The sequence below is a fragment of the Sinocyclocheilus grahami genome, unplaced genomic scaffold, assembly GCF_001515645.1.
Source record: "Sinocyclocheilus grahami isolate Dianchi unplaced genomic scaffold, SAMN03320097.WGS_v1.1 scaffold104.1, whole genome shotgun sequence".
In the NCBI taxonomy this organism is placed as follows: domain Eukaryota; kingdom Metazoa; phylum Chordata; class Actinopteri; order Cypriniformes; family Cyprinidae; genus Sinocyclocheilus; species Sinocyclocheilus grahami.
In genome coordinates this window covers 464,789-526,661 of record NW_015505283.1, presented here as the reverse complement: position 1 = coordinate 526,661, position 61,873 = coordinate 464,789, and the positions used below count along the sequence as shown (strand labels likewise).

General features: G+C 37.8%; 3 protein-coding genes and 2 long non-coding RNA genes across 8 annotated transcripts; 3 read left to right on the top strand and 2 right to left on the bottom strand.

Moving 5' to 3' along the window:
• Positions 1-1,240: 1,240 nt before the first annotated feature.
• On the bottom strand, positions 1,241-23,616 carry pi4kb (phosphatidylinositol 4-kinase, catalytic, beta). Of its 4 annotated transcripts, XR_001609588.1 has the most exons (12): positions 23,401-23,616; positions 19,775-20,817; positions 5,944-6,171; positions 5,582-5,809; positions 5,388-5,497; positions 5,195-5,299; positions 4,987-5,110; positions 3,869-4,134; positions 3,652-3,784; positions 3,426-3,546; positions 2,989-3,313; positions 1,241-2,334 (listed from the first exon to the last, which is right to left on the bottom strand). XR_001609588.1 is itself a non-coding variant. In XM_016276578.1 (11 exons), exons 2-11 carry the CDS (start codon positions 20,792-20,794, stop codon positions 3,132-3,134), a joined length of 2,517 nt encoding a protein of 838 aa, XP_016132064.1. In that variant the 5' UTR covers positions 20,795-20,814; positions 23,401-23,616; the 3' UTR covers positions 3,068-3,131. The 4 variants fall into 4 exon arrangements, 3 of the variants coding, with proteins under 3 accessions (XP_016132064.1, XP_016132065.1, XP_016132066.1); XM_016276578.1 differs by lacking the exon at positions 1,241-2,334 and having other exon boundaries at positions 3,068-3,313; positions 19,775-20,814; XM_016276579.1 differs by lacking the exons at positions 1,241-2,334; positions 23,401-23,616 and adding an exon at positions 21,118-21,128 and having other exon boundaries at positions 3,068-3,313.
• Positions 1,649-2,981, top strand: LOC107588478 (uncharacterized). Its single transcript, XR_001609589.1, has 2 exons — positions 1,649-1,695; positions 2,348-2,981. It is a non-coding gene; the product is annotated as an uncharacterized lncRNA (long non-coding RNA).
• A 912-nt stretch (positions 23,617-24,528) lies between the features above and the next one.
• On the bottom strand, positions 24,529-30,317 carry selenbp1 (selenium binding protein 1). The gene is made up of 12 exons (XM_016276577.1): positions 30,061-30,317; positions 29,157-29,213; positions 28,385-28,497; positions 28,079-28,264; positions 27,118-27,238; positions 26,858-27,040; positions 26,603-26,784; positions 26,449-26,527; positions 25,622-25,743; positions 25,406-25,498; positions 25,067-25,185; positions 24,529-24,928 (listed from the first exon to the last, which is right to left on the bottom strand). Exons 1-12 carry the CDS (start codon positions 30,062-30,064, stop codon positions 24,766-24,768), a joined length of 1,422 nt encoding a protein of 473 aa, XP_016132063.1. The 5' UTR covers positions 30,065-30,317; the 3' UTR covers positions 24,529-24,765.
• Positions 28,705-32,077, top strand: LOC107588476 (uncharacterized). Its single transcript, XR_001609587.1, has 3 exons — positions 28,705-28,717; positions 29,230-29,236; positions 32,004-32,077. It is a non-coding gene; the product is annotated as an uncharacterized lncRNA (long non-coding RNA).
• Positions 32,078-47,480: 15,403 nt separating this feature from the next.
• Positions 47,481-48,964, top strand: LOC107588523 (retinol dehydrogenase 13-like). Its single transcript, XM_016276646.1, has 4 exons — positions 47,481-47,739; positions 48,152-48,271; positions 48,449-48,653; positions 48,727-48,964. Exons 1-4 carry the CDS (start codon positions 47,517-47,519, stop codon positions 48,830-48,832), a joined length of 654 nt encoding a protein of 217 aa, XP_016132132.1. The 5' UTR covers positions 47,481-47,516; the 3' UTR covers positions 48,833-48,964.
• The last annotated feature ends 12,909 nt before the right edge of the window (positions 48,965-61,873 follow it).

Sequence of the window (61,873 nt, the reverse complement as noted above, 5' to 3'; positions counted from 1 at the left end):
GTTTTCACTAAAATAACTAGTTATTGCTAGTACAAAACAAAATGTATTTTGCAGTAGTAAAATGTAATAAATGCAGCGTTTTGAAAATGTATTATTATTGTACGAAATACTACTATTTATCATTCTTTTTACATTTATTATATTTTTGTAAGGGATCTGCCCAGACATACACTACACTAGAATTTCAATAGTGGTATGTAGGATTGTGATATTCATATTTGCACCCAAAAAATTTAATAAAAATATCAATCACAGGATCTCGAAAGACTTTTTTAAAAAATATATACAATTTGTGTAACAGGAACATTTAATTTATTATACAAAGGGACATTCACAAGGAAGGTTATTCACATGATCTTAAGAGCTGGTCCGTTTTACACGTTTCAAAGGAAAGTCTGACGTAGAAACAATATTAGTATAAAATAGTAAAGAGAAAAGATAAGCTTGTTGAAAACGTACACATCGTCTAAACCAGTGGTTCCCAACACTGGTCCTAGAGGCACCTCAACACTGCACGTTTTGATTCAGGTCATCAGCTCATTAGTAGAGACTCAAAGACCTGAAACTGGTGTGTCAGAGAAAGGAGACATGCAAAATGTGCAGTGTTGGGGTGCCTCCAGGACCAGGGTTGGGAACCACTGGTCTAAACTGCCCTCGCACAGGCAAACAAATTAAAGGAAATTGTGGCTCCCACTAAGAGAATGAATTAAAACTATTAAGAGAAGCTCTGATGTCACAGGGAAATAAGACGAGGCTCAACACACGCCCAATTTCTATGAAAATAAAGAAAAATTATAATTACACATCGTCTAAACCAGTGGTTCCCAACACTGGTCCTAGAGGCACCTCAACACTGCACGTTTTGATTCAGGTCATCAGCTCATTAGTAGAGACTCAAAGACCTGAAACTGGTGTGTCAGAGAAAGGAGACATGCAAAATGTGCAGTGTTGGGGTGCCTCCAGGACCAGGGTTGGGAACCACTGGTCTAAACTGCCCTCGCACAGGCAAACAAATTAAAGGAAATTGTGGCTCCCGCTAAGAGAATGAATTAAAACTATTAAGAGAAGCTCTGATGTCACAGGGAAATAAGACGAGGCTCAACACACGCCCAATTTCTATGAAAATAAAGAAAAATTATAATTAAAAAAAATTAGAAATTTTAGGCAGGGAATTTTACACCTGTACATGTGTAGGAAATAAAAACAAAGACATAATGTGTTGATTTCTCTCGCTTTTTCATAGCCCTTTCCAATTCTCCTGTGCAACAGATTCTGAACAACTCTTCTCTGTTTAAAAAAAAAACTAACAAACAATGTAAGTGGCTCAGTCACACATTTAAACATGGCTGCCCACCTCAGATTGAGATCAGCTGTAAGAATGCACATTATAAATTCAGGTTAGCTGTACAAACTAGCACAACTTGGATTATAACGTGTGCCAAACAAAACAACAAAATGAAATGAAATCCACAGAGAATGTTGAGAAAGTGTCATTTCATAAGTGTCATGTAAGCATATGAAATATCTGTAAAAGGGCAATAAATAGTGTTCATATCTCTCAGTCCACCATATTCCAATCAAGACCTTTGGAAACTCAAAATAGTTTCTTTATACATTTAATTTGACCTAGAAAACAAACCAGGTTATTTTAATTAAGTCCTAATTATTTTACGTCGTCGTCTTTATCAATTCAAGGTTAAAACTCTCATATGATTAGTCACTGGTTTGTGTCTTTGGTGTTTTGACATTTAACACATCCATATTGAATTAAAAAGCTTCATTAACCCCATTATGGCTCAAGCGCTTCTCACAGGGTCAAATGAGAGCACTTTAAGCAAACGTTTCATGGCTTAATGGTCTCTGACTTGTGCGGCGCTGAGCTGAAGATCTCTTTTAAACAGTTCATGTAACACTGACTCCACAAAGCTGAACAATACAGCAATGTTTACCACCCGATTCCCTCATTTCACAATGCAATTTACAGGCTTTGATACAGCATCTCCTGTTTTCCGCCCCACTGTGTGAGTGTGTGTTGAAATTCTGAATGTTATTCATCCAAAGTATGTATCTTTAGTGGCATAGCAACGAAAAAAGCTGATGATGATAATATGGCGTGTTGAAGTCAGTCAGTACACAGGTAAGTCACAGAGCAACGTAGTGTTTAAATGAGGCACTGGAAAGCAGGATACAATTCAACTCTGGGCATCCAGAGTTTTGCAAGGTGACGTGACAAAAAAGGGAAACGAAAGGAACGAAAACGAAAGGAAAAGCTGTTAAAAAAAAGACGACAAGCAGTTACTTCACAGCTCAAGACCTCTTCAGTCAGGGTAAAAACTATCAATTCAAGGTTAAAACTCTCATATGATTAGTCACTGGTTTGTGTCTTTGGTGTTTTGACATTTAACACATCCATATTGAATTAAAAAGCTTCATTAACCCCATTATGGCTCAAGCGCTTCTCACAGGGTCAAATGAGAGCACTTTAAGCAAACGTTTCATGGCTTAATGGTCTCTGACTTGTGCGGCGCTGAGCTGAAGATCTCTTTTAAACAGTTCATGTAACACTGACTCCACAAAGCTGAACAATACAGCAATGTTTACCACCCGATTCCCTCATTTCACAATGCAATTTACAGGCTTTGATACAGCATCTCCTGTTTTCCGCCCCACTGTGTGAGTGTGTGTTGAAATTCTGAATGTTATTCATCCAAAGTATGTATCTTTAGTGGCATAGCAACAAAAAAAGCTGATGATGATAATATGGGGTGTTGAAGTCAGTCAGTACACAGGTAAGTCACAGAGCAACGTAGTGTTTAAATGAGGCACTGGAAAGCAGGATACAATTCAACTCTGGGCATCCAGAGTTTTGCAAGGTGATGTGACAAAAAAAGGGAAACGAAAGGAACGAAAACGAAAGGAAAAGCTGTTAAAAAAAAGACGACAAGCAGTTACTTCACAGCTCAAGACCTCTTCAGTCAGGGTAAAAACAAAAAAAAGAACACAAATCCATCTTTAAAGATAATCAGTCTTGATGGGTGGTTATTGGAAACGGGCGTTAGGAGTGGTTTTCAAAGTGGTGCAGCCTTTTTTCCAGTTTTAGCGCTGTAGTCCGTGTGCACCCCAGCCACCGCTCACATGATGCCGTTGGTGAGATACTGAAAGCCGTCGTACAGCTTGGTAGTGATGGAACGCATGGAGCCGTCCACCATCTGCTCCACCAACACCTGCAGCTGCTCCTCCGTCAGGTTCATGTGGAAACGCTCCTTCAGGTTACGGATGGTGCTGGAGCCGTGGAAGCAGGGAAGCTGAGAACCTGCAGAACATATAAACCACTTTATAAGAAAAATTGGAATGATATAACATGTCCTCAAATTAATATAGAAAGACAAAGATGCTCCACCCCTGAAGCTTCAGATGAACAATACCTTGCTGCATGATTTCTACGATCTGGACGACCTTCTCCATGTGCTTGCGAGCAGCGATGAGGCCTTGGAGCATAAGCATCTTATAATAATTGAACATGTCTCCATCAAGTCCTCCCATTACCTAAAAGAGATGCACAGATTTTAACTGAGAAGCTGATCAATCTTTTTAAATCCTTCTCCACATTCGATGATGACTTCATCCAATAAAAAACACAGCAGTGCTTACATCGACAAATTCACTGGTTAGTTTGAAGGCAGATGTCTCGAAGCCCAGGTTACGTGGAGAGCTGGAAAGGATGAAGCCAAAGTCGATGTGAATGATGTGGCCCTCAGAGTCTAGCAGGATATTTCCATTGTGCCTAAAAAACAAGACGACAAAAGGGTGGTTACAACTTATCCAAATGATCTATTTTCCGACATGATTCAAGCATTGTCTCTCTCACCTGTCCTTGACCTGCAGCAGATAGCAGATGAGACAGTAGCCAGCGCAGCTCTGAACAAAGTTGCGCTGAGCGGTAAGGAATTCCTCTGTATTGTAGTTCCCATGCTCTTGCCGGAAGTAGTCGAGCAATGAAAGCTGACTCTGTTTCTTCACCTGGTGAATGGACACAGCATTGACCACTGGCTCAATCATGCCACTGTCTGAGGAGATGACCAGTATCTTGTAGGGCTTGATCCACAAGGGAACCCGTTCTTGCTCCCAGATAATCTAGAAGACAACAAGGATGGTGAGAAGATCCAGTATTAGCAACAATGCCTAGGCAGACCACACTTCAATAAACACTTTGTAAACTACTGTTCAAAAGTTTGGGGTCAGTAAGATTTATATATAATAACTTTATTCAGCAAGGATGCACTGATCAAAAGTGAGTTACAGTAAAGACATTAATTTATGAAGATTTCTATTCCAAATAAATGCTGTTATTTTGAACTTTCTAATCAACTAAGAATCCTGAAAAGAAAATAGCAGTTTCCACAATTATATTAAGCAACACTGCAACAAAGTTTTCAACATTGATAGTAATAAGAAATGCTTCTTGACAACCAAATCAGCATATGACCATGATTTCTGAAGGATCACTTGACACTGAAGACTGGAGGAATGACTGCTGCAATAAATGTAGCTTCTTTGAGCATAAGAAACTTCTTTCAAAAACATTTTAAAAATCTTACAGACCCCAAACTTTTCAATGGTAATGTACATTATTATTTTTAAAACATAATATCCTGTAAGTTAATATAGATTTAAAATGACGATGTGATACAACTAAGGATGAACCAACATTAAAATAATGCTAAACTGCTAAATTTTTACAAAGCTGATAAATAAATTAAAAATCAATACACTAAAACCTAAAATGAATCACTATAAAGTCTACAAGTGATTTTGGCATCATAACATTATAATGAACAGTGTGAAAAATTGAATTATGTACAAAATAGGGGAAATGAGCAAGCACAATGAAATATACAATACTGGCCAATAGCCACTTTGGTACTCATATATTATGCATCCCTAGATTTAACCCCATTTTGAAAGACAAAATATCAAGAGTGCCACCTGCAGTTGTTTCAGCACTTGATAGGCGAGAAGCTCCTGTCTCAGGTCATCGCCACATTTCACAATAACAGACAGTAGACGCCAGTTGGGCAGGTGGCCATAGGGGGAGCCTTCCCTGATCCGTCTATTTAACGACACAGGAATGATTAAATCAGACTCAACAAACCAATGAACCAACCATCCTTGGTGGAGAATGTCATGCACATACCTCACTTTCTCCTGCCACGGTTCCTTTAAGGCTACAGCTGAGGGATCCTCTGGGTCCCTCTTAAATGTGGTAGGGGTGTGGGCAAGTTGCTCAGATAGGCGTCGTCTGAGATAACAAAAACATTCCAGTTAAATAAAATTAGTATTGTATTTCTCACTGTTTGGAAGTATTGATGCATTATCTCCAGGTGTACCTGATATCTCCAGCTGCAATAAAAATAGGTTCCTTGCTCTCCTGGCTGGTGATGCTATCTACTGAGAACTGGGAAATGTTGTCACAACTGTTGGTGTGGATCTCTGGAAGCTTAAGGACCAAAAAAATAAAGGTCAGTTCTCAAACAACAGCAAATTTGTAGATGTTGCCCTTATAGTCACTCTGTGCGAGTACCTCCACTTGCAGCTCTCCGATGTCATCTACAGACCACGCCTCATCATCGTTGTCGTAATTGGGAACCGTGGAGAAGCTGCTTGCACGCTGGTCAGGTGAAATGCCACAATCGGGAAGATTCTCTACGGATCGCGTGCTGCGGATCCGGGTTTCTGGGATTCTCACCGGCACACTTGACGTTTCAAAGTTCTCACATTCCAGAACTTCTACGTAGATTAAGTAAGGTGCCTGAAAAAGCACAGTTTAACAATCTTTAGACATGAAATTAGGAAAGGAGGAGTCTTTCAAAGCCTAGTAGAACAAAGAAACTGAATCATTTTTAAACTTCAAAAGTTAAAATTCTTATCTCAGCACAACCTTACCTTATCCTTCGAGTTGAGCACAACGGCCTGCGTGTGGGGTACACGCACCACATGATGGTCAAAAGCAGCTGTGGGCAGCCAGACCCGGGCAGGCAGCTTGTGGTTGAGTAGGGACAGCTCTGAGATGAGCCTCTGGGTCTTCTGTTCTTTAGTGGGCAGAGTGGCCAGTCTCTTCCCGATCCCCATGAGAGACTTAATGAACTCCCTCTGAGGAGTCAGACGCACAGGCTGAGAGCGAATGAAGATTGAGAGAGGAAATGAAAGATGATGGGAAAAGAGAAAAAAATTATTTTAACACACAAAATGAAACATATGCAAACAGATTTGGAAATTTGCAGAGGAATTATTCTAACAAAAAGGGTTACATGATATAAAAAAATATTAATTTCAAAAAGTACCACTGATTTAAAAATGGTATGATACCAATATTTCACAAATTTTGTTACCTGATAACAATGTGCTGATATTCAGCACAGTTCGGATATTCAGGCGGTGTGACGTGAAGCATAAAAGCAAAGTTAAAGGGATAGTTCACCCAAAAATGAAAATTGTCATTAATTTCTTAGCCTCATGTTCCCAACCCGTAAGACTTTCATTCATCTTCGTAACACAAATTAAGATCTTTTTTAATTAAATCTGAGAGCTTTCTGACTCTGTCTAGACAGCAATGCAACTACCATGTTCAAGGCCCAGGAAGGTTTTAAGGAGATTGTTAAAATAATCCATGTGACATCAGTGGTTCAACCATAATTTTATGACACAACAAGAATACTTTTTGTGCAAAAATAATGACTTTATTCAAAAATTTCTTCTCTTCCGTGTCAGTCTTTGACATGCGTTCATGAGAGTACCACGGCGCATGCACGGAAGAAAAGAAATTGTTGCACAAAAAGTATTCTCGTAGCTTCATAAAATTAAGGTTGAACCACTTGAATACCTTTGTTCATCTTAGGAACACAAATTAAGATATTTTGATGAATTCTGAGAGCAAAGAAAACAAAAATAACGACTTTATTCAACAATTCGTCTCCTCCACGTCACCCTATAGCGCCATTTTGGAGAGTATCACATACGTAAACCATATGCAATACGTTGTTTACGTTCAGATCAAAGCGTAAACAATATAGCTTCGTAAAATTACGGTTGAACCACTGATGTCACATGGATTATTTTAACGATGTCCTTACTACCTTTCTGGACCTTGATCGTGTAAGGATCCTTGCTGTCTATGGAGGGTCTGAGAGCTCTCGGAATTCTTCAAAAATATCTTAATTTGTGTTCCAAAGATGAACGAAGGCCTTACAGGTTTGGAACGGCATGAGGGTGAGTAATTATTGAAAGAGTTTTCCTTTTTGGGTGAACTATGCCTTTAAAGGCGATGTGTCATTTTTTCCAATGTTAAAACACTCCTATCCCAGCTAAATGGCAGTCTGATTTAGTATCGATACCGGAGTATCAGAGCTGGTATCGTACGAAAGCCTAAAATTTTGGAGTCGACCGTACATCCAAACTAAACCAGTCACTGAATTTTCTATGGATGAGTTATTGCACATGACGGTTTAATTATTCAGCACAGGAATATGTGGAGCAGTGCTCAAAACTGCTAAAAATCAGCATGCATGATCGGCACAGCATTCTAAACTCAAAGTGAAGCATGGCCGTAAAAACAAATCCGAAATGGTGAGAGAGAGTGTTTTAGCAACAGCTGACCACAGGGTCGAGCAAGTGAGTCATGAATGAATAGCATCACCTGAAAGAGGAAAAAGTATTAACACAAATACATGAGGTCATCCAAGGACAGGAAAATGTGGAGAAAGACTCATCAAACTCCTCCACATGTGCGACCTATGGTTCATAGATGTCAAATGATACATGGATATCTGTAATCCCTGTAGAAGGGGTTACAGAAACATGACATAAAATGACTTTATTTTTTCCAAAGAACTAAGAATACCACTTAATCCTTTGCAAATATGCAAAAGAACACCCAAAACACCAACGGAAAGAACTCATTCCACCAAATTAAAACACTTTCCAGAGAATTCTCCTTTGCTAAGGTTTACAAACTCTGTAAGAAACCAAAGGTCTTGATCACAGAACCCAAAACAAATCTAACTGTCCCATCTTTATTAACATTATTAAAGTCAAAAACTCTTACACTTAGACATTGATTGATTAAATAAGAGAATGAGAGGAAAATGTCACATCCAAATAATTATTACAGCTAAAACTGAAAAGAACAACCACACAAAGAACAAGTGTTTGCAAGCATGCCATCAGTTCACGGATGAAGAATCGTCTTCACATGAATATGCAACATGCAATAGACATTTTTCACAAATAAGGTACAAACTGGGGTCTCATTACTTTAAGAAGTAAAGGCCCAAATCCTACATCCACTGGAGAACTATAAGATATGCTACATAAGATAGTAGCTATAAGATAGAACTACAAGACTAAATGTAGCTTTTTTATTATTATTAAATTGTAGTGATGACTGCAATGAATGTAGTGATGACTATCATTCAACCCTGTTCCTGAACGTTATGGTTAAAAATTAAATCTTTTTCTCAAAAAAAAAATAAAAATAAAACTGGGGTTTTAAACTGTATTCAGACATCAAAAAGGGTTGTAAAAACAATTAGAATAAAAAAAAAAACCACTGGAGAACTATAAGATATGCTACATAAGATAGTAGCTATAAGATAGAACTACAAGACTAAATGTAGCTTTTTTATTATTATTAAATTGTAGTGATGACTGCAATGAATGTAGTGATGACTATCATTCAACCCTGTTCCTGAACGTTATGGTTAAAAATTAAATCTTTTTCTCAAAAAAAAATAAAAATAAAACTGGGGTTTTAAACTGTATTCAGACATCAAAAAGGGTTGTAAAAACAATTAGAATAAAAAAAAAATTATAATAAAAATCATTGCAAACAGTACAATAAATAGAAAATAAATAATAACAATTTAAATAACATCTTACATCTAGTTTTGTCTCCAGAAGTTGACAAACCTTATTGAAAAAAAGAACATTGAGATTAAGAATTTCACAACCTATTTGTACCTTTTCATGTAAAATGCCAATACTATGCCCAATTTGTGACATTTGATAACATGATTGCAAATCTTGAAGGCACACATTTGAAGGAATCTGTGGAGTCAACCCTGCCTGCAAACAGACACAGCCATCATCCCACTACGCACAGAGGAGCGTTATTAGATGTGAGAGACTTACTGTACCAGCCTCTAGCTCGAGACTGTCGGAGCTGGAGCTCAGTTCCTGGGAAAAGGAAGAGCAGGGAGGGGGGGAATTACAGTGCAAGAGCAAGGGAGGGGGTCAGAACAAGACAAAAACACATCTCAAGGTTACACTCGTCCCATCTGTTTGAGCAGCAGGGCCTGGCCGTGACTCCACAGGCCTGAAAAAATGACTGTGTCATGTTTATCTCTGGCTGCTGATGGTGACTGGGCCTAATCTCTGAGAGCCGCTCTGATCAAACCCATGTAAAGCACCGTGATGGTGGTGAGGACAAGATGAGGGATTACACGAGACACACGCATCTATACACACTCCTCCGGCAAGGCCGCGCCTCACGGCTGGATTACTTTTATCATCTACATATTAAAATAAAATGGCTATGATTTAGAAAACCAACCATAAACCCTTATCAGAAAATGACGTTTACGCATTAGCCATCGTGGTGGATTGCCAAACGCACACTCCCAAAGATCCTTGATCATACCGATTATGGTACTATACAAAAAAACCTGCTGATCAGCAAATCAGAAGATATTTAATGTTTAATGTACTGTTACGAGACTCAGAACTTTCAACCAATGAGTTTTCACATTGGGTGTGGTAATGCCACAGAAATAACTCTCACTAGTCACGGCTGGTTAGGACTAGAACATGAACATGAGTTTTAATTGCTTGTTGATATATTACGTCAAGTTTGGTTAAGACAGTGCTAAGCATGAAAACTTATTTCAACAACTAATATCCTACTGTTAATTATCCAAATAATAATAGTACTACTATATTATTATTATTATAACATACATATAGGCTATATTACTGCAAAGATGAGTGGTAGGCTGGAGTGTGTGGACATGAGACACAGATACACAGGTTATGCTAATGGCACTATTCATTATTGCATTAACCTCCAGACTGCATGAATTAATCATGCTTTTACTCACATGACACACACTGTGTGTTCTTGCTCACTAACACTTGGCAAGAACGAAGAGGCCACGAACATAAAATGGATTACTTCCTGCCAGATACTAAAGCAGTAAGCTGCAAAAGGCTGCATTACAGTGGTTTTGCCATGGTTAAGTAGTGTTGACAAGAACAATGCCAAATAGGATTCAAATATTCAAGAAATAATAGCATGTATTAATAATATATTTACTATAATATATATAAAAAAAACATCAAAATACAGTAAAGCAGTACAAATTCTAAATATTATTACAATTTTAAATATCTGAGCTCTATTTAAATATATATTATTTATTCCTGTGATGGCAAAGCAGAATTTTCAGCAGCCAGTCTTCAGTGTCACATGATGCTTCAGAAATCATTCAAATATGCCGATTGGGTGCTCAAGTGACATTTCTTGTTAAAAACAGATGTGCTGCCTAATATTTTTGTGGATCGAAAGGACAGCATGTATTTCAAATATAAATCTTTTGTAACAATGTACAATGGTTTTTCTCTCATTTTTGATCAATCTAATGTGTCCCTGCTGAGCAAAAAATTTAAATAAAAAAATCAGTCACTTTATTTTGTGGTCTACTTCTCGCTATTAACAAACCATTAACTGTGACTTTTGCCAACAAAGTCCTCAACAAACTCCTAAATTGCTGCTTATTAATAGTTAGTAAGGTAGTTAAGTTTAGGTATTGTGTAAAATTAAGGATGTATAATATGGTCATGCAGAATATGTGCTTTATAAGTACTAATAAACAGCCAATATGTCGATAATAGGCATGCTAATAACTAACAAGTTAATAATGGGAATAGGTCCCTATACTAAAGAGTTTTCAAAAAATCTTACTTAGCCAAAATGTTTGAACGGTAGTGTATATTACAAAGATTTCACCTATAAAATGGCTAAAAAAAAAATTTAATACTAAATAAAAAAATAAAATAAAAATAAAAAAAAAATAAAAATAAAACTGGGGTTTTAAACTGTATTCAGACATCAAAAAGGGTTGTAAAAACAATTAGAATAAAAAAAAAAATATAATAAAAATCATTGCAAACAGTACAATAAATAGAAAATAAATAATAACAATTTAAATAACATCTTACATCTAGTTTTGTCTCCAGAAGTTGACAAACCTTATTGAAAAAAAGAACATTGAGATTAAGAATTTCACAACCTATTTGTACCTTTTCATGTAAAATGCCAATACTATGCCCAATTTGTGACATTTGATAACATGATTGCAAATCTTGAAGGCACACATTTGAAGGAATCTGTGGAGTCAACCCTGCCTGCAAACAGACACAGCCATCATCCCACTACGCACAGAGGAGCGTTATTAGATGTGAGAGACTTACTGTACCAGCCTCTAGCTCGAGACTGTCGGAGCTGGAGCTCAGTTCCTGGGAAAAGGAAGAGCAGGGAGGGGGGGAATTACAGTGCAAGAGCAAGGGAGGGGGTCAGAACAAGACAAAAACACATCTCAAGGTTACACTCGTCCCATCTGTTTGAGCAGCAGGGCCTGGCCGTGACTCCACAGGCCTGAAAAAATGACTGTGTCATGTTTATCTCTGGCTGCTGATGGTGACTGGGCCTAATCTCTGAGAGCCGCTCTGATCAAACCCATGTAAAGCACCGTGATGGTGGTGAGGACAAGATGAGGGATTACACGAGACACACGCATCTATACACACTCCTCCGGCAAGGCCGCGCCTCACGGCTGGATTACTTTTATCATCTACATATTAAAATAAAATGGCTATGATTTAGAAAACCAACCATAAACCCTTATCAGAAAATGACGTTTACGCATTAGCCATCGTGGTGGATTGCCAAACGCACACTCCCAAAGATCCTTGATCATACCGATTATGGTACTATACAAAAAAACCTGCTGATCAGCAAATCAGAAGATATTTAATGTTTAATGTACTGTTACGAGACTCAGAACTTTCAACCAATGAGTTTTCACATTGGGTGTGGTAATGCCACAGAAATAACTCTCACTAGTCACGGCTGGTTAGGACTAGAACATGAACATGAGTTTTAATTGCTTGTTGATATATTACGTCAAGTTTGGTTAAGACAGTGCTAAGCATGAAAACTTATTTCAACAACTAATATCCTACTGTTAATTATCCAAATAATAATAGTACTACTATATTATTATTATTATAACATACATATAGGCTATATTACTGCAAAGATGAGTGGTAGGCTGGAGTGTGTGGACATGAGACACAGATACACAGGTTATGCTAATGGCACTATTCATTATTGCATTAACCTCCAGACTGCATGAATTAATCATGCTTTTACTCACATGACACACACTGTGTGTTCTTGCTCACTAACACTTGGCAAGAACGAAGAGGCCACGAACATAAAATGGATTACTTCCTGCCAGATACTAAAGCAGTAAGCTGCAAAAGGCTGCATTACAGTGGTTTTGCCATGGTTAAGTAGTGTTGACAAGAACAATGCCAAATAGGATTCAAATATTCAAGAAATAATAGCATGTATTAATAATATATTTACTATAATATATATAAAAAAAACATCAAAATACAGTAAAGCAGTACAAATTCTAAATATTATTACAATTTTAAATATCTGAGCTCTATTTAAATATATATTATTTATTCCTGTGATGGCAAAGCAGAATTTTCAGCAGCCAGTCTTCAGTGTCACATGATGCTTCAGAAATCATTCAAATATGCCGATTGGGTGCTCAAGTGACATTTCTTGTTAAAAACAGATGTGCTGCCTAATATTTTTGTGGATCGAAAGGACAGCATGTATTTCAAATATAAATCTTTTGTAACAATGTACAATGGTTTTTCTCTCATTTTTGATCAATCTAATGTGTCCCTGCTGAGCAAAAAATTTAAATAAAAAAATCAGTCACTTTATTTTGTGGTCTACTTCTCGCTATTAACAAACCATTAACTGTGACTTTTGCCAACAAAGTCCTCAACAAACTCCTAAATTGCTGCTTATTAATAGTTAGTAAGGTAGTTAAGTTTAGGTATTGTGTAAAATTAAGGATGTATAATATGGTCATGCAGAATATGTGCTTTATAAGTACTAATAAACAGCCAATATGTCGATAATAGGCATGCTAATAACTAACAAGTTAATAATGGGAATAGGTCCCTATACTAAAGAGTTTTCAAAAAATCTTACTTAGCCAAAATGTTTGAACGGTAGTGTATATTACAAAGATTTCACCTATAAAATGGCTAAAAAAAAAATTTAATACTAAATAAAAAAATAAAATAAAAATACAATTGTTTCTGCAAGGGCCAAAACTATGAACTATGGAAACATCCCGATTGTTGAGCCCTGGTCTATGATTGCACTAGTTGGTTATACAAACAAACAAATCCACACAACCCAGCTGGCTGCATGAAATAAAGTGAGCAATGGAGCCTGACTAGCCCCTAAATCACAAAACGGCCTCTTAACATCCTGCAACTGAGAAAAGTAAGACTCTACCCTTAACTTCTGCAATCTGGAAAAAGATACCACAGCATCCAAGCCAGATCTGCCAGGCTTCTTCCCCCACAGCGTATGATCATTGGCCACCTAAACTGCTTACCACCCACCTGAAACTCAATGGATCGGCACTCATAATTACAACCCTGCATTGGCCAATAATAAACATACTTTGCATTCAACTTGCATGGACCAAACTCTGTTCTCCAGGGCCGTGTAACAGCTGTCGTGTCTCCGTTTTCAGGGAGTGTCAAACAGCGGTCTTGCTCCAATTTTCAAGGAGTATCAACAGCTGTCATGTTTACTTGTACCTCATCCAGCAAACAGTCACTTTACAATTCAGTCTTGTTTAGAAGATGTGGTCATGCGTCCTGTGGAGGCAACTCTTGGCACCACTCAGAAAATGTAAAACAAAATAAAAAATAATGCCGATACCACTAAAAATAATTGACTTATCCCTTGTTTTCTTTTTTTTTCTTTTTAAAGCAAGAATCAAGGTTACCATAACTTATAATGGGTCAGTTTTTGATGAATAAAATACAGAAATATGATATTTTTATAAAATCACTTACATTAATTATCTCAACTAATGCTGTAAAATATACATGAGAGTCAGTTGGTACTACATTTCTATAACATTGAAGGTTAAAATTGACTGATTTGTTAAAATTACACTTAAGTTTTTAAAATCATAAAGTTCCAATCACATAATAATATATCTACTTCAATTAGTTTTTTTGAAATATAAACAATGGTGGCTGTCATAAAAACTTGATGGATTTATTCAAACAAATTAAACATTGAAGAACAGTAAAATGTATAATGAATATGTTATATGGTGCATATATTTAGCAAAATGCCCCTCTCTAGTTTATTTTTCTATCTGACTAATGAGTTTATGGTCACCAAATACGTTTTTCTGAGGTTATATTGACGTCTTTGCGCAGCTGAAACACTGATTGAGCGATTACATGAGAGAATACGGATTGTAAAGTTGTACTCTTTCTTTTAACTTACCTTCAGATGTTTAGTCATGTTTATTTTGTGCTGAAACTGGTATTAATGTGGAGGAGATTATCAGTTCACGTGCGCCTCGCGCTGCTGCGTCTGTTGAACCGAGGCGCTACAGGGATCTGTCACTCCACATTAAACAGCGCCAAAACGGCATTTATTGTTTGAATATTGCAATACAATGGACAGAAATTGAAATCTGAGACTTTGTTTCATATTAAAAGTACCAAAGCACAATGCTTATTGTGATATATCGGATGGGAGGTGGCCTTCAACGTTCCGTCCATTAACTGAAAACAGGCTAGACTAATTGATTCTTGGCATTTAAGAATCGATATCGTTCGGTAAAAATGAGAGTCGATTAATATCGAGATAGATATTTTTTACCCAGCCCTATTAATTATTATGTTAAAACGGTTTTACTGAGCTGTAAAGTTGTCATCATTTTTATGGTCATTTTAGGGGTTTAGACATTACATTATATATATAGATAAAAATTGACACAAAAAAGTTAGTGTTATTTAGTATTTTATTCGCACTAAAATCATGTCAAAACACACATTATTTACATCTTGCAGCTATATTATTGAAACAATTAGTATTTTTATATGATCGAAAATTTCCCCCATCCATTTCCATTGTAAATGCTTCACTGTAACCCAGATTTATGCTCTGGTTGAACTGGCATGATGGGGGAGAAAGAGTCATCAGTCCTCATAACCAAACAGGGGTCCAAATTCCACATGATAACACATAGTGGACTTTCTCTCATGGCAAACCTCTATCCTGACAGGCTTTCAAAAAAAGAGGGAGATGATAAGCCTTGTTTTATCTTTCTAAAATAAATCTTCACTGTTTGGACAAAGAAAATCCAGCAGACTGAAATATTTACATGATTAGGTTAAAAAACTTCAGCTTAAATGCGCAAATAAATCACAGTGGATTGGTTAACTTATCAGTGCAGTTTGTGTGGGATATAAGATAAGGCTCTGCACCCGTTCCACCAACAGAAAAATAAGCATGACACAATGCTCAAATGACCAAGAAATGCTGTATTTTTTTCTTTTTAAAAGGCACATTCGTGTCCAATATAACATTGCTGGATTTTCATTTACATCATACAGCTGTTCCTCAAAGAAAAGCCATCTAGCCTTTGAGCAAATCTATACTGACTAATGTTTGTTCAGGCTTAAAGGGGTCATATGATGCTTTTTTAAAGATCATTATTTTGTGTATTTGGTGTAACAGAATATGTTGACATGCTTTAATGTTCAAAAAACACATTATTTTTCAAATACTGTACATTATTGTAGGTCCTCTATGCCCCGCCTCTCTCAAATGCTTCGTTTTCTACAAAGTCCCTCCTTCCGACAAGCGCAGTCTGCTCTGATTGGCCAGCTGACCCAGTGCATTGTGATTGGCCGAACACCGCAAGCACTCGTCGGAAATGTAACGCCCCTTACCATAATCGCGAGCTTCATCTTTCAAAATAAATGTAAAGACAGAGCCCGAAAGGGGAACAGAGTCTCGTGACATGAATATGTGTTTGCAGTACACAAGCCACGGTTAAGACAGCTGACTCCACTGTGATGTGTCTCGCTTGCTCTCTCTCTCTCGCTCGCACACACACGCGATGCGCAAAACTCCGCATTTGAACAGTCAATAGCAAATACTTAAACTAATAACAAAACAGTAGCTGATTCAGAAGTGCCAGATTGTCATAGCAAAGTCAGAATTACCTCCTCTCCTAGGTTCACGAAACGGTCGTCCATAAAATGCATTGCTGTTCTGTTGTAAGTAATCTTAAAGATTCCTAAATACATCTACTTCCGGAAGGCCAAATAAAGTGCTTTTGCTTTCACCTAGAAACACACAGCGTCTCCCTGACATGCTGCTTCAACACTAACTGCGGTTACTCACACCACGCCTTCTTTCTTTGCATGCACATTTGGGCGGCATTATGCAAATATTTCCACATAGTGAGGTAGATATGTGGGGGCTTGTTAGAACGAGCCGTTTTAGGGGGGCGTGGCAGTCTTAACTTTGATAAAGAATATCTCTTTGGTTTTGAGACTTTAGTCTTTGCAACTTCAGGGATCTTATCTATGCACAATCAGCTTGTAACACTCCAAAGAGAAAGGAAAACTTGAAATCGCATTATATGACCCCTTTAACGCAATTCACATTAGACACCTACACTGCACTTCACAAGGTGGAGATGAAACCACAAAGTGGCATTCCTACGTTAACACCTTCGGCTCTCAAAAGAAGTTCACTGAAGTATGTAACCGGTGTGGAGGAGTTGTGGAGCAACGCATTTCATAATAGCTGATCTTTACTCCATATACCAGTGGAGTGGCTCACTGCCATGCGAACGGCGACATCGCTGTTGCCATAGCAGCACATGCTGCACCAAGATCATGTTCGGAGGAAGAAGGAAGGGAAGAAACTATGCAGGAAGATAAAAGAGGAAGCCGAGTGATCATGTACACATGCTTGAACGTCAGAACAGAGGGTGTGTGCTGTGTGACGAGGCTAAAATTAAGAAATTAGGAAGGGAGCTCTAAAGTTACTTATCAGAATAGAACTTGATCCATGGTAGGTTATTACATAACATTCTGCCCTACAGTTTCACGGATACACTACTCAGGACACACAAAAGGTAATGGCCATGTCAATATGGTCTATACCAGGGGTGTCCAAACTCGGTCCTGGAGGGTCGGTGTCACCCACAAATGAATGAATATCCTTATCGACATATTTACGTAAAACTGTCATGACTTTTTATTACAAACCATAAAGTCTTATCAGAAAATAAATACAGAGTGTATTATGGTATATTGCTAAATTAGAACTACACTCCACTCCACTTGACCACACCGATTAGCCTGCTATTAAGGGGAACAAAGATAAATGAACAATCTGAAGTTCAAACTGATCACCGATCTTCATGTTTGAAAACCTAATTTATTAATTGTTACATTAGAGTAAAAACCATATACTATACTAATACTAGTGACCAATACACTACTGTTTGGGGTCAGTGTAATTATTCTTTTTTAATTATTCAGGAAGCGTGCATTAAATTGATCAAAATGACAAGTAAAGACATTTATATTGTCTTCTTTTATATATAAATATGGTACTTTTATTTTTCTATTCCTGAAAAAATATACTGAAAAAATGCATCACATTTCCACAGAAATATTAAGTAGCGCTTTTAATATCAATAGAAAATTATAATAATAGATAATAATAATAGAAAATGTTTCTTGAGCAGCAACTCAGCCAATTAAAATGATTTTTGAAGGGTCATGTGAAGACTGGCTACACTAGAATAATGTCTACTGAAAATTAAATTTGGCCATCAGAGGAATAAATTACACTGCAAAATAATATTACAAAAAAACAGTTATAGTAAATTGTAATACTTTTGTTCAAACAAATGCAGCCTTGGTGAGTATAAGACACTTTTTTCAAAAACATTTGACAAAAATCTTAACATTCAAAACAAAGCTAACTTCTGAATGGTGTATGTATATAGTGTGTATAGCAGATATTTGCTCATTTGGTCAATTAATGAAAATCCTGTCATTAATTACTCACTTTCATGTCATTCCAAACCAATAATACCTTTGTTCATCTTCAGAACACAAATAAAGATATTTTTGATGAAATTCGAGAGCTTTCTGACCCTTTTGGTCTTACGGGTTTGGAGCGACATGAAGGTGAGTAATTAATGACAGAATGTTTGGGTGAACTATCGCTTTAATGTCAGCCTGACGGTTACCTGGAATCCCCTGTGATAAAGAAATAATCTGATTCATGTGGTACAAACAGGATCTGATCTGTCTGTCACACTGACCTCGGATCTAATCCTGGAACTGAATCGCAACGTGCCACTTATTAGCAGCATGAGAGGTGATTTGTTAATGGCATGACATTTAGCCCCGAGGACTATCATCATGACTGTGCAAATGAACACAAAGAGAGAGGGGCTGTCTTAACAGAAGAGCTGCAGAGCGGTCATCATTCTTCTGGGAATCAGTGAGCAGTGGTAGTTAATTATTTTCTGAGAGCAAAAAAAAATATCTATTCATCCCCCAGCTGGTTTCAGCCTTCACTGTGATTAGAGCTGAAAATGTACATTTATAGGTGCCACGTGGCAGACCAACTCAAACACACTAAAAACCTAGTTTCAAAACCTAGTGAAATACCCATCTAGACAGCATTTTAAAGTCTTGATGAAATGGAAACAGCGACAGATCTTTTTTTCCATATTGTGACTTACATAGGAATGAAATGGATTGTGGAAAAAGAAAAAAAATATATATAGGGTTGGAACTTGGTTCTATTCGTCAGTTGTTGATTGGATGAAGGCAGATCTTTATGTGAGCTTGCAGTCGATTGTAAAAAAAAATTGGCAGGGTTAGGTGGACTAAATTATTGGAGAAGTCCTGCAAACATCACCATAAAGAAATCTGTTGTTTCAATGGAAAAGTGAGTTATGTCCTTCTAATTAAAAATTATGAGGTCAAAGCAACTTTCAAAACATATGCATGGATGAATCACTCAACAAAGAGATCAATAACCTGCATTTAGAAAATAGAAACACATGCATTTAATTTCCTGTCAACATTTCTAATGATGCTTATTAGATGTCAATATTAATTGCATGCTAACATAAAAGTATATCAGAATAATTTTTAAGTCGACTCTTCTATGCGTTTTTACGTAGCACTATATTTTGTAGTTGTTACCTATGAAAATCAGTCACTTTTTAGGTTCCATTTCAGTTAGGATGCTGCCTAGGAAGGAAGTTCACATTGCTCATCCATCTGCCATTAAAGTAACTACATGAATATTTCTTTTACAGAGCTTGTCTGAGTGTCAGCACCTCATCAAGTGGAACATCGACACGCCTTTTCCAGGGCAGCCATAGAAACCACACAAATCTGAGTTGTTTGCCTTCTGCATTTGCATGAAACAGCTGAGAAACAACATCTGTGGGAGGTGGAAGCGACGGCCAGAGACGGATCATCAAGCAGCTCACATATAACTAACTAGGTAAGCAAGCATGTGACGTAACGGGTGTCTCACCTCATCCTGGCTGGTCTCTACTTTGGGGTTGCTGGCGGTTCTCTTTAGGTTGCTGCTGAGGCTGATGCTGATGGTGGCGTCAGATTTGGAGCGTTGGTGGGTGCGTTTGGAGGGCGAGAGGCTGTGTTCACTCATGCCCTGACCGTGATGGAGGGGTGGGGGGCAGGAAGGGGGAGGGTGCGGCACCTCCCTGCGGATGCGCTGGCTGGAGGGCTTGAGCTCGTCTGAAAGGATGAGTTTACGCAGTTTGGTGCCACGGGAGTGGCGCTGCGTGGAGATGTGCATGTCAGAAGAGTAGGCCCCCAGCAGCCAGGCGCACTGCAGGGAGAAATTGATGCTTTGCCGGCAGCGGTGCACCACGTAGGGCTTGATGGCATCGCCCACATCCTCGTCCATGTGGATGTACATATTGAGCAACTGGGGCAAGTAGAAGTCCACTTCTTCGTTCCGGAAGCTAAAGAGTCGATTGCCGATGTAGGCTTGCACGCCGGGCTCCTTAGAATTGTAAAGATAGGAGATGGCCATGGAGATGTCAAACAGCTTGGACTCAAAGAGCCGCAGGAGCCAGGACTGCTTGGACGAGTTGTTCTTTTGACGGCGCCGCACGTTCTTCACAGGCTCCGCTTCCTCCTCGCTGATCTTGGGAGGTTTTCCTCCATCTGTGGACAGGGGGTGTGCTGTACCGTTCACTAAAACTGGCTCTGAGCTGGCTGAAGATACTTCACCATCAGCCTTCAGGAACTTCACCTTTTGAAGAACTTCCTGGCAGGCTTTCTTAGCCACCTCGGTATCGATGACTAGGCTGAGTTCACCCACTCCCTCGGATATGACATCTAGAGGGGGGCTGGAGGTGGGCAGGCCTTCACTGGTGCTCGGGCTGGAGCTGGTAAGGGGATGAGGGCTAGAGGAAGGAGATGAGGGCAGGGACAGCGAGGAGGTGGTGGAGGTGGAGGAAGCGGATGGGCTCTTCTGTAGCTCCTCGAGCCGAGCGGGGCAGAGCTCCAGCTCTGTGTCCCCCATGGCCACACACTCTCAGGCCACTGCTAAACACAGAGAGACAACAAAACACACTATCAGCAAGCAAGCTTTAGTAATGACAACAGAATGGCAATTACAATGCATTTAAAATGCTGTAATGTGAAACTGATGAGTGAAATAGACTGTTAAGCAGGACAAATGTGGGTTGGGACTTTTCAGTGGCAGATAAATTACCTACACTACCATTTAAAAGTTTGGGGTCAATAATTTTTTTGAAAGAAATTAATACTGTTATTCAGCAAGGTCGCATTAAATGAATCAAAAGTGACAGTAAAGACATTTATAATGTTACAAAAGATTTCTACTTCAAAATAAATCCTTTTCTTTTAAACGTTCTGTTCATCAAAGAATCATATTAAGCAGCACATTTGCTTTTTCATCATTATGATAATAAGAAATGTATATTGACTGGCAATCAGCATATTAGAAGGATTTTATTTTCTGAAGGATCATGTGACACTGAAGACCAGAGTAATGTCTTCTGAAAATTCTGCTTTGCCATCACAGAAATAAATGGCACTTTAAAATGTATTACACTTTGAAATCATTGTAATAATATTTCACAATATGAATGTTTTCCTGTATTTTTGTTTAAAAAAAGCATGCTTGGTGAGCATAAGATACTTCTTTAAAAACATTAAAATAATCTAAGCAATCCCCAACTTTTGAATGGTGTTGTACATGCTGGTGAAAGCAAACAAACATTTAAGACAGTAAATAGGGTCCGTTCGATTTCATTTTGCCTTTAAAATATCAACTTACATACAGGCCTAAACATCTGAGAAATCAGAGAACAAAAACTGAACTGTTACTAAAACTGAAGTTTTGCCCAACATGTGACCGCACACATTGTAAACAGCCATTCAAATATAAAATTCACAATAACCCAGAGGAACAGGCTTTACAAAGCGCCACTTCCCCAGGGTCACGACGTCCCACTGATCCACAGCTACGCAGGACAGTGCCATAATCCGCCTCCAGCAGATTACCTCACCATCACCAGCAGGCCAATATCAGATAAAGCAAGGCATCAGTCTCAGATTCCACAAAGCTGCTGCATTATAAAAACCCATTGTGCTTAAAACAGATCAGGCTGTCAGAAAGAGGCAGTTCACCATATAAAGCTTAGTCACCTCCAGAAGTACCTGTGGTTCTACTTTCATGTTGTTAACAGTTAAAAACAGTTAACAGTCCTCAAGTTGACAATGGAAAGTCAGACAAGTTACAATGATTAGTTTAGCTAAATGAAAGACATATCAGCTTGAGCAAAATTGTTTGTTCTTAGACCACTGAAATTTAAGAACAGGAACAGAAACTGTACCAGATGAAATCAAAACTGATTCTGAAAGCGATGAGATTAAAGCACATGTCAAATGGTGGAGACTGAGTCAGCCTTGAGGAAGATGCCAGCTCGCCTCTCCTCTCACATATCACATGCTGATTCCATCTCTGGTGGATGGATTACTCTAAACAGACAGTTTGTATGTTGTTCTAGCTTGCCAGCTCTTTCTCCACGTTAAATTCTGTGAAACTGAAAAACACTGCTCTACAACAAGCCTCAACTGATAACAGTAAGAGTTGCAACACTGATTCACCAAATCAAACCACAAGCCTACTTCTATTGTTCGGTATCAAAATGTTTCACTGAACTTCTCTGATTGCAATGGAAAGAGTAAATTCAATCAGCCTTTGCCCCGAAATGTGAGAGATCTAGAAGAACACAAAACATGTAGATCATGAACGATCAGTCTCAAGAGTCCCCTTCTGCCAACACCCACAACACTTTCCACAATCCAAAACCATTATTATCTAACTATTTGATGAAACCCTTGAGTAACTAGATTACACGACTGTCACAGTATAAATAAACCATGAAATCCAATAATCTTGATATCAAACACACTGAAATAAAACCAACAAACTTAAAGCCAAGTGTGTAAAGACAATCAGTAGCTATAATTTGGATTGATGTGATGCATCAACTGGTTCGATCAGGACATAATGATCTAGATTAACTAAAACAACAACGATGAACTAGTGAATCAACTTGCCATAAAAACACACTGTCAGTGTTATTTCTTTTTATGTTACGTACGTTAATTAAGTCTACAGACAACTGAGAGCACAAGCACGTCAAGCTAAATTTTTGCAGTTATAGCTGCCAAAACTCGTAATGACACCCATATTTATACTCTGATCTGCTTAATCAAAACATTACTTGTTTTGTCCTATTTCAGACGTTTAAAAAGTCAATCAGTCAGATGACTTTTGCACTCAAGTTAGCATCTGAGCATGCTTAGCTGAAGACCTTTAAGAAACGTCGACTACTTTTCTCTCTTGTAGGGCTCAAAGAGATTTTTTCCTTCAAAACAGTATAATAGTATGTGTGCTGAACAACAACATAATTTAATTAACACTAGTTATTATTAAATGTTCAACTGTTATGAAGGCCTGAAAGGATAAGCCTCGTAAAAACACAAACGGATGCTACACTTAGCCAAGCAGCTAACGCAACGTCTCTAACGTTACTTTAGAACGTTCTTCTACTTTTGAACCGACCCAAGGAAACATAAAAACATGTGACTTACCTCAAAATAAACCGGGTGAAGGCTTAAATGATCGGTTTATCTGTATTTTAACTGCCCCATTTGGGATCTACGGCTCTCCTGTTGCTGAATAACCGGTGTGGTTCGCTAAGAATTAAGTGAGTGGAGAGATGACACGCCGGGGCTGCCCACATCAACTGCCTGATTCCAGCATACAACACACACAGCCTGTGCCTCAAAACACAGAGAGCTGCCTACCAAGACAACATTCTTGGGCATTTAGGCAATGCCAACAAATGCTGTCTAAGCAGGACGCCCACCAGGCTTTGAGACACAGCTAAAGAGGGTGACATTTTACATACTTGCTGTCCTTTTATAGCATGTTTACACATTTTTGAAAGGGTTAAAGACATTAGCTGTTGTAAACTCAAATAAACTGAAGCTAGTCGTTTGCCTCTCAATTATATAAAAAAATATTAGTATAATAACAATTGCTAATATTTTTATATTCCACTTTTTACAACTATTATTATTTTTATAAAATGTATGCTTGTGTGTATAATCTGGTTGAGTCAATAGATGATATTTAATTTGATATTTGATGCATATTAGTTTTTACTAACCATTTTACATATTCCTCCTATTTATAGTGGTATTGTATTTATTATTACAGAACATTGTGGGGGGAAAAAACACTTTTTAATAATACTTTTTAAGTAAGTTTAAGTAATATTTGTCCCCGTCTTCAGACTCGGAAAGATAACTTTTTATACTTGTGCACTACAATGACAATAAGCAAAACTAACCCAAGTAGTGCTGTAATTCCTTGTGTTTGTTGTTAAACAAAATTGCATTTCTCTTTTTCTGCATCTTGATAAGAAAAGCATGCCTTAAAAATAACATGTAAAAATATTCACTCCCGTTATTACACTCGCATGTCCATTTTGTTCTTTGAGGGTTTCTTAAGCACGGACACTCGAAATACAACGATTGCTTTGTTTTAGAATGTATTCCTAATACAATATTTTAAAATGTGTGCACGTATAGTGATGCTGATTGTGTGCACTCGCTCTGTGCACTTGCACAACGCGTTTAAAATCTACTTTGCAATTCTAATGATTTGGAAAGCGCTTACAACAACAAATGAGAAAGCCTTTGAATTCACTGGGATGCAAAATATTTATTTCAAAAAATTTTGAAAGCATATAAAGACAATGAAAATTAGTTTTTGTAGTTAAGATGTGATTTACAGCATAGTTCACTCTTGTAATTGCTAATTGACACATAATAAGATTAAGGATTTGGTCCATACATAGATTAAACGTGATCATGATATTGATGATATCTCTATTGAGAAAATGGGAATAATAATTCTGCTCCTTTGAACATAATGGTTTGGCCCCAATTTCATAACCAGATATCAGAAGTGCAGTCTCCACCAGGATATCTGAGCTCATGGGCAAGTGCAGGACCATCTGGTTCTGCTCCGAAATCCACAAGGAAATTCTCGTTGAGCTTCAGGCCGCCTTTATCTGTGTCCACGTCAATCTGCATCATGACTGACCCCTCCCTCAAGAGAAATAAGACACATGTTGCAGCATAATAAACAAACCAGAGGTTACTTCTGAAACCATTTAAACAGCCTCATTTCTTAAGCTCTACACACAATACTGAAGTAAAATTACAAATAAAGATCCTTTTGTCTCACTTGACGAGGTCAGGGTAGAACTGCTTGTCCCAGGCACTGTATAAAGAGGTGGTGACGTACAGACGTTTTCCATCCAAGCTCAGCTGGAGCATCTGAGGGCCTCCCTGCACACGTTTTCCCTGATGAGGAAAGGAACGTTTTAACCTCCAACAAATGATGTGCTCTAATTGCTCTGTTTAGGTCTGCATGACCTAATGATTTGTAGTACAATAAACTGGGTCATCTGTCAATTAGTTAGTTACCAACAGCTTTAGGCTGTTTTCCTCCACATAATGGCTAACTCAAATGTGTACACAGAGCTCACAGGAAGCATACTTGGAAAAGAAACAAAAAAGGTACCTTTAGTATCCGTGGGGCAGGCTGGCTATCCAGTTCTTTGTCCTCCAATACTTTCACTGGTCCATCTTTTAAAATGCTGCCTGCAAGGAAGACCTTGAAAATGCATTTCATGAAATTAAATACAAGTTCTACTATCTTGACACTTTATTTGTCTTTGACATGATTTTAGAAATGTATACAAAGGTGTCTTGATCCTGCTAATCCAAGCTGTCTTACCTGACCAATCATGCGTGGATTCCTCCTGTCAGTGATGTCATACTGTCGAATGTCTCCATGCAGCCAGTTACTGAAGTACAGGAAGCGATCATCCAGTGAGATCAAGATATCCGTAATGAGACCTATGGCAAAAAATACATGAGTAAATGAGTAAATGGGGGGGGGGGGGGGGGGGGGGGGGGGCTTTTTTAAAGATTGTCAAACTGGAGTACAGGAAAAAAAATGAAAGGGGGAAACATATACATTACATTACACAAACAATATTTAGAAATAAGACAAATTATTATTAATTCAGACTCTTTTTTTTATTTTTACCTTTTGCCATTAAAGTAGATTGTTGAATTGGGGCTCAGGGAAAATATGAGAGAGAGAAAAAATTTAGAGAAACCCCCCAAAAATTACTAAATGTATTTTTAGGGCTGTATATATCAAAGGGTTTAACACAGTATTTTCTAAACATTTCCTACATTTCATATTAGTTTCATTCTTTTCAAAACTAGTCAGAAATAAACTTAAACTTTAAAATAATCATTATTCATAACTCTTTTATTCTATTGACAGCCCTAGTTTTTTTTTTTTTAAAGTTTATATATATATAACACTAACAGTATGTAAAAAATATACAGCAACTTTTATGTTTTAGAGAGGGGGTCCTTTGCTAAGGGGATCATTGTATTTAGTTACTGATGTCAAAATTGTTCTATGGTTTGGAAATTACATTGTACATATATGGTAATACTTATTGTTTGATCATTCCCTGAGTTAAAATAATAAAAAAAACTACATAAAAAGTAAAACTTAAAAAAAAAAATTCTAAAAGCATTCACCTGGCATTTCAAGAAGAGCCCAACCTTCCACTTTTTTGCTTGGAATATGGATGACTTTCTCTGCTGCCCAGTCCCCTTTCTGTAAAATGAAAAATCTGAATCTAAAAGCATGTATTGCTTAAAAATTTAATGAAAATGCTTTTTATGTACTTGCCGGAGTCTTGTAGAAGCGGAAGACGGTGCTCTGAAGCGCACAGCCCACGAATCCTTCAGCCGCAGCAGGGTCATGCAGGAACCGGATCTCCAGAGGAATAGCACCCTCTTCCCCCAGATCCAGAGTCTGAATCCGCTTGTGTGTGGTCCAGTCCCACACATGGAGGCGCTGTCCATAATGACCTACAAACAGATCTGATCATCACTGCCAGTCAGCTACAACGACTCTTGAACTTCCTCTTGAATACACACATACCAGCTTTGACATCTGCAGGGTTGAAGCCGTTTCCCAATGCTTTGGGTGTTCCCCATTCAGTGCTGATCATGACGTTGTGGCGAGGCTGGTACCAGAAGTCATAACCAAAGGGTGCTGCTTCACCTGGCTGCTCCCAGTTGCCAATCACTTCAAAAGTCTCGCCATCCAACAACACAAAACCACCTTAAAAATGACCATAAATAAAAGGGTAAGCCTAAAATGTGTATTGAAAATAAATAGAGGTGAACACAGCATCTTACCCTTGCCATTGCCAGAGGGATCACCCATGGTACTGATCATGATTTGGCCACTGCCTAAGCAGTGAGAAGTGTGGGGGTTGGCAAGGCCGCATTTCCAGAACAGATCTATGGGCTCGACTATCTGGAGGAGGAGAGAGATGGAAAGAATTCATGGTCTTGGCAAGAACAAAACATTCTTAAAGTCAACAGTCATGTATTAAGGGGCGGTCACACTTGATGTTAAGCATTATGTCGTAGATGTTAAACAAAATCAATTAATATGAGTAAAAGGACTTGATGTCATGCTTCCGGGCTTTTAAAGGTTCTCAAGTTTTTTTGTTTTTTTTTTACAGAAATTACAGAAACAAATACTGGGGGTAAACTATGGAGCTCCACACATGACCAAAATAAATTTATCATGGCCACAAATTAAGAATTTGTTCTTTTATTCGAGGGTATGAATTAGTACTACTACATGGCCACGATTTACAAAATTAGGGAACGTATTAGTATAATGTGGCCATGATTTACTAAAACACGGGAATTAATTCTTAATTCACTGCCATGATTTACTAAAATGAGAGAACAAATTCTTAATTTGTGGCCACAGTTTAAATAAAACAAGGGAACTAATTGATAAGTCATGGCAACTAATTCTTAATATATAGGGCATATATTTTAACCAAAAATATTGCTTTAGACTTGTATTATAGATCAAGAAGATATGAAAACATCAACATATTTTGTTTGATTTTCAGCCAAATGGTTCATCTTTAAGACTGTGACCTCCATTGCTCAAATGTCTTTTCTTGCCTATTTGCTTGCCTGAATTTACCAAACATGAAGTATCAAGTACTATAGCATGCAGTTAAAATAGATTACTAACCCAGATGTTCATCCACAAAGTTAACACCATCACAATAAGGGTATTCCTACACAAACAGCTCTTACAGTATATAACTGAGTGTTTACTTAAATGAACCTTATGAAGCCGCGGGGCCCGTGGATCCGTCCCTACATCAACGACGTAGATACGGGAGGAGATCAGGGAAGGCAGAATGAGACGATTGCGTCTTTTGGAGGGATCATCATGACAACTGCTACAAGCATTCCAGCCAGAATGGTGTAGCTCATCCTTTAGATTAGGCATGGGCAGCCTGTGAATCACCTACATTACAAAATAAATGCTACTAACGTAGGTGTTATACTAGAAATATTAAAAGGAAACGTCTTGATGCCACATTTGAATCCAAAATAGTTTATATTTATACATCATATTTGCTTTTACCTTGCAAAAATTGGGAGATTGTGGATTGACATCAACAGTTGCAAGATAGTCAGGTTTCTGAATGTCTGTGTTGCGGTAAATACACGGTAGGTAGACAATCTCTTCTCGAGGCCCTGTAGGAAGAATTTATGTTTAAGTTTAGAGTCTAAATGCAGACTGATCTTTGTGTCTTATAATTGATCAATAAATTCCATAAAGGGTGTACCATTTGTCTCCACAATAGTAGTGCACTAAAAATAAAAATTCTGCTGTTAAGTGTTTTACATGCTTAAATACACTAATTAAAATGAACAAATGTATCCAATTTATTAAAAAGTTAATGTTTATTCAACTGTATAATTTTAAAAATCTATTATTATTTTTTATTAAGTAAGCAAATTCAAAAGAGATAGGAGATGCATCTCAATCAGCCCCATAGATTGTGAATAAGTATATCATGTACACAAGTTTAGGCACTGGATCACTACGCATTGGGATTGGGACACTGAAGCAGTAAAACAGTAGGCAAACCAAAAAATTCAGAACAATGCCAATTTACAAGTGAGGAGGACCTCTGGTGGTGGGGAGAAGGAGCTGCAGGAATAGAGGTTATGCAGTGATAATAGAGCTCAGACAGTGACAGTCTCACTCAGTCTCCAGTGCAAAGGTCACTGCTACCTTGTAGTAGGCCTACCTTGCAAGTTGCAACTATGTATTACCAACTCATATGTTAATATAAACTACCACTTTATTGTAAAAACAATATGCTGTCTTATTATTTAAAGCAGCTCACCTTTCATGGCGTCTAAAGGGGTTTTATATCCTGGTCCACATCCTGAACAGGTTGAAGCTGCAAACAGAGAAAGAGCATATGTCACATCTCAAATATTAATATGAGAGTTACACTCAGTTTGAGCAATTATTAAAGCATTAATAATTGCTCATTATTTAAGTGTGGAGGGTTTGATGATCTCTTGACCTACATACATAGTGCACCATCATATAAGTGTGAGTCCTAAATTCCTGTGTTCATCCTTAAAAGGCATGAATGATGAATCGCCGAGTGAACTACTGGATACTACTAGATAACACTTTTTACTGCCCTGTAAATGTTTGAAAACAATACACATACAAGCACACAAACCAACTACAACAGATGGGCAATATCACAGTCTAGGAGAGGACACTGTGTCTTGCCAAGGATTGTTCAACAGCCTTCCCCTGATAGCTAGACATGTGTTTATGGGTTATGTGCAGGTCAACCCATAAACTGACCAACCATGTCCAAAATCAAAAGTATATAATAATTTTTTTTCAAACTTATTAACATAATTATTTCTGTATTGCACGACATTAATATATACTAGAACTTAAGCAAATAATTGTTTTCAACCAAATGAAACAAATTTGTAATTACATTAGGAATTTAACATTTTTTTACATGCCTCAGTTAACACGTTAAAATCAAAATTTAATGTATTCCGAATCCACAACATTGCACGAATTCTACCTGAATGACTTTGACAGGTAGGCCTACAAATAACACGATTACGCCTAAATGAAAAGAATTTGTAGTGAAGCAATTCTTTATTCCAGACTGAAGCCGCTGCGTACTTCAGATGGAAATGTCGAACGCTTCAATTAAAGTCTGAGCCACAATGCTAGCTAGGTTTAAAAGTGCACTAGGAGACACTCACCCATACTGCTGCTGTTGCTTCCACAGGCGGAAGAAACTCACGGACCAAACAAAGCGCTGCGGACGTGCAGAAAGATTTTATGTCGCTATTGAATTAACTCTTTCAGTGATGATACCACATGGGATTGTGAGATGATCCTTAAAACCACACCCAGGTATTCGACTGCAGAATAAAACGAGCAAATGTTGTTTGTCACCTCGGTCTCAGGAAATCAGCCCCCAAACAGGAAACGCGCCCCCTTTCTCGGGTATTTTGCCCTACTGGGTAACTTTCTCTCAAAGGTAAAGCACCTTGGTCAGTTCAACAACAAATCGCCAAACTACTGTTAAAGATCGGATTTTTTCCATTCTTAAATAGTAAATCTACAGCTTTTCAGGAATATGGGTAATTCGGAACTGAATTCTAATGATCTTTATGTTCAAATCAGTTCCTGAATTTGAATTAAAGTAGCAAGGGTGAAGAACTAATTCCAATTGCAAAGCGTTTTTACAGCATGTTCAGGTTTAAAACATTTTAATGAAAAACTATCCTATAAACGTGTATAAAAAATTTGGGATTTTTTACCCCTGAATCGGTAAATTATGAATGTTTGAAATACCATTGCCACCTATATCTTTTTGTTACATTTTAATTCACTTTCATTTTAGGCATCAGTGGATGAACATTACATTTCCCAAAATGGTTTAAATGAACCTAAATGAAGATTTAATTGTTCATTTTTAAGTTATCTGAAAACAATATGATGGAAATTTTGTGGTGCTGCATTCCTGAAAAAAAATTCAAAACGTTTAGAGAAATGTATCTAATCTGTTAAGTATTGCTTGTGTCAGGGCAAAAACAGTCAAATATAATCAGAATCAGTCACAATTATTTTTTTGTAATTATTTATGCTTTGTTACAAATCAATATCCTCTGCTCAGTGCTGTCGCTTCTGACTGTCCTGTATGAATCACTATTACATAACGTTCAGGTAATGCGCATGCTCTTCAAAATAGTGCAAACTTGAAGGTACTTGGTTTTTCGGGAATCTGAGTGCAGATGCTGATCTCTGGCAGGCAGTGTGGGAAACCTCTTCCTGTCCACATTAAAACAAAGCAGGGAAGCATGGGGAAAAGAGTGGGCTTTATACACAAACTGAGTTTATTTACAGTTTATTCATGAGGAATAGTCAAAAATGCCAAATCACACACATAACACTTTTACAGTTTCATCAAAACAACATCCAAAAGACCCCCATTATATGAACTCCCACTTACCTTCATAATCAGACTGTTTACATAAAGCCCCACTATTTATTACATGTAAATTACATACAAAATTGTTGCAGCGAATGGAGATGCAATCAAAGTAAGCCTTTACAAACATGAAAGGGCACCAATTATGTGCTACAGAACATCTTTGAATTGAATGTCAATGAATGACACCTGGAGTGCAGTTACACCATCCTGTGGTTGCTACGGTAAATTCAGATGCTGAAATCAATACTGAATATACATACTTATCCCACTCCATTCACTGCTGCTGCTGCTGCTGCTGCAATAACAATGCTAAGACTCTTCAGCGTGTCTCACGGTTTATTCGGTCTGGAAGTAGATAAATAACCAAAATGGAAGAACTTTAAGACAGTCGGAGCCTGCTGCCAGTCAACATGCTGAACTTTAGAACAGCAATAAAATGTAATAACAGACTCTGTAAAGCTATGAAATAAAAGTTGTATTGTTCTGTAATGGCCTATCTAACTTCAGGAGCTATAGTAAATGGTTACTAAATTAAATTATTTTAAATAGCACTTAGAATGACTGAAACTTAAGCAGGCACAAAAACGCTGATTTACTTTCAGAGGATGTCGAATTGAAATGCAAATAATATCCGTCCATAAACAAAAAAAATCCTAACACTGAGGGAGCTATTGGACCGTTTTATGCTAGTGAATAAACAAAAAGAACGAACAGTAGAAAACTTTGCAAAAATCAATCATGCAATGTCTATCCTGTAAATATATACAGTATTTATCATTCAAAAAAAAAATAAAACGCTGATTTACTTTCAGAGGATGTCGAATTGAAATGCAAATAATATCCGTCCATAAACAAAAAAAAATCCTAACACTGAGGGAGCTATTGGACCGTTTTATGCTAGTGAATAAACAAAAAGAACGAACAGTAGAAAACTTTGCAAAAATCAATCATGCAATGTCTATCCTGTAAATATATACAGTATTTATCATTCAAAAAAAATTTTTTTTACATTTTCACTCCACCACACAGTAGGATGTAAATTAAATATCCACAGTCACAGTCAGCCTAAATAGGTTTGCCTGACTTCAAATCATTCTGTTCAACATCATAATGTCTCTGTAAATCAATTATCACCTGTTTGCCGAGTCCGTTTGGTAAGCGTTAGCATCCTGACCAGATTCTGAGAATTGATCTTGTTCAGAGTTGTGTGAAGGAGGCTCTGATTCAGGGGATGAATGTGAGACATCTGTGGATTCACTTGCAATTTCCAAACATTCATCAGTTCTTTCCTTTTGTTGTTCTGTGTTTTTTATTTCAATTGGCATTGCATCTTCATCCTTTGTTTGACTGACTTCTTCATCCTCTGGCTCCTGTGTCAAATCAATTTTCTCTGTTACTTGGCTCACTTTGTCCATTGGCTCTTCTTCTTCTTCCGAGTCAAGATCTACAACTTCGGGTTCAAGTGTGGCCACCGACAGCTTATTTAACAGCTCCAAAGGTGAACCAGGCAAATCCGTATGTGCTTCCTGATCAGGAAGCAGGCGAGCCAAGCAGAATGAGTGTTGAATAAATTCAGGCCTACCAGAGAAGCAAGACATGGCCTCTTCCAACCAGGATACGAGAAGCTCCACCAGATCTTCACGCTGAACCCCAGATGCACAATTGATAGGTCGTTGTGCCCAACGAGCTAGAAGTAACCTTTGCAGCACAGGTCGTACACACATCTCTAGAGGTTGATGTCTGCCCGTACAGCCAGCTGGAACTATGGCAGGGAAGGTTTTGCTGCTATTGACTGTGGATATGATGCTCTCAGATGTTTGGCTATGATGGCTATCCATAACCAGCAGGGCATCATTTTCATTCTGTGAGTCGAGATGCTGCTTCCACACTTTGGTGGCCCAAATTTCTAGCTCTTCCGCTGCACTGAAACCTTCCTCCTTGGCCATAAGTAGGACTGAGTCTGGTGGGCTTCTGCTCAGCGCATTTGTGCTCTGACTTGTGAAGAGCACTGCAGGTAGCATTGTACCATTTGCGAGCATTGAAAGGTAAATCTTTATGAAGGGCTTCCCAAACCCAGTAAACTGAAAAGCAGTCTCTCTGTTTATTCTGGTATTCACATTCAGCATTTTAAAGTCCACAAAAACAGAAAGCTGGTCCATAGCACCAAAGACACACTGTGGAATGTTGTTTGTCTTTATTTTACTGTGCACCAACTCTGTGAAGCGATGGCAGTTTTCCTCCATGGCATTAGGGAGTTCCCGATATACTGTGAAAGGGGTATCCAAGCCCAATTTGTGCAGCATCATGAAGCTCACAGCCCACTCGTATGAAATACGGAAAGAATTTATCTCATTGGTTTGGCTTTGGAGCTCTGAAGCTTTTTCAAATAGTTTTGCCTCATTGATTGGACGCTGCTGTTCCCGTTGAGTCAAAACCCACTCCACCAGACGATCAACGGCCTCTCCACAGCTCGTGCTGCTGCATTCATTTAATTGATTCTCTTTGTCTTGAAGCCAAGTCTTGATGAGCTGAGGTTTGGTTTCCATTTCTTTAGCTGCTTTCTGGACCCCGGAGCACAGTGCAAGGAGTAGTATTCGACGCTGATGAATAGACAGAGTCTCCTCTCTGTTTTTCACAGGTTGTGTAAGTGTATTGGTTACCGTTACCTCTACCTTCTGTCTAGCCCCTGTTTCACATGGCATGTCTTCATCGCTTTCAGTCCTCTCAGATTCTGAGTCAGTATCTTCATCTTCCAGAGGGGCCATTTCCTGGTCCACGTCTTCATCTAGACCAGCATTGGCGCCACTTGAGTTTTTTATGTCAGCTGAAGATCTGTTCAGGCCTCTTTCCAACATTTCAGTTCTGTATTTAAGTCCAGGCTCTGTGCCTTCCCTGGAAGGAAAATAGTGGGTCACTTTCCAGAATCTGTATAACATGGAAAATGTGGCAACTTAAAATTTGCTAACTGAAAAAATAAGCCATTTTCGCACATTACTGTTAGCTGCATAAACTGCATATTCTTTCATAATTTTTACATTTAAGTTTAATCAAAAAGATGCATGCAATGACTAACTCTGAAATTAAATGTTAAATTAGGTGTAACTAAATTATTTGTTCTATTTTAAAATGTATCTACCTAAGGTTGCAATTTTTAATCACACCATTGGTTTCTACAATACTTACCTCTTGGCATCAACAAATCCCACTTTTGGGTTACCTGTAGAGGAAAAAAATTATAATCAATTCTAACATCAGTTATAATAATCTACGACAATGAATATAAACAATGTGTTTTTTATATTTCATGTTAAAAATATACAACACAATGCATTATCACTTCAAATTAATGCATGCCAATTAAAAAGCTGTTTGAATATGGTAAATTCCTTAATTTTGTGCAACATTTGAACAGAGAATAAACATTCGGAAATACATTGATTAACATTTAGTGTCAGTATTTGAGCGTTATAACCTTGGAAATTAGGTGAGAAACCATGGAAGTCCCAGAAGCAGCAAGAACGTTTGCACAGATTCACACGGCATGCTGTGCAGCCATATACACTCTCATGACGCATGTTTTTCAGGTTGCAAACTTTACATCTCCTTGTCCTACGGGTAATTTTGGCTAATCGATGTCTGACCCCTTCTTGCATGTCCGGATTTTCTTTTTTTACAATCTGCTGCTCAAGCATACTATCGTGGACTTGGTTCTGGCGAGCATATCTTGCGGCACACTTGGCCAGCTGGTACCCCAGACGTTTACGGTAGATGGCCTGGGAGAAATGTCCCCCCTGAAGCCACCCGGGTGGGTTGTCTTTGCGGGTCTCCCGTAGGACAATGAAAGAGTTGATGATGCTCAAGTTGACAAGGAACCAAAAGAGACGCCGCCAATTGGTGTCGAGAACCAGTCCACCGAGTTGGTTGCACGTCAGGAGTTGATTACAGATGTCGACACCACGCATGTTGTCCTGGAGCAGCTTGAAGGCCTGGGGTCTTTCAACAGCACAAAGCTCTCCTATCTTAGACGGAGATCTCCTCCACACCATGTCCGGATGGCCTGCATCAGCATTTGTGGAGAGACATACCAGCTGCTTGTTATCTTTCCATCTGGTGGCGAGAATTGGGGCGAATTCATACTGTTGGAAATCTCCTTGATTGTTCAGCAGAGGTTCATCCCAAAACTCCTTGGGAAAAATTGGACTTTGAGGGAGGATGGAGCTGGAGCAGTATATTCCAACATCATACAGCTCCTTCATGAGTGGCACAGATGCAAGTGAGCTGGACAAGAAGATGTGGTGATATTTACCCTCAAGGCCCTCTATGAGTTGCGATACAACAGATTTTCCCAGGTCTTTGTTTTTCACCTGACGCGTTAAAACCAGCATTTTATGGCAGTAGCCTGACTTTGAGTCACACAGTAGCCATATCCTCGGCTGGTTATTTTTACTCTTCTCCTGAGCGATTCCCTTGTCATGGCTTGGTAGAAAAGCTTGATCGACTGTCAGACACTTGTTTGGCCTGTAGGCGTCTCGCATGCTTGTCTGCAGGATGCTCAGCATGGACTGAAAAAAGGACAACTTGTCAGCACTCTGGTTATCGCTCTCCACAAGCATGCTGCTCATTCGGATGTGAGTGCCGATCTGCTTGAAGCGTTTGACTGACATGGTCCTGTAAAAGAGCTCCCATGTTCTGGAGCCATAGCGGCCATGGTGATGGTCCCAGGACCAGTATAACTCTGGCTCCCCCAGGCCTTGAATCCCCATGAGGATAGAGAGTCCAAAGAAGCCTTTGACTTCCTCTACAGACACGGGTTTCCAGGAAGGGTCCCCCTGCCCCAGAGAGCAGCAATAAGAGGCATAGGCATTGGTCTCAAAAACGATCTGCTCAAAAAGGATGTCAGGAAAAATAAGCTGGAAGTAGTCGAGGACATCGCTATTCCTGGCCATTATACGCTGCGGGCCACAACTGTCCATGAATTCTGGCACAGTTCCTTCCTCTTTGGGCACACTCCACTGCTTCATGGACAACCAGTCAGGCTGTGTCCCAACATCACTAGCTTCATCCCCTTGTGGACCCTCCACCTCCTCCTCAACCTGGCAGAACTCAATATCTGTCTCCAAACACTCTGTAGGGGAGGGGAGGGATTATAGGAACACAGAGTTAGTCTTCTCCTTGGAGTCTTTACCATCACCAATAATCCATTTTATAACACCATGCTCAATGTACATGTGGTTCTGATAGGTCAGTTAGCTTTTGAAAAAAGAAAACAATAAGCAGCTCAGAAGCAGCAGATAATTTCCCGATGGATAGTCCTTGTCGTTATTCATTTGTCATGTTTCTAAATTAATCCATTTAGGTTTTTTTTGCATTCCTTCTGATATTCTCCAGTTCAGATGGTGTGCAGTAGGTTTTGTGTAAATACTCATTTACTCATCCAGAGTGCTCTCTTGCTTGTTAGTCCTGTAGAGTCACACCAAGTTCAAAATGCCCACGTTTGTCCATTTTGACAATGGACAGCTTGAGCTCATACCCCACACCTGTGATAGTTGTTTATCACATTCTGTGGGCTATTACTCAAGACTGGCCACTTTGCAAATGTTGTAGGCATATCTGTTGTGTTTGAGTGTAGCTAAGAATGCATGGAAAAAAGTTTATTAAAACGATCCCTCTTTATTGTAGTTGTCTATCTACACAATAAATAACATTCAAGCTGTGAAAATACAGTGTGTGAAACAAGCCTTAAGATTAACAGTTTGCACACGTTGCACACGATGTTAAGATGTTCGAAATCTACGGTCAAAGAGTTAGATCCTATAAAGATCTGAATTGATAAGATCATAGTAGCAGTGTATTTCATGATACTATTAATTAATGTGTCTACAGTGTGTTATTACTATAATCATGCAATTAATGACACCTACAATAGAGTCGGATGCCCTGTAACTACAGGAGTAGGAAAGCAGAGAGAGAAAATCAAGCATGCAGGTAGGGGACCATGCAGTAAGTTTTTAAAGACTCTGTAAAACACATAGATGTTTTATTGTTCTACTAAGTCGGAGAACACCCACCTTTACGAGTGAAGATACAGTAGGAGTGAGAAGGGAACTTAATCAGATGTTTGGCCATCAAGTTCCCTAGAGCAGTGGAGTATTCACAACCTGCACAGCTCAGCTTCACACCACTACAAAAGAGCAACAAAACATCCATAAGCAAGTTTCAGACTGTATACAAAACAGAAGTCAAAACTGATAATAATATATTACCTTGGTGGCCCCTTTTTAGATGTTTTTGGGACCCTTCCAGGAACATGATTGCTGAAATTAATAAATGAACTGCAATCAGTATATTGTCACATTGATTATTTGCCATAAAAAAATAAAACTTACTAAACTAAACTTTATCCTCCAGTTTCACTTACTTGATCATGTGGTTTGCATAAGCACGAGAACAGCAAGTGCTATAGAAGCAGAGTGAGCAGTGAACATAAGTAGGGTAGTGATTCGCAAAGTCTGGGATGTCAAAAGTGCACTCCACACACTTATGTCTGCCCAGCAGTGCCCTGGAGAGAGGAAGACCAAAAGTACATCCTTCAAATTTCTGATTTCCAGTTGAAATCGATCCAACATATGTTAAAACGCAGCGTGAGCTTACCTCTGCTCTTGGAACCGGGACAAGAAGTCAAACATCTTGCTGACCTGTTTCTTCCCAGGTCCATGTCTTTGTGATTGCTGGTCACCACTACAAGTTTGTGTACTGCTATTACTATTTTTCTGAATGTTTGTGGATGATTTTGAAGATGCCTGGCCTGGTGACTTCTTAAGCCCAACATATGCCCTAATGGTTACCTGGAAATAAGGAGATGACATAAAACATTCATAAAATACATTGTTGCACATGTTAAACTTGTTTTCAAACAAACGGACAAATATTTTACTTTTGTCCCAGGCTGGAGTCCCTCCAATTCACAAGGTTTTCGGAAAGTCCTGTGGTGATTGATTTTATGCTCAACCTTGTCTTTTGTGAACAGGAACTGAAGACGGCATTTGTTACAGTGGTAAACTGTTGACTTCTGTAGAAAACAAAAAAAAAAGTAATATAATGGCTGGGTCTGTTGGGTCAATCGGTAACAATTTTTTTTTTAGATAAAGCAATGCATCCATTTGGACCTCTTCAAAAGACTATATCATTGCCAGGAATACGAAAGGGACATTTTCAAATACAGCAAATAAGTCTGCAAAATGAGAATGTGTTGAATATTTGTTTGCATGCCATTTTTATTTATCTTTCATGATCTTACAGTATAATTTATGCTCACCTGGTGACGATTATAGTGCTGCTGGTAACTGGTGGAATGCTTGAAAACCTTAAGGCAGTACTGGCACAGGAGGTGGCGGGTATCCTCATGCCAAGTACGAAAGTGGTTAAACACATCCGAGTAGAAGGAGGAGCGGTATTCACACACCTGAAAGTGTCAAGACATTACAGACACTCCTAGTATTATAAGCCGCATTTCCACCGTCTGGCCGAACTGTAATTTTCACTCTTGGTTCAGCACAGCAAAAGCATTCTCGACCCAGATTAGTTTTTCTCAACTTACCTGGCACACATAAGGCATCTCTCCAGGTTTGTGGGTGTTCTTCATGTGCTGCAGGAACACTGGCTCACTCTCAAAGGACCACTCACATATTTTACACTTGGCTGAACAGAAAAGCATAACAACCACTAAATCAATTTGAACTTACTGCAGTTTAGTCACTGTAGCAATCCCGGTCAAAGCAAACATAAAACATCTGTCAGTCAACAAAAATTAAACATTTACTGTCACTAGTAAACCAGAAAATGGTCACAACAACATGCAAAATCTGAATACAATGTGTGTTAAAGGGGTCATATGATGCTTTTTTTTCTCAACTTACCTGGCACACATAAGGCATCTCTCCAGGTTTGTGGGTGTTCTTCATGTGCTGCAGGAACACTGGCTCACTCTCAAAGGACCACTCACATATTTTACACTTGGCTGAACAGAAAAGCATAACAACCACTAAATCAAATTGAACTTACTGCAGTTTAGTCACTGTAGCAATCCCGGTCAAAGCAAACATAAAATATCTGTCAGTCAACAAAAATTAAACATTTACTGTCACTAGTAAACCAGAAAATGGTCACAACAACATGCAAAATCTGAATACAATGTGTGTTAAAGGGGTCATATGATGCTTTTTTAACGATCATTATTTTGTGTATTTGGTGTAACAGAATATGTTGACATGCTTTAATGTTCAAAAAACACATTATTTTTCAAATACTGTACATTATTGTAGGTCCTCTATGCCCCGCCTCTCTCAAACGCTTCGTTTTCTACAAAGTCCCTCCTTCCGACAAGCGCAGTCTGCTCTGATTGGCCAGCTGACCCAGTGCATTGTGATTGGCCGAACACTGCAAGCACTCGTCGGAAATGTAACGCCCCTTACCATAATCGCGAGCTTCATCTTTAAAAATAAATGTAAAGACAGTAAATAATGTCATTAGTTTTACCATCAGTTCAAGCCTGAAAGGGGAACAGAGTCACGTGACAGACACCGTGATGATGCAGTACACAAGCCGCGGTTAAGACAGCTGACTCTACTGTGATGTGATCCTGTCTCTCGCTCTCTCTCTCTCTCACACACACACGCGCGCGCGCAAAACTCCGCGTAACACTCCAAAGAGAAAGGAAAACTTGAAATCGCATCATATGACCCCTTTAAAGAGACATTATGTGGCACTAAAAGCCTTATGAAGAAAGGATATGAAAGTTGGCGGTTACAAAACAGTTTTTGTGTTTGGACATTGCCCCAGTGACCCCTTCATGTTTGAATTTAGTCAAATAAACTAGTGCACATAGCAAGAGTGTGTGTCAGTTGAAGAAGCTATCTGCATATGCTCGTACCAGCATAACCAGTCCTGCAAGCTCTTTTTTTTTTTATCCGACTCCAACTGGTTGCTAACAAAATACTGCACAATTGACTTTGGGACAAAGAGTGGATTGATGAACAACCTCTAGAAAGCTAAATGTTTAACTTTATCTGTGCCTGTATGACCTGATTCTCTGGGAGGAAAGCTGCTAATGTTGCTTGTGCATAAGAATACAAAAAAGTGAGAAAAATTAAACAACCACAACACAATCCTGCTTCACAGAAATACTGGTTGGCAGCTGTGTTGTAGGAAATACTAATGTAAAATCCAATGATTTGAGAACAGTTGCAAAAGGATACATTTTGATTAAATAGGGATAGCCTTGATTAAAATGTGTCACAGCCCAGTTACATGTTTAACTGGAATAATATATGGATCAAACATAATATATAGTAAACTTCTTTGTATAATTCTGGGTAACAAACTAACACAGTTGTATCTGAACATCTGTACACTACCATACAAAAGTGTGGGGTCAGTAAGAATTTTCTGAAATAAATTATTAATTGTATTTAGCAAGGATGCATTAAATTGATCAGAGCTGTCATTCAGCACTTTTAAATTGTAATAATATTTCACAATATTCCTGTTTTTAAATGCAGCCTTGGTGAGCATAACATGTTTCTTTCAAAAACATACATAAAAATCCATACAGACCCCTAAGATGAAAGAATAAATTGGAAATAGTTCTTACTAGATGACTCAATAGCAGTGTGGACACTCTCCAGGTGACACTGAAGACGAAATGGTGTGGGAAAGCGCCGGAAACAGTGCTGGCACGATGTGTGTGTGTCCATCTCCCCATTTTGCTGCTCCAACTCAACATGGTACTTCATATGATTCATAAGTCTGCAAGGAGAACAAACACTTAATAATTGCAGCATTCTAGAATGAATCATATCTACTGCAATGAGACATATATACCCACAATTCCCATCCTAACTTGTCTGTCCATCAATGTACCTAATATTATTCTTCAGTCTCTTGCTACAGGTGAGGCATTTGAACGATAACGGTTCTTTTGAGTTGTCCATTGGTACATAGACTCGATTCCCTTCAAATGTGCCATAGTAGAAATCATCCACGAGCATGACAAGTCTGTTCTGGGTATCTCCGGCCTTTGTAGGTGGGCTATCCAACTTGATACTGGGCACAGCAGAGAGGCTTTTAGGCGGGGTGGTTGGAGTGCTCACAGCAATTGCAGTACTGCTCGTGTCAGTCTGGGCCAGATCTGGGCAGCAGAACTAAAGGGGAGAATGAGATTAATTGACCACTTTTAAATGACCAAAATACACATTTTATATATATATATATATATATATATATAATATCTTCAGAAAGTGTATACTTACACACATATGACTCCGTAGAGCCTCAATCATTTTGAACTGAGCTCCACAACGAGGACACAAATGAGTAGTTGTTGATGCTGTTGTATGTGTAATAGGGATTGCTACAAAGAAAACAGAAAAAGAAAAAAAAAAGATTTTGGAATTTATCAGCATGGTTCTACTCTAATATGGAACTATCATAGTAGCTATCACAGATGCAGAACAACAAACTTACTTTGGATAACATTTTGTGTCATGACAGGTACAGCAGAGGAAACAATAGGGCCGTTGTTGGTCTTTTGATTGCTCATGACAACAAATGTCTGCGCTTGAGCCCCACCAGGAAGGTTCACTGATTTCACAAGGTTCATTATATTTTGCATGTCCAAGGGTCCATTTCCTGGCTTTATTGTCACTGTAAAGAGAAATAAATACAATTTTATAACTGATAATTGCAGATCTTGATGCCGAGTGGTCAATACAGTGATCAAGCTGTGATAAATACATGTAGTAACAGTTATAACAGGAAATACCAGTTTACATGATTTTATCTTGTGAACATTAAATGTGCAAAGCATTTTTTAAATGCAATTTTAATATAATTAATATTTAAATCATTATTAGTACCTTCACTGTTTCTTAAAATTACAAACCACTGTCTAATAAGATAAAATAAAAAGATTTCTGTAATAATTAATGAAAACTGTACTCAATAGGAGCATCTTACAGATTTTAGTCGTGGTTCGTGCTGCGGAGGGCGGGGTAATTGTTGTAGACGACATGGTGGGCAGAGAACTGGCTGCAGGAGGGGCAACTGCTGTTGTGGTACGAAAGGTGAAAGTAGCAGGTATCTGCATGGTGCTAAAAGTGCTGGGTGTTTGTGCTCTGTTTGCAACGGGAGCTCCAGTCCTTATTTGAGCTGGCTGGGTAATTATTTGGGTTGCTCCAACAGCTGGTTTGAAAATTTGTGTGCCAGGTGCTGAGAATACATGTAAAAAAAATATTGTTAATCAATAAGCAACAACAACTGTAAAAAAATATTGTTAATCAATAAGCAACAACAACAACAAAAATCAAGTTTTAGGAGGACATTACCATACCTTGGACTAGTGTAATGGGTCGAACAGTCTGGCCCTGTTGGACATTCAGTACCAAACTCATTGGGCTCTGGCCAGGATGGATATTCTGGACAGGAAGACCCTGAATCATGCACAATATGAAACACATTGATTAATAAAAGAAAAGTTGAAATAATCAGAAATGAACTTGGATCTATGAGGTGGGATGGTAGCACCTGTGTGGTAAAGTAAATCGGCTGACTGTTGGCAGCATTGGCAATTGAAGTTGTGACAGGCAGGAGAACCTGTGACAGAGCCACAGTGCCGAGCCCTCCTCCTCCCGGCGCCAAGATGACCTGTTGCCCTTGCACTGCTTTAGGAATATCCGCCGGGACAGCAGCAGGAACTATGCGTTGAGTCACTAAAAGAATAATTGACTGATTAAAAGAGAAGTGCATACATTTTTTTTACCTGTGTGGTAAAGTAAATCGGCTGACTGTTGGCAGCATTGGCAATCGAAGTTGTGACAGGCAGGAGAACCTGTGACAGAGCCACAGTGCCGAGCCCTCCTCCTCCCGGCGCCAAGATGACCTGTTGCCCTTGCACTGCTTTAGGAATATCCGCCGGGACAGCAGCAGGAACTATGCGTTGAGTCACTAAAAGAATAATTGACTGATTAAAAGAGAAGTGCATAAATTTTTTTTAAACACTGTCATCAAGATGGTGCCATTGGCACTGATGTACCATTTTTGTAGTTTATATGACTTTGTGCTTCCAGTATTTGACATGGATTATGTGTAAATAGTGAGAATTTCAGTCTCTATCTTGCACAACGCGTATTAAGCACACACTGTAAATATATAGAGCACAAATACATTTTTAGTATGTTTTTGCCATTTTAAAGTTGGACAGCCCCAGTCCTAAATCACGTTCATGAAATGAAAAACAGCAGCCAAGATATTATTCATAATTTGTTTGTGTTTAACAAAATAGAGAATGTTACACGGGTTTGGAACAACATGAGAATGAGTATGCATATACGGAGTACTGATAATGAGTATATAATGACAAAACATTCCTTAAATAGGTTAAAATAACTGATAATCACTCAACAATGCTATAAGGAACAAATGCTCACATGTATTTGTGATCAGCGGAACTGTGTTTGCTGTGTTTACTACAGGTGGTAGGTTTGGGATCACCATGGTTTTAGGCTCAGCTGGAATATCAACCTTCGCGGCGGGAGTTGAAGACACTAAAAAGCGAAGAAGGACAGGTTTTATATAGCATAATAATATTTATTAAAAGAAACAGAAAATATTTCTTAGTTACTTTAAGTATTTACATGTGTGTAAATAAACAAACATTTAACTATAAATGTTACAGAAAAACCTATAGAATTGCACACCAGTGGGAGTACTGCTTTCAGCATTTCCCCCTGAATCATCCATTGAACTTTGCTGTTGCCATGGTTCCAGCTCCTCCTCCTCACACTCCATAAACAAATCCGCATCCATGTTTCTGACACAAAACACTTGAACAGTGAACATGTGAAACAGTAAACGTGCCTTTACATTTAGGCTAAGATGAAAAAATATAATAACGCTATTACTGCCAATGGCATTTAGTCAAATAAATCAGGAAATGATGGTTTAGTTTTATTTTGGACAGGTGAATGACATGTTTGAAATGAAGACCCTCACAATATTCCCCGGGCTCTGACAGCATTCAGCTCCGACCGGTTTCAACGTCAAGACTGGCGTCTATACAACCACCTCATCCTGCAAATGACATAAATAAAAAACGAGTGAGTAAAACACATTTTGTTTTTACATACATTTGGAAAAAAATGTCTAATATATGCTGGATTAAATGGGTTTGATATCCAGCGCGCCACCGTATCACTTAAGAAAAGCCCTCAATATATTGTGTAAGTACGCGCAATGTGGTTTCATCCAACTGAAAAGGGCTAAGAGAAAAGTAGTTCCTGTACCATTACATCCAGTGCGTGAGACTGGATGATTTGACAGAGCTAAACGAAAGCATAAGCCTTAGGTTTGTGTACAATAACAATAAAAGGGGTTGAAAATCCAAAGTGGGTCGGAACGACGTTTAATACAAATACTCGGTCACAAATTCCGCAGCAACCCCCTCGAGCGGCGCCAACCGAGTGCGCACTCCGCGTACTGCCCTCTGCGCACATAATAAACGACGATCATCTAATGCGTGAATTAAAACGCGAATACATCAAATATGATCGAATTTATAAATAATACTTACCGGATTACAGTCTATATGGAAATATGCTCAATGTGATATATTGAAAGAACACAAAGCCTTGCCGGTACGTCACAGACGAGACGAATAAGTGCGCTAAATGGGCAGAGGTTCTGCTCTTTCTGCGGCAGCGATTGGTTGATGCACGCAAAACGCCCCTTCCTGTTTTGGATTCTGAGCTCTGATTGGCTGTAATCTCTGAAATAAGAAGGAGTGGTTACTGGAACAAGAAAATGGCTTCCTTCCTTGAAACGACAACATTTAACACTGTTTAACCAACTGCTGGTTTAATAGTGGAAAGCAGATAATGTTGGTATTTTATTCAACACTTTGCTGGCGTTTTGCAGATAATCTGTCAAAACCATCATAGATTGGTCTTTTTTGAACAGAATTCTTAATGTTCAGTAATTGAACACTGAAAATATGAAAATATTGGCCAAAATTATCATATATAAGCCCCTTACATGCACAAAGCACTGATAAGTAGGTTAGGAAACAAAAACCAGTACTTTTCCAGAACAGGTTCTATTTTTTAAAGCATACTGGAACAGAATGATTTTTAAGACATTATGTTCCATTAAGGGTTCTCGAGTGTGTGGTCTTCCCAGTGTGGGCGGAACATCACATTTCAGTGTTTACTGCACTACTGTTCAGACTCACTGCAGCGCCGTTACTGAATATACAGCACACAATATTCAACACGACTAGTAAGGTCCGAATCCTGAACAAACGACTCTAATGAATAGGTTCTTTTTAATGAATCGAAAACCTACAGCTCAACCAGTGTACTACGAGTACCGAACAAATGACTCTTCTGATCCGATTCTTTTTAGTGACTCAAAATCATTAGAAGGAGATCGATTATCGATTTCACCAACCTGTACAAAGTTGTAAAGGCTTGTGTGGGACGTCATGAATGGTTCTTCATATGATGTAACTTAAAATAAACTCTTCGAGCTTTGTTGTAATCAAATACATTTTGGATTGTTTCATATTTGACTTAATCCATAGTTAAATAAAAATATTTATTGTTCACTTTTGTCGCCTCTAAAAACTGTGAAACCCCGTAACAAAGTAAACACCATTTGCAAAAACGTTATTATTATTATTATTATTATTATTATTATTATTATTATTATTATTATTATTATAAATATTAAATTTATTTCTGATCTGTAATATCTGTTCTGGTGAAAAATCCCAGATCACTGCTGATTACAGTAAATGCAATAACAGAGAAATAGGAATCGAAATCGTAATAACTTGCGGTTAAAATAAAATAATAATTTCGCATCCCTCGTGAGGGCGCGTGCGGTCGTGCGTAACGTACTTACGCCATTTTCTTGTTCATGGCACGCACAGATCATGGCACAGATGTGTTGCGTTTGTGACAACATACCCACTGCAAAAAAAAAAAAGTGTATTATTCCCATTTTCATAACAAGGCCGATTGTAATTTTACTCTGAATATTAATAAATCTACCATCTGACCACTAATAGTCATGCGTAAAACGTCTTGTGATTCTGAGATAAACGTCGTTTCAAAACATGGAGAAATCTGCTGTTCTAAATGTTTATCAGCCATCTGGCGAAGGGTACAGCAGGTACTAAGCTGTTGTTTAAGTTGCTTAAGCCCTTTAAATAGCATTCTGCACAGAGAGGACACAATGTGACATTCTTGATTTTGTAGACATTCACGAGAGATGAGGGATCAAGTCACATCATCTGATCGAGTGAATTATGGCGCTGTCATCGCGCTGGTCGCAATCAGTAAGTTGCGTGTATTGTTTGACATCTTTAAAACCTTTATTAGAATCTTTATTTATGATAAAACGAGCAGACTGGACAGAAACGATTGTCAAAAATGCTTTTGTTTGCAGCGCACACTTCTTATCAGAAAAGGTTCAATAAAGTTTCGTCTTTTGTTGTTATGGGCGCGTATACAGATTTCTTGCCATATGTCTATGTTTCTTGCATCTCACGACTATGTCGTGTATGAAATAATGTCTGTGTGCATGTGTGTAAAACAACAAACTGATGATTTATATATAATCATTTGTAATTGTATATACAGTAAATTGTTGTGATTAATTGTGGCTGGAACAATAATGTAGCTGTAAAAATAGTTGCCTGCTGAAATTGAAATGTATATATATCTTCATCATGACTAGATGGACACGGTGAGGTTGTCTTTACTTTACACGTTAGATGTGATCCACCTCAGAGTAACAATCCTGTCAGATCGTCCATCCTTTGAGTGAGAGTGTAACGTTACAGGTCGGCCGATCTGGTTTCGTGGTTAAAGTTTCCATGTTGTTGTTGCTCAGCAAAAGCATGGACGTGATGTTGTCTGGAGGTTTGGCAAAAGGAGAGTGGGACTGTGGGCGGTTCTCGGGGTGGTGACTGAAGGCGGTGACTGTGTAGTTCTGAGTCAACTTTTTATGGAAGTCACAACGGTTCATGAAAAATCACAGCTACTTTATGCAGGTTGTGTGAATTTTACTGTGGACTGACTGTTTTGAAACTTATATGGTAGTTACATAGCACCTAGACCTCAGTTATCATGAAAAAAGCCAGGAAATTTCAGTTTTGACAACATGGGACCTTTAAAAGCAAGGGTTACAGAGACAGATCTTAAAGTTCCTTTTTTTCTGACAGGTGTTATGATGTGTCCAAAGTGGACCACAGAGGATGGCTTTGAGACACAGCTGGCTGTCAATCACTTGGGACACTTTCTTCTGACCAATCTACTGTTAGGAATGCTAAAGAGATCCCACCCCAGCCGCGTAGTTAATTTGTCCAGTATTGCACATGTTGGTGGTAATTTCTCTTGATTAAAAATCAGAAATACTCAGAATGTTAAGATTTTAAGATATAAGAATGTTAAGATAAGAAATTAAGACTTTTTTTTTAGACCAGACTATATTATATCTTTGCTTATATTTATGGAAAATACGCCACTATTCAAAATTTTGGGGTCTGTAAAAATAGTTTTGCCTTTAAATGCATTTATTTGATTCAAAAATACAGTAAAAACAGTAATATTGTGAATATATATATATATACATACATAATAAATATACATAATAAATAAAAGTATTTATTCCTTTACAAAATAAAATCTTACTGATCCTAAACTTCTGAACAGTAGTTTTGATTAAAGTAAATATGCCACAAGGATGGAAACCTTTGAGTCAATAAATATCCATATTTGTCACTGTTTTTCTAACAGGAAAGATTGAATTTGATGACCTGTTCTTTGACAAAAGGCCTTACAGTCCTTTGCTCAGCTATAAACAGAGTAAGCTGGCCAATGTACTTTTCTCTAGAGAGCTTGCACGAAGAATGAAAGGTAAAATATACTGCAGTTTTTGGTATAGCAAACAATTTGCAAGCAAAAAGTAAAGAGTATTCTATGTTTTAGTGTTCCGACTTGGTTAGTTTTGTCTCATACTGTGTCAGTTGCCATGTGCAATCTAGTTTGTGGCATATTCATATACAAATAAAGCAATTACATGAATACTCATAGGTACAGGAGTTTCCTCGTACTGCCTGCATCCAGGAGTGATTCGAACAGAGCTGATTAGGCATATTCTGGTACGGTTCCCAGTGCTGAAGATTATACTGTCTCTGCCCTGTATTCTGCTGATGAAAACTCCCTGGCAGGGTGCACAGACCTCTATCTACTGCGCTGTCACTGAGGGCTTAGAGAGCAAGTCTGGCTGCTACTTCAGGTAAATGCAATAATTTGTCACTTTGTCAGTCATTTGTAAACTCAGAATGTCTTGTGTATATGTGTTTGTGCAGTGATTGTGCTGAAAAAGACCCTGCACCAGAAGGAAAAGATGATGAAGTGGCAAGAAGGTTGTGGGAGGAAAGTGCTCGGCTGGTTGGACTAAACATCCGCCACTGATACGTCATACTCGTAGACTGTATAATAACATGGACGTAGTGTCCGTGACATCACCCGTAGGATTCCGAAGAGCGGTTGTGAAGCCTAAAGTGGGCGGAGCCGGCCGTCGCTGAAACCACGCCCACCTAGCTCGACAGTGGTGACAGCAGCGGCAATCCACCTGTCAGTCAAGTGACCACGCCCTTAATTATGCAGAACTTTAAAACTTAATATAATTTAAACGGATGAGTTATAAAAAAATTAACTCCCCTCACAGTTGTCATGAAGGGCAAAATTAGCTATATAGACCAAAACCACTTTTTGTCCCAGTCTGTAAAAAAAAAAATTCTGCTGTAAAGTTGGCCATTTTAACATGGGGAGTCTATGGGACTGACTCCCTTTTGGAGCCAGCCTCTAGCGGCCAGTCAATGAATTGCAGTTTTAGTCACTTCCTTGTTGGTTTCAGGAGTGAGACCGGAAAGTTGCCGCTTGTTGCTTGGTCATACTACTACACTCTTCCTGACTGTAAGCACTCCAACTAGTGGTGATACCTGTCACCCCAAACTCTGACCAGTGAGGTGGCCACAGATGTGAAGTCATGACAGAAATAGTGTCGAGGCAAATTACATGATTTGCATCAGAAGATTACATTTATTTATTTATCAGCCTTTTTTTTTTTTTTGGAAAAGGATAATCAACAAAAAAGTCTCAGAGAATATAGCTGCCTTGCTGTGTTTTCTAAAAAATAAAAATAAATAAAGATCACATTCTTATCATCTGTACATATGTCAGATATATTAAACATAGACAGATTTAGGGAAAGAGCAAAAAGCAAAGAGTGGATTGTTTGTTAACCCTCCAGCAATGAATTAGGTTTTTCAGAAGCTTTGGTCTCAGGATTAATTCTTGATGATGTGATAGTGTCCATTCTAGCACATTTTACATTGTGTCTATATCTTATTAGAACAAAGAATCTTTAAAAAAGAAACTACAGCTGTAGTGAGTCCAGTATGTGCATACCTATTTATATAGATTGTAATTATTATAATTTATATATAATTTAACCAGTAGATGGCGATGAAGATGTGCTTTTGGAAACACTTGCCATGCTATGCATTCCCCCTACCTAAATTATGAAACTGTATCCTTTCACAATGGAGCACTGCAGGTCAATTGAAAGGAAATATATGATGTGATGGAAAGAAGCAGAGACTGAATCACATGATCGCCTTGTGATGTGGTTGTACATTTGCAGTAATGTAACAATGACTCAACAGTCAATATAAAACAGTCCAGCTCCTATTTTTCTTTCTTTAATTTTGCTTTTTTTCATTTTGATTGACATTAACAATGTCACTAAATTCCATAAATTCTATTTTAAAGTTGTCTGATTATTTTGCTTTCTATTTTTAAAAAACCCATTTGTTGCCATTTCATAGTTATTCATTTTTATTTATATTATTGCTATGATTTTCCCTGCTAGCAAACAACAAGTCTGTCCCTAAGAGTTTCCTCCAGGGAATCATTTGTGTGTGAAGTTGGCTTCCAAATAGTTGAGTCATTTTCTTGTATTCATTTCTTTGTATGCCCATTACTGATAATAAGTGACTGGTAATGATGTGTATAGTGTCGCACATAGCGGGCACAGGACAAAGATTTCACGTAAACATGATTAGTCAAAAAAAGTGATTAATCAGAGACTTCAAGGCATGATAATGCACAACACCCTCAGTCATTTCTGAGTGCTTTGCAACAGAGAATAAAGAGGATTTCCAATTAGAAAACCATTGCTGGGACAATCAAACCATCAACTCCCAACCTAATTTAGCTTGTAGCATTAGCACATCATCTATGGTCAACAAAGAGCATAATTCACTAAACTCATTCCATCATATAGCACCGTAATGCTCGTGAAGAGTTGAACCCAATCAATGAGCACTCTGCATGTGTGGCCCCTGTGGGAAATGCCCAGCACCTGCCTGTCTCCGCCGAAGAGCATTAAATGGAGATGTGCCATTTCTCTTGTACATTATTATAAGTTAAAGCTAAACTAAAAAATTAAACAAAAATTTACTGTTCATATAAACAAAATAACTTTGTTTCACAAATCGAACAGATTTGCATTTTCTTGAATATCCATAATGTGCTGATATGATCAGTGGATGTAGTACAATGTGACATTCGTGCAGTTTGCTCTGAGTATAGTTTGCATTGTAACTAATATGAATTTTGCATTCAAATGTGTGGTCTGATGACCTTTTTTTAGGGGAATTTTAGAGACGCTTCTCGCATCTGAAGTCATAAAGCTTATTTCCACCATGGAATAAAAATATACAAATGTTATTGCTTCTTTCTTTTTTTTTGGACTCAATTCTTTTATTAGAATTCTTCTTTTCTCAGAATTCTGAGTTAACATCTTGCAATTCTAACTTTTTTTCTCCCTGGATTCTGAGTTTACGGCTCACAATTCAGTTTTTTTTTTGTACACCTGACCTGACCTGACTTGACTGCATGCATATACAGAATTCAGAGAAATAATAAAACAGAATTGTGAGATGTAAACTGAGAATTCTGGGCGAAAAAAGTCAGAATCATGAGATGCAAACTCAGAATTCTGCTAAGAAAGTCCATTTTTTAGGGGAATTTTAGAGACGCTTCTCGCATCTGAAGTCATAAAGCTTATTTCCACCATGGAATAAAAATATACAAATGTTATTGCTTCTTTCTTTTTTTTTGGACTCAATTCTTTTATTAGAATTCTTCTTTTCTCAGAATTCTGAGTTAACATCTTGCAATTCTAACTTTTTTTCTCCCTGGATTCTGAGTTTACGGCTCACAATTCAGTTTTTTTTTGTACACCTGACCTGACCTGACTTGACTGCATGCATATACAGAATTCAGAGAAATAATAAAACAGAATTGTGAGATGTAAACTGAGAATTCTGGGCGAAAAAAGTCAGAATCATGAGATGCAAACTCAGAATTCTGCTAAGAAAGTCCGAATCGCAAGATATAAACTCAGAATTCTGAGAAAAAAAGTCAGAATCAAGAAATATAAACTCAGAATTCTGAGGAAAAGTCTGAATCGTGAAATGTAAACTCAAAATTCTGAGAAAAAAAGTCACAATCACAGATTGTAAACCTAGAATACTAATAAAAAGTCAGAATTGTGAGATATAAACTCTGAAGTTCTGACAAATAAGTCAGAACATGAAATGTAAACTCACACTTCTAAGAAAAAAGTCAGAATCATGAATGTAAACTCAGATTTATGAGAAAAAGTTAGAATTATGAGATAACTGTATAAACTTGAAATTGCAAGAAAAAAGTCGCAATTACCTTTTTTAGTTTTTATTCCGTAATGGAAATAAGCTTCCATAATACTGGTCAGTGAAACATAAATACAAACTTACACCAGGGATAGTTCACCCTCATGATGTTCCAAACCTGTATGACTGTCCTTTTAAAAGTGAGTCAAAACTATGATGCTCTTCATTAACAATACAGACATGAGCAAGTCTACAATTCTGAATCACTGTGTTCTTATAAAACGACGTCATCGTGGCCATCTCTGTTTGTTTTGCCCCAGGGGTTAATGTTGTGCGCAACCCCCTATCCATTATGCCTTGATAAGGCTTTTGGGAGGGTTTGTGGGAAATGGGAGGGCCGTAGTAGAACCTCAATGGAGACCAGTTGAGCACTGAAAGGATCATAAAAGCTTCATGTTCCTGAGTCCCAGAGTGGTTGGCTCCAAGAGCCAAGGGGTCACGACAACTGCTGACCCATTCTGTTGACTCGTCTGTTTGGGGCCCCATTAAATTCAGCCCTTCACTAGCTCTGAGGGAATTTGATTCAGCTTAACTGCTGTGTTTTTCTGACCAATTTAGTGCTGGAATGCAGCAGACCCGATAATAATTGTACACGGATTGGTCTTTCATTCTAAAGAAAGGACTAGTGTACAGGACTCCATTCCCGGGAAAGCCGGTCTGATTTGCACCGCCTTAGGGGTCATCGTTAGTCTCTCTGTTATTTATGAGTTTCCCTATACACACACACACACACACTACCTCTAAAGCTATCTGAACCAGGGGGTGCTGGCACAAAGGGAACTACTAATAAAAATAGCCTTGGGACACAGAGAGGGAGGTATAACATGAGGAATATCTCACTCTATTGCTCACAAAGGAACTGTTTTTATCTCGGGAGATAATCAGTTTGGCGAGAACCGCCATGCATAACAGTCCGTTGAAACCTGAGAGCTCATCTTCCTGATCTTGGATTCGACTACAGTAAACATGCTGCGACCATGAGGGAAGGTGGAGGGCATGTCGGGGCGGTGGGCCAGGGGCGAGAACAGGTGTGGGAGAGTGAAATCTGAGAAGGATAACCGACAGTTATCACCAACAGCTGATGAGATAGCACAGTCATCCACTGGCTGCTTACTCAGCATGAAACCCCCTGCAAATACACCTGCTTTAGGATTTTAAGATCTGTGAAGACACAAATGTGCGTGTTTGTACTTGTTTCGCTATAGCTGTCAGGGCCAACAACAAGACCCCAAATTTGAGGTAATATGTGGCATTTCATTAACTTCTAAAATGAATTATATGTAACTAAACCAAACTAAAATCAAAATTTGTAGTGCCTTGGTGAAAAGCAATAGTTCTATATTTTCTTCAGCATTATGATCAATACTGATGCATTTTTAATCCTAAAAAATAGCAATTAATAAAGTAAATAATCCAAAATAAAATAATTAATATTTGATAAATTATACAAAATACATTTAAATACAAATAAAATAATTACATTACAAAATAAAATATGAGCAACTGTAAGTAAGAATGGAGAAAAAAATATTTAAAGGGGTCATAGGATGCTACATGCACTTTTACAAGTTGTTTGAACTGAAATGTGTGTTGACAGTGTGTGTACACAACCATCCTATAATGATAAAAATCCACCCAGTGTTTTTTTTTTTTTTTTTTTAAATCTGGTTAAATGTTTTCCCCTTTCTCAAATCGAGCTGATCTCAGATGCCTGTCTGTGTGACGTCACACAGACAGGCCCCTCCCACGATAGTTTGATTGACAGTAGCGTTTCAGCACAGACTGGACTGGTGTCTTACCTCAGACCTGAGTGAACTGTCATCAGTCCGCCATTGTTTCACCGCCGGAGCAGATGTAGACAAGAATGACTCCTAAGCGATTGAGGTGTTCTGTTGTTGGATGTAATAATGAACATAGCAGTCGTCATTTACTCCCGACATCTGAGCCGCTGAACTTGCAGTGGATTACATTGTTTCTGAAGGGAATGCGCCCCCGATCTACATAAATGCGTCTATGTTCGCGCGAATCATTCATGATCCAGCCTCATCTACGTATAAGTGAGTATAATGTTTTGTAATGAATCTTTGTGAATCGCCTTTCCTAATAATGTGCTAATTAGCAAGTTGAATGTGGCTAAAGTAAACAGTCTCTCTGAGAGCAGCTCGGAAGAGAGGGGCGGGGTCAGCAGAGCTCATTAACATTTAAAGGAAAATGCTACAAAAACGGCTTGATTTGAAAATATCTGTTTTTGACAGGGTAAAAAATGTGTTTTTTACACTACCATTGAGAAATTTTAACCAAACTATGTTACAGACTTTTCATTAAGACCCTAAAGAATCATATCAACTTGTGGAAAATGGGCATCCTATGACTCCTTTAAAAAGTCAAAAGTTCTTACATCCAATACATCAACAAGCTTGGCTGTGTGTTTGCATGTGTTACCGATTGAAATGTCACACAATATGATCAAATATTTGCAGTACTATTATGTTATGCTGATCAGGGTTATTATCATTAGCTAAAATTAAAACCATAAAAAAACAACATTAACTGAAATACAATAAAAATATATGTATAAAAATATACATTATTTTATTTCAGCTATAGTTTCAAAGCCATCATTTTTTAAAAAACAAAAATTAGTAAAATTAAAATAAAAATGGAAAATATAAAAACTAATTAAAAATATTAATTAAAAATATAATAGTATATTGATGTTGATATGATAAAGATTGATATAAGTTTAAATACAAAAAAAAAATCCATCTGAGAGGTATCTACCTCAAACATCCTTCTTCCTTGCTGTTCTTTGTGAAGGATAAGTTACACAGAACAAGAGCGTAATCATACCCAGCATCCCAGCAGCTTCTCACATGGCCTGAATCTGCAGTGGTCTGATGAGAATTTAAGCTGGGCTTTTTAGAGGAAGGCGGCAGATCAGGGCTGCTGTGTAATTAACGCTGATCTCTAACGGCAGCTTGCAGCTGCTTGGGTACAGTAATCACTGCAGACTGCTTTGTGCTATACAGACACATGTGGGCATGCTCACAAATACAGTATGAGTGCTAGAAACAGCTGGCTGCATGCATTTACAACTGCAGGTCAGTATGCCTTGACAAACACACACAAGGATCCACGGTATCTACTGTGTTGTGCTTTTGAACAATGAAACTTTCTGATGTTCCGGCAGTTGTCTAGCACATTTGGTCCCCACGATGTACCATAAACAAGTACACACACACACACACTACCTTTTAAAAGTTTGAGGTTTTGCTGCTCAAGAAACAGTTATTATTACTATCAATGTTCAATAAATGAGAACAGTTGTGCAGTAAATACTATTATGGTATATATTTACATGTTATACAAATGTCTTTCACAATTTAAATAATTTATAATTTTAATAATTTTGAATTAATCATTTATTATTATATGGACTTGTACATTTTATGGGCATTTTTATGAGGCATCTGAAAAAAATGTCTTTTTTTTCTAGAGCTTACTGTATGCTGACTATCGTTATTTTGGAAGAGTGATAGTCATTTATTGTGGCTTTCTTTCCCGGCATTATGATCAATACTGATGCATTTTTAATCCTATCCATTTAGACCTAATCAACCTCTTAGACATCTTTCAAATGGAACAGGAAGAAAAGCTCCTGACTGTAAATCTACATTCCTTTTATTGTGGTAATTACTAGAGAACAACCCAACAACAGTGTACCACTAACTACTAACTGACCACTAACTTTACCAATTTCACTACTAAAACAAGTGCTGTGGCCTTTAGTGTTTAGAATGAGTGCTGAATGCTCATAATTACAGCTGTGTGTGGAAAAAAAGTAATGCCCCAATATTTAATCATTATGATTATCAGATTAGCCATAATTATTAAAATTGAATGATACTTCAAATCATGTGGATTGTTCAGACTTATGAATTTCACATTATTTAGTATTTACAATCACATTTTTTTTTACATTTTACCTGGTACCACACAATTAATAAGAGTATTCATCCTTGACTACTAGTGACTACAGTAACTAAAATAAGTGTCTTTATAATTAAAAACTGAATCAAAATTAATCGCATACATCTTTTTCCAGATAGGACAGATTCATAAAAAAAAATCGATCTTAAATTTTGTGTTTCATTTCCAGCTCAGATGTTGACTGAAAGTCACTGTGACTTTGGTGCATGATCACAGGCCTTGTAATGAGTGAGAGAGAAGTCTGTATTGATCTCCAGAGCCTCGACTGGGTTATCTAACCTAATGTAGCCGGCAGACATTTTCAAGTGACCACACTGTGCGCTAAATGGAAAAACACAAAACTGTGCCTGTCTGTGATGGAGAAAGATCACATGGCACACAACAGAGCTGTGCTGCAGTGGAGCAGGTCAATATCTCAAACCCAGTGACCTGGTTTGAACTGACTGGACAAGGTGGTGCCAATGTAACAATATTGTATAACCGCTCTTGCAGAGTCAGGTTAGGTTTTGTTATTGGATATATAAAAATGTGCATGTTGAGTGAATAAAAATGATTTTTATTACCTCTAGCCAATTATAAAAACAGATGTTTAGCTATATTCAACATTCTATGAGGGTCTGGGAAGATAATATAAAAAAGTTTGGGGTCTCTCTTATGCTCACCAGTGCTGCATTTATTTCATTAAACTGCAGTAAAAAACAGTAATATTTTATAGTATTTTTAAAATTTTAATACTTTACCATATGAATATATTAAAGGCAAGGCAGAATATTCAGCAGCCATTACTTCAGTGTCACATGATCTTTCAGAAATAATTTGGTGCTCAAGAAAAATTAGTTTAATATTTTTGTGTAAACCATGATTATTTTTTCAGGATTATATATATTTTGCACTGTGACATGATTTTCATTATAATTAAGTACACTTGGCTTTCACATTCTCACAATATAACATGAGAAATAAAATTTTTTATTCAAATCATCACAAATAAATTCAATACAGCAATGGTATGATATACAGTATATGTAGGATTGACAATTTTTTTCACATTATGTTAGAGAGTTTTTGCTTTTTTTGGACATTTCTTGCGAGATTCGCCTGAAAAATCGTTCTGTGAGATTTCTTAGATTATTCTACGCTGACTATTGTTGTTCTGTCTTTTCATGACATTTCCAAATTTTTGAGCTATTTAAATACATAATCTGAGAATTGTCATGAAGTGTTACCACATCTAGCTTTTTGATACTGGTTTGCTTCGATTTCCTGGATCTGTAAAGGTTAAAACCCCCTGCTCTAAATGGTATAGTTTTATTTCTGGTATATGATGGATTGGTCTAATGACAAGACAGGATCTCTAAAGGATGAGTGAGAGGGCACAGCTCCCTTTTTAAAGCTTATAAATAATGTGCAACCCAATAAAAGATGCTTAAATAATAAATGAGGGGCACTCAGATCACACATAAACCTGCAATGCTAAAATACAAGCCTAAAATGACACAGTGTTGAACAGGATGCACGGCAGATTTTGATACCGGCTCCAGATCCTTATTAAAGCCTGAAGTGAATATAATAGAAATTGCAACGAAGCATAAAAAGAATGATGCTTATGTCATAAAATGCTGATAGTTATAATAATATTATAGTGTATAATTTCACTGTGTGCCTATGCATGAAATGTGATATTGTTTCTAGAATATTACATGATCTAGCAAAGGTTCAGTAACTCCTTGATGGGTCTGTGAGGGCCAGAAATCTTGCTTGTTTGTAGGTGACCAAATACTTATTTTCCCGAGGAATTTACCAATTAATTCTTTAAAAATCCTACAATGTGATTTTCTGGATTTTTTTTTTCTCATTTTGTTTCTCATAGTTGAGGTATACCTATGATGAAAATTACAGGCCTCTCTCATCTTTTTAAGTGGGAGAACTTGCACAATTGGTGGCTGACTAAATACTTTTTTGCCCCACTGTATTGTTCAGTGATGCAAAGCATGTAGAAATCTGGGTGCTAAGAGAGAGAATGAACAAACCTGTTTGCATTTCTGCTATTTCCTGAAACCACAGTGAGACTCGGAAAATGAAACTGCCGCTATTCTTCTGTTGTTCTGTTGAATAGTGCCGAAATGTTTTCAAGAGAGATAGCAGGCAGGAGAGAGTGTCACTAAAGGTCCCTGACGTTGGCCTACTTTATAATTGATAGGTCTCCAGAGTTGAATTTCATGGCTAGCATTACAAGATCCAGTCGTATCTCCTTCAGGTAAAACTACGAGTGTGTCAGAGCACAAGCAATCCATCTTTTGTCCAAAACTCTCTCTAACTACCAGAAGATTCTCTTGCACCGGTATTGGATATGTAGAACTAAGCATTAATTGAATTAATAACAGATTTTTCTTGTTTGTGAACATTTGGATATACTGGACTGTTGTAATGTGACACTTCAGATTGCTAATGACACTTTGCACTCAAAAGTGCTCTTCACAGGTTTTCGTGTTAACTGGAGTAAGGCATTACAGTAGCGTCTTGCCCTGAGACTAACAGACAAGTTTTTGTTACTGAAAAACACAAAATAAAATAATAGCATCTGTTATTTCATACAGGTTACAGGCCCAGGGGAAAATCAGTAAAAATAAATAAATATATAAATAAATATATAAATAAATAATAGTAATAATTAAAAAAATTAATAAAGAAATGTTTTTATTTTTTAATTATTTAATTATTTAAATGTTATTATTAATTTAAAAAATATATTTTTAATACTTCAGTGGTATTTAGTAAATTTCTTTTTAAAGTGGCATCATTTTAATTAGAAATTAAGATTTAAATAGTTTTACACATTTTATGAACAAGGTCAAAAGTATGGGAGCCCGTTTCTGCCACTGAATAAAAAAAAATAAAAAGGTTATTGCGACTTTTTATCTCACGATTCTGACCAGGGGCGGATTTAGTGATTTGGGGGCCCCGGGCAAAATACAGGAATGGGGCCCTATACAATTTCACACATTTACAACCTTGAGGTTCCTTTCACTGTTGCTCACTGCTGCACGACCGTGTCCCATAGTTGTGTCTAATCTTTTAGATTTTTCATGTACATGTTATAAATAAAGGATTTCTTTAATGTTGTAAATCCCTTGTTCACATTTAAACAGGTTATAATAGTATTAGAGTAGGTTGGACACGAGGTGTAGCGTTGGGGTAATTTTCACTATGCAATTGTCTACACAACGCAAGGCTGTCTAATTCTAAACTTTAAAATATACATTTATTTTTATTTATTTTAATTGCACATTTAAATTAAACTGAAGGAAATTATAAATTTACATGCTTAAGGATTATTTTTCTGTATTCCATTTTAATGGTTTAATCAAAAACATATCTAATTACTTGAATTCATAAAAACAACTTAATTTATTAATTTGTATACAATAATAGGGCCCTATGAAATTTGAATTTTATTTACTTATTTTTTAGAAATTCTGTGTTGTGTATTTTCATTTTTCTGGTAATCAAATGAAGGCGAAAACATTAATCTATCTTTTATTCCAATGAAAATTAAACAAACCCTTTAATTTTTGTACATTCAAAATGCTACACCAGAGAAGTTTACTGTGTAACGAGCAATGTCACGGAATTCGTCAAATATTGAATGAATAAATCAAATGCAATTCAGTGCACTTCAATCAAACCGCGATATGGACTAGTGTATGTGAATATTAAATGGCAAAAATACTATTTAACTACTACAGACGACAACCGCGAGCGTTGCAGGTGCTTAAATAGCAAACTAGCAAACGAAACGCGCGTCTGTGCCGTTCATTCCGTCACATTCCGCGTTACACAGTAAATTCCGTTTTTATGAATAGATTCCGTCCCCATTTTCTACATCGCCCTACTTTTGCCAAGAAGCACGTTAAACGCGGACTCACAGACGGTTGTCGTGGTAATGAACACCAGAGCAACCACTTGTGCGTCCGCACTGAACGCGCATCTCAGCATATAAAAAGCATTTTAGGAGGCCCTTGGCTTTTGGGGGCCCAAGGCGGTCGCCTACCTTTGCCTAATGGTTAAGTCCGCCTCTGATTCTGACTATACGACTGGGAAATTACATCTCGCAATTCTGTGTGAAAAAAAGTCAGAATTGTATAGATATTGTACAGAGTTTATATCTTGCAATTGCGAGTTTCCCCACTTCTGACTTTATATCTCGCAATTCTTAGAAAAAAAGTCAAAAATTGTGAGAAAAAATTGTGAGATAAAAAGTCGTAATTACCTTTTTTATTTTTTATTCAGTGGCAAAAATGGCCTTCCATACAAAAGTATACCAATGCTGTGTTTTTTTTTGTCCCAGGGCACACAGAACAGTAAATATTGTTGCATAACTGGCTTGATATATGAATCTAAGTCAAATACAGAAAGAATGCTCTGTACCTTTGAAAGACAGCAACAGTTTTATATCACAGTAACCTCTGTTACACTTCCAAATCCACCTGCTTTCATTTATAATCCCAACGAAGCTGGGACATTTGCTCAAGAGTCCATTCTCCATGCGATTAGCATTGCATGAAACTCTGATGTAATGAATAGAGTGAAACAACATGCTGTTGTGGTTCTGGAACTAAATGTAGAAGCAGCTGCTCTTTTGTATCCAACATCAGTCATATTGTTTCCTTCGCAGCGCAATTTTGAATCAATCAAATCAATCAGTTCAAGAGCCTGTCGGAAAAGAGAATGTGAAATGGACTTAACCCTGACCCTGGTTATGTTTTCGATAGTAAAGTGCTCCTGTGTCGCAGGGCTTTTTGAAGTGGTGAAATCAGACCCCCTGTGTCTGATATTTCCTGAAAATGTCAGTGGGACAACAAGTCTGAAAAAGGATACAGTTCCACAACTCACTCTACACTAACATTTTACTACCTGGTCACTCAAAGGTTGACGAGTAGATTCATCAGTGTCAAGGAGATGAGGTTTCACTGAATGTTTCATTGACTAGTGTAAGGTAACAATACAAATGACAGAGAGCCAGCAGTCTTTCTCTGAAGTGATGGGTATATTTCACAAAGTTAGTCACCTGACTTTGTATTATAAAAAAAAAAGAATGAATGCAGTCAAAGTGAACAAATTTTCCCTGTTAAATGATAAAACGAGAAAAGAAACATACAGTGAAGAAGGATAAATACTACTAACTTACTAAAAAGTAAGCACTAAAGGCGTACCTAAGGCTGCACATTGTCCTGTCCAAACTAAAACAACAAGCCAATTAGGGTGGAGCGGCTTTTATTATTGCAGCTACTTTTCTGTCGAATCAGCCCCCGCGGAATGAGGATGTGGGACAGAGTGTCGTGATTGTTTGTCTGTGTCAGCACAGTTGAAATGCCACTTTGAATTTTAAGGCTTTATTTCACATTCCACTTTCACTCTGGGCTGCTATAAACCTCCTAAACCAGTCTCAAAAACTCTTGCCTTTAAACTTAAGTATATGTTTCTGTCCTGTGCGAGTGGCCAATGAGACGTGGTCAGAGTTACTAAACATCTAGCTTCATTTGGATGAAGAAAACTTGAGAGAAGACCATAAACACGGGAAAAGAACCCGTCATCTCCTTATAACAACACAGCTAACATTTCAATTATAATTCCAGCACTTAAAGAATTAAAGGGATAGTTCATCCAAAAATGAACATTGTTATCATTTACTCATTCTTAAAGGGGTCAAATGATGCGATTTAAATTTTTCCTTTCTCTTTGG

Bases quoted from the DNA above. Each gene is read 5' to 3' on its own strand.
- selenbp1 (XM_016276577.1), bottom strand. The intron at 28,265-28,384 runs GTAAAAGCAAAT...TTTGTAATGTAG, and splicing joins AATCTCCCAATTTTTGCAAG to GTGATTCACAGGCTGCCCAT. The intron at 25,186-25,405 runs GTACCTTTTTTG...TTTCCTCATCAG, and splicing joins CTGCCCCACGGATACTAAAG to GGAAAACGTGTGCAGGGAGG.
- pi4kb (XM_016276578.1), bottom strand. From the start codon at position 20,794: ATGGGGGACACAGAGCTGGAGCTCTGCCCCGCTCGGCTCGAGGAGCTA. The intron at 5,111-5,194 runs GTATGTGCATGA...GTCGTTAAATAG, and splicing joins CCGTGGCAGGAGAAAGTGAG to ACGGATCAGGGAAGGCTCCC. The intron at 4,135-4,986 runs GTGGCACTCTTG...GTTGTCTTCTAG, and splicing joins AAGTGCTGAAACAACTGCAG to ATTATCTGGGAGCAAGAACG.
- LOC107588523 (XM_016276646.1), top strand. From the start codon at position 47,517: ATGGGACCTTTAAAAGCAAGGGTTACAGAGACAGATCTTAAAGTTCCT. The intron at 47,740-48,151 runs GTAATTTCTCTT...TTTTTCTAACAG, and splicing joins CAGTATTGCACATGTTGGTG to GAAAGATTGAATTTGATGAC. The intron at 48,272-48,448 runs GTAAAATATACT...GAATACTCATAG, and splicing joins GCTTGCACGAAGAATGAAAG to GTACAGGAGTTTCCTCGTAC.